The following is a 72,089-nucleotide window of genomic DNA, read 5'->3' on the forward strand; positions in this document are numbered from 1 at the left end:
CCTGGCTGTTGCTGTATCGCCCTAGGTGGGCTGCTCAGGGTCTTTCCGCAGGTGCTTGGAGAGAAAGCATGTCCAAAGAACACCTACATCTCCTTATTACTGTTTCTCTCCCCTTTTTGTCTGAATCCAAAGAGGAAAATATGCAAAGATTAAAATAGATATTAACATATAGGAATTACGTTTATAATAACAAGGCATGTTCATGCAACCATCTGGCCAACCCTGGGATCTGTTGCTGGTCAAAATTCAGTAATATGTATGTTTGCAAAGCAACACTAGATGTATGTAGAGAAGACATATGACCAATGTAGATAGACAATAAGAAAACAGTCAGGGTTAAAGAAAGGTAAGGGTTAAAATTACATAATAGTTTAGTGGCATTTACAACTTTGGAGTAAGATTTTTTATTTATCATTTTAGGCATCTTAAAGTTTATGTTGCAGAACTCCAGGAGAGAAAGCAATTACATGTAATACGTTAATCTAGATGAGGAATTTTTCAGTACCCATAATTAAGGAGAGTGATAGCATGCTAAATACTAGCTAACTAACCTCTGGCAGGGAAGCTGGCTCCTGGAACCTGGGGAACCCAGTGGTGATCCATCTCCTACACGCTTTTAAAACAGTAATAGAAAGGTTTTATCTTTTCCAGATTCTTGTAATGAAATATCTCACCTCAAAAATGCTTCCTGCAGCACACCCTGCACTAACAAAAATTGCACTTGTCAGTGCTTTGGAAGGGGAATTAGCACTACAGTGACCAGAATAAAAGCATCTGAGAATGCAAAAAAATCCCCACAATTATTTGAATAAACCACCAAGAAAAAAAGCGATCTTTAGAAGTACCAAAGGTTGACCTAAATATACTCTTCTAGAAGCAAAAAGAAGTGTTTTGGAAGACTTCATTAAAAACACCTCTTGGAAAGCTGCCTTTGACTTTGCGATTCAAATTCATGCAAAGGAGATTCAATTGTTGTTAAGGTAAACTGAGCTGAAGTTTGATTTGATTGATCTTTGGGTTCAGTGGGTTGTCTGCACAGTGACTCAGCAGGCTGACATCCCAACTCCTTCTGAAATTGGAATAAACCAGCATAGGTTTTGGTCCTGAAACTGGAAGAGGAATCCGAATTCACTCTGTGGATGATAAATGTACTCCCTGGGCTGAGGCAAGTAGTGGATACAATTCTAAGGCATGAAGACTGAGTTTGTTTGTTAGATGCTTCTGCTGTCTCTGAAGACTGTATGTGATGTGATGGATAATGATGTAAATTTGCCAGGGTCTGCTCTCCAGCACTGAAACCAGCAGGTGCTGGACTGTCCTTGCTTGCCTGTCAGCTCATTCACAGATGTATCCGGGGTCAGGGCAAATGAAGGTAGGATTTAAACCAGCACCACATTGGGACTCAGCATCATAACACAACCTGGATGCCTGCATGCTTTGTCTAAGCCAGCAAGTGTAATGTGAGTAAGAGGTGTGAAGTATCATTTCAAAACACGTGTGTCGGAAAACACAGGGCTAGCCAAGGAGCAGCAGAGGGGAGGTGCATCACCCCTGCTGCTTTCTCCTTAGTTCTATGCCCTGTCTCTGGTGGGACCCAATGCAGCAACACTCACTACAGCTATATGGGGAAATCAACCCAGGCCAGGAACCAGGCTCAAGCAGCATCATGTTGTTGCCCATACTGTTTAGTTACATTTATAGGTGCCAGCCAGGGATGTGAGTGCATCATGGAGATGGGAGTGCAACATGCCAGGCACTGTTAGTGAGAGAGGGAGCATTACAGCCCCTCAACCCTTCTAGCCCTTGAGCCTCTTGTGAGAGTGGCCCAAAGAAGAGAAAATGTTCATCTCAACATTTACAAGGAAGCAAATAAAATATCTTAAAAATTTTAAGGCACTTCAACTTGGCTTTGTTAGTTGTGTGGTGCTGGCACAAGGCAGGTTTTTACAAAGACACATTGTTTTAAAAAATAGAAATTATCCTAACCTAATTAGCCATCTAACATTTATTAAAGCCACTTTCTGAATAAACTGCCTTTTAAGCATGGTAGAATGCCAGACTTCAGGGGAGAAAAAGTTTAAATGGACCAGATACCTTGCAAAACTCAGTGATGACTTTTATGACTCTTTGGGAATGCAAATGACTAAACCCTTTTTTTCCCCCTGTTATAAGCCAAAGTTCAAAAATTGGAGCAAGGTCACTTTTAAACACACACATTCCACCCAATCATCGTTTAGGTGAAAAAAAATGTGAAAGTCACTGCAGATTTATGCAGTAGCCACCAATGAAATTCTATTCAATATAAATCAATGAAATTGGATCTATTCAGATTGATGGGGATAGAGGTCAGGGAAGCATGCCCGTTCCTCAGCAGTCAAAGTGACAGATTGTGTAGGTTTTCTACAAATCTGACGTGGTTTCTTAATTAGAAACATAAAGGAAGCGGATATACAAATCCCACTGGTATCCGGTGGAAATGAGAGGAGAATGCCAAATGATAAACCAATATTTATAGAGGATTGTTTCCAAGAATTTATTACATTGCTTTTCCATTTAATTACCTTGAACTGGTCCTATAGAAATACTATAAAGAATATAAATGTGCTCTTCTTTTAACAAAATGGCAAATTCGTGTTTGAAATGAGCTAATTAGTCTTACTAAATACATTTGAGATCTGCTGTGAAATCCCAAGGCTTAGTCTGCTTACAGCATAATCACCTTAGCTGACATCTCTCAATGGAAAAGTCTAACCTTTATGGGGCACTGGGAAAGATGATCTCATATATTATTCCAACGTTTACAAATCTCTAAGGCAGCTGGATCCATTTTTAGAATAAAATCATACATATTGTATGATTTGTGGTTCATTATTTGCATTGAAGAAATTAATTGTGTGTTTGTAAGAGAAGGAAGCAGGCAGCAAGAAAACTGTTTGCAACACAGATCACCTGGGGGGAGGATTTAAGTAAATTTTTCTAAAAGAAATTTTTAGGGAGAGACTGGTTTTTAGGTTTTGGTTGGTTTTTTGTTCTGTTTTGGTTTTTTTTCTAGTAGTGTTCAGAATTAAACAGGGGCAAATATGTGCCATTTCCTCTCAGTCATATCCTTGAACCAAATTCTGGTTTGATTTTAACTTTAAAAAAAAAAAAAAAGCCATCTTGGGAAATCGCTGGAATCAACAGCTACTTTGAGATCAGAAATGGTAGCCAGGAGCTACTGTTTCAGACCAAGTATAGCAGTACATATGAAAACAGACAAACACTGTGAGGCAGCAGAAGATAGGCTATGTTTCCTGCAGGAAGAAGTAGGAATAGGCATTTTTCCAAGTATTATTGTTCTTAAAAAATACTCTGTACTGCAGTAACACCTAAGAGTTTTATTGCTAGACCTGTCACATTAAAAAAATATATGATCCCTTCAGAACTTAAACCCAATTTTACAAAAAACATTGAGCTTCATATGTCCTATTAAAATTCATAGGTCTGACAAGCTTAAACATGTTTGCAAACCTCGGCTTTTCAATCAAGTTTAAAACAAAAGGCAATGGCTAGATAGAGATTAGCAAGACTGGTAAATGAATATGAGCTATCAACAGTCAGTGAGACTTCATATCTGTCTAGTTTTCCATAGGCAGCAGGTAAAATAAAGATCTGCGAGTAGCTGTAAGGAATGGGGGTGTGGACAGAGGTCCTGCATGGGCTGCAGGACAGCGAGGGAGAAAGCTTGGCAGTGTCTGTCTGAAAATCTGCCGTGTGGGCAATGGAAGCTGGAGCTCATCTTTTATACTGAGCAATGGTCAGGATGAAGACAAAGTTTTGAAAGGTTTTAAGAACAGAGACAAAGAGGCTTATTTTCGAAATGATGAAGAGGGAGCCAGGGAAGGATTGCAAAGAGAAGTGTCACAGTCACAGGAACAAGACAGAAAGATGACCCATGCAGGAATATGCTCAGTGGAAGGGAAGGGCAAAACTTCATTTATCAAAACTGGAAAAAGTGCGTAGAGAAACCAATGTGAGCTGATGAAAGCTACAGGGTGAGGTTAGCTGTGCAGTTAGATAGCAAAGGCCATGCCTTAGAGATGCTGGGCAGACTTCAACCTTTTTTTCTCACTACAACCTCACTCCTCTTTCCAGGTGTGAAAATGTTGAAAGATGTGGGAAACGGATTTGTCAGTTAAGTGGAGTGACAGACACTTGCTGCTGCTATCTGCAGGAACGATGATGGAGCTGGGAGGCTGGTATGGAATCATAGAATCATAGAATGGTTTGGGTTGGAAAGGACCTTGAGATATCTAGTTCCAACCCTCTGCCATGGGCAGGGATGCCTCACCCTAGACCATGTTGCTCAAGGCCCTGCCCAACCTAGCCTTGAATTCCGCCAGGGATGGAGTATTCACAGCTTCCTTGGGCAACCTGTTCCAGTGCCTCACCACCCTCACAGTTAAGAACTTCTTCCTTATATCTAACCTGAACTTCCCCCATTTAAGTTTAAACCCATTACCCCTTATCCTACCACTACAGTCCCTGATGAAGAGTCCCTCCCCAGCATCCTCATAGGCCCCCTTCAGATACTGGAAGGCTGCTACAAGGTCTCCACGCAGCCTTCTCTTCCCCAGGCTGAACAGCCCCGATTTTCTTAGCCTGTCTGCTTCTTCTTCCTGGCATAAAGCAACCTGTATGCTGCTTCCTAGTATAAAGGGGACAAGATATCTTAGTAGACACAACTGGGTTACAACCAGGTAACAATTTTTTTGTCCCCCTTCACCAGATGCACACTTACTTGTTGCTATTACATAAAATGTGCCAGACTATTCTCTGGCTCTGCAGAGCACAGCTGGTGTCTATGCAACAGTACCCTCCCCCTCTGTCCTCCAAGAGGATGCTCTCATCCATACTAGCTCTTGGAACAGTTCCTTGCCTGTCCTTTTTGCTAAACTGTTGGGGATGCCCTTTCCATAGGCATCTTTCCATGAAGAAACAAGGGTTGTCACAGACCAAACCATGCTAGAAATTGTGTTACCAATTATGCCATTGACTGACTGCGTAGCAGTGCTGTGTCTTGTTTAGTTTACTAGAAGTTGTAAAGACTAATTTAGTTTACCAGACTAGTGCTACTTACTAGTGCCAACCTGAAAGTGTCTCTGTTGCTGGGAGAAGTGGAGAGAATAGAAGGAAATGTATAGTGGGGCGAGTTTACAAAAGAAACCTCTTGAACAAATCCCAAGCTCAACTAACTCACATAATCTCAAGAAACAACATTACCAAAAGCCTCCCCCACTGCATATTTATTACTAAATGCACTAAGCTGTGAGCCTGCCTGTCCACCCACTGCAGGCTGTGGGGCTGATCAAATCTGTTGCACCTGTTATATAGCACTTCCTACATACTTACCAATCACCCTAGTACTGGGGAGATGTGAGCAAGCTCACCACCCCTGTCTTACCAGGAAAATTCGGGCCAGGTTGTTCCACAAAGCTATTAGCTCATTGCAAAAGTCACGCCTTTAAAGTCTCCTATTATTAGTATTTATTATCTGCACTGCAGTACAGCCTATGCACCCTGAACCTCAGTGTATGAGGTGCTACATACAAAACCAGAACAAAAAGATGTTCCCATGCTCCAGTGAGTTTATTCTGATCTGGCTGCTTAGCAATATTGAAATGTTTTGCTGAATATTAAGATTGAATAAACAGACAAGGTATGTGGCTTGTACTCAAATATTTTTTAATGAAAATTTCTGACCCAAGCGACCCTTGAAAGGTAGAAGCTGTCATTCTGAGAAATGTGTAGGGGCAGGCGTTATCTTTTATGATGCAGAATCCGACACGCTTTCAAAACACTGGCACCAAACGTAAGAGAGACTTGGGGACAATTTTTGGCATGAACATCAAGGAAAACTGCCTAAACACTGGAAGAAACTGAAAAGTTTACACCTTTTTGAGAATTTAAACTAATCTATGGTGCTTTGGGGTATTTTCCTTTAGAATAAGTATTCTGTCTTCTATGGCACTGTACAGTACATGCAGCAGAGGATACCACTTTTGAGAAAGAAAATAAGCCTCACGACACAAATCCTGCTCACCACACTTAAGAAAACATTCTTCATATTGAATGCAGTAGAACGACTTATGAAAAGTAGAGAAGAGAATTTGCTCCGTTATGTGGCTATATCAGATTTAAATTACACCAATAACTGAGATGCATGGGGTATCAGTGACAGGAATACTGGACCCAGAGTGTATGATTACTCAATTACTCCAATGTCTGTTGGATGCTTAAAGGCTAAAACAATTTTGGGTTCCTTCCAGTCAGTGCATATCACTGTCAGCTCTTCAGACAGTTTACCTTTCCCAAGAAGCTTTTGCTTACCTTATCACCTTCCCAGATCTGCTGCCTGCATTCTCCAATTACTGCACTTAACTGCAAGCCACGTTGCATATACTTTACACTTCATCTTTATCTGTTCCATTTCGGTGATGTGATATTAGGCAAACATCTTAAACTTACAGCGCTGGGCTTTAAGTCACTGACATCTTAGATTTATTTCCCCCAAAGCTTTCAGTTCTAGCAGGAGCTCAAATGGAGCCCTGAGAAAGCAGAGCAGGGAGCCGTAGCCACAAATGTGGAGGCAGTTTGGCAAATTAGAGTATTCTTAGAATGCAAGGCAAAAAGGGCCAAAAATCTGCAATACTCTGTAGTTCTGGCTCATGAAGAAATCACAAAATTGAAAGTTGAAAAGAAAGCTGAAGCAAGATGATCTGTATCAGAAAGGAGAAATGTGTGAAGCAAAGGATCTAATTAACCTAAGTTAAAAGAAATCTGTAAAAGAGAATACATTAGCTGGAAACATTTCCTATTATGATGTACTTCTAGTAAAAAGAACTTAAAGTAAAATAGCTGTTCACAGAGTGAGCAAGAAATAACCTATTTATTTCCTCCATTAAACAATTTTATCTGATTCAGATTTACCCTGCAGTACCAATATTTGAAATGTAACGCACCATCCATGGGAATAACAGCCAACCCATAGCTCACTCATAAAAGGAATGTGTTTAATATTTAATATCCAAAAATCAAACTCTCTTGTTTGTTCTAATTTGTCACATGGGTCTTAAACTGCCTTCTGTGTGCTGATAAAATGAATCCATAGCCAAGTGGCTTCTGCTTCTGTCCATTTTTTAAGGAAAATTTAAAATTACACATTCTGAACATCAGTCATCACTTCTTACAAATGCTCAGTAATGTCTTCCTCAGTTTGCTGTTTCTCTGAATGCTTTTTTCTGCTCTAAAACTAAAGCAACAGTTTTGTAAAGCAAATGAAAAAAATAATAATTTCAAAGACAAATGGGACAAATTGATTACAGCCAATATGTGCAGAAAACTCATATACCAATGAAGGGAAATAATAAAAAAATCAGTAATGACTACAAAGTAACCAAACTATTAAACTGCTTTTCTAATATTTTTAATATTACGATACAGTTTTAGTATGAGATAATAATGCACACATTTTTAATACCGTCTAAAGTGGGGCTCTCCACATTGGAGTATTTCTAATCCTTACGCCTTCAGGGTAAGGGCTCAGGCCCACAAAGCGTTTCTAGCCATTCAAGGAAACCTAAATACTTCTTCAGAGGCAGAACTGGGTCTCTGAAAAAGACTTTACAGGCACCAAATGCACTGATTTAAAACCATCTTTGGGTTACTGACATCTTCTTCAGGTAAGCACCTAAGCATTCACTTGACCACAAACAAATGCTTATTGTTGCTGACTGAAAATGAGTGCTTTCTTCAGAGGGTACCATCGTCACTAATGGTTGCTTAGCAGCTCTGTAAACCACATTATTTCCTGTAGGTGACCCTATTTAAAATGAAAGGCATGAAATTTTAAAATATCAAGTCCAAGTCACACACACATACCCCACCCATCTGTACATAAAATTGATCATACAAATCCATGGAGTGCCTTGTCCAGTAAGGCCACATAAACACACTCCATTATTCACAATTTAAGAAAAACCCCTCTCTAGATCGTTATATTAATCATTGATTGGAACTTTGCAGACTTCAGAGCCAGAAACCCAAAACCTGCCTCAAATTAGAAAAAAATGGATGTGGTAGTAGTTAACGTTAAGGTGGAATTCTTCTGATTGAACTATTTATCTGGTAGTGTTTCAGATAATTAAAACTGGGCTCTGAGTAGTATGAAAGGGTATAGTTATGGTCAGTTTTTTATCTTCTAGCACTGCAGGGCTGTTGGGACTTGAAAATTATATGCAGGCAGGTTTGGAAGGGGTCCAAGGTAGACCACACCGGACTAAGTAACATCTGGTATATAGGGCTTAGGATTTTAAAAGTGTGTCTGGACAGCTGTAAAATGGAAATGACATACGTCTCTGACTAAAAGCTATACGTAAAGTTGGCAGCAAGTTAATTGTATGTTATTTGGAAAGCACTGTTCTTGTCTCAAAGCTGGGTGCAACCAGGTACCACCTGGAGTATGTGCAAAGACATTCCAGTTACGCTTGTAAAGAATTTATTGTACATCAAGTGAATGAGAAATACTTGTAAAACCTTCATCTTTGACTAGCATTTCTTCTGCTTCCTTTGCATGTTTAACAAGTTCAAAAAAACCCAAACCCAAAACAGTTCTAAGACCTTAGTCCAGCCCCGGGGTGTTACCAACACAGACAATATATAGATGACTTCAGAAACTGTTAACATGGCATGAAGTGCTGATGTATGTCAATCTAGTCATTGCTGAATTTAAAGTTGTATTTTTTACTCAAAGTTTTCAGAAACGAAAGACTCTTCTGTAAATTATAATGTACAAGGATAATTGTCTCTGCATTTTTTTATACTGGTGTCATGACATGTCAGTGCTTTCTTCTGTGAACCCATAAAATCACCTTCCCATAGATTAGAGCAAAAGCCAAAGGAAAAGAGATGCTCTCCTGACCTCTACCTTGGGTATGTATTGCATGATGAGGAAGGATGTCAACGGTGGAAGGAAGGCGGCAGCAGAGGCTAAAGTTTATCACAATCTGTTTCTGGCCGCCTCCATCCCAAAATGTATATTTGCACATTTTCTAAAAACAATAGCTAAACAGTTCCCAAGTGATTATAATCACTATTGGAAACAATGGCCAAAGCCCACTTACGTGTTTATTGCAGTCAACCTGATCTCCATTCATCTCTCCAAATGTTCATTGCATTTCCCTGTTGCATGCTGTCTCAAATAGAAATGCTCCTGGGAAAGGTCACATATCACAGGTATGTCCACACAGCACCTTAGACAATAAGAATAATATATTGTTATATCATAGAATCCCAGACTGGTTTGGGTTGGAAGGGACCTTAAATCTCATCCAGTTCCAACCTGGTGCCATGGGCAGGGACACCTTCCACTAGACCAGGTTGCTCCAAGCCCCGTCCAGCCTGGCCTTGAACGCTGCCAGGGATGGGGCAGCCACAGCTTCTCTGGGCAACCTGTGCCAGCATCTTACCACTCTCACAGTGAAGAACTTCTTCCTTATATCTAACCTAAATTTCCCCCATGTCAATTTAAAGCCATTCCCCCTTGTCCTGTCACTACATGTTCTTGTAAAAAGTCTCTCTCCAGACTTCTTGTAGGCCTCCTTTAGGTACTGGAAGCTTTTCTTTAATTACAGGTCAGTGTGAAGCCACCCCTGGCTGTGGTGTTACTTAGAAGCTGGTCTGAATTTATATATGTAAATATAACAAATATGTATATATATAAACCAAAAAAATGTCTCAGACATTCTCTTACTCATCACCTGACAGGCCCATGGGCTCCAGCTGAGAGCAGACATCTCCCAGCTAACCACTGGTTTGGGTGCGTAGCTAAGTTCCAGTTGTGGTAACTAAGTCCGGTCAATACTTCAGTTTAGACTGGGCTGCATACGTACAATGTGCCAAGTCATTAGTAGTCCTTGAAACTGCCAGAACTGAATCCTATTTATTCTTCTTTGCAAGCAATACAACACATCTTTTTCCCAAGGAATCACCACATGCTGTCCCCTGCTGCAGCCACCCCTCAGCAAGGCAAAAGGTTGGGCTGGTGGCACCCATGAGAGCAGCAATCACGACTGCTCACTCCTGGCTGGCCGGAAGCTACTTTATGAAGGTTTGTGACCTGTTGCCTTCACAAAGAGTCACACTGTAAAACTCCGAGAGACACCCCAGGACAAAGCACCTGCAAAATACACTTACTCCAGAAATACTTTTTTCATCTAACAGCGTCTGAAACCGTTAAGTCAGCAAATAACAGTGTTCCTGAAAGTGGAAAAAAATAAGCCAAACCATTTTCCTTCCAAAGTCTGAAACATAATTCCTAGGCTGTGAACATCGCCAGTTTTTATCCCACAATTACATTTTTGCTCATTTTAAATCTAAATCTACTGCAAACCGCGACTGAAATTTTGCAGCGTATCAACTCCGTATTTAAAACTCAATCACTAATTTCAATATGACAGATTTCTTACAATAGGCAAATGGACCTTTTTAACAGCAATGGTTTATATTAAAAAAGGATTTAAAAAGGGTTGCAGGACTCTTTACCATAGGAATGCTCTTTGCAAAGGTAAAGCAGGGAGAAATTAAAATACCAGAACTAGAAATAGCATTGCCCAGCAAAACATTTCAAGTGACCAGGGTAAAGGATGAGGAAAAGTTTTACTATCAAGAAATGAGACTTGGTAACAGCCTCAACTGAGCAGTGCCTCCTTATAGCCACTGCCTAAGAGGTGAAGAAATGCAGAGAGCTGAAGGGTATAAAAGGTGAAGGACAGGGCACGAAAACTTTCTGTGCAACACTCACTGCAAGTTTTCTCTTCTGCACTCTGCTTCTCTTGGTTGAAGTAACGCTCCTGCTTAATGAAGTGGTTGCAGCCATTTCATTGTGGGAGATACTAACACCACAGCCACGTAGCAGTGTGTAGTGGCATGCTGAGCCGCAGATTTGCTAACATTATGCTCTTGCTTCACCATCTTACACTGTGCACTTATGCTGGACACTAAATTAAGTCTAATATCAAAATCTTCCTTAAGCAGAGACAGTCACTCCTGCTGGGCCTCAGAGCTGCCTACCTGCCTGCTCTTGCAGTGCCAGTGCTGTAAGTAAGCTGCTTCCTTCCAATCTTCCTCTGTGACGGCGTCTTACCTGGGGGGGAAATTCATCCCTCCTTTGAGCTCCCCATATACACTATCTAAAAGAGTCACATTTTAAAATACTAACAGCTTATTATTTCACTACTTTTTCACTTTTACATGGAAAATACTATTACTTGCAAAGCACTTGCAGCTTTTTGTCTCCATCTGAAAATATTCTTCCTGATTTGAAACACAGGGAACATGGAAGACGTCCAGTTACAACCTGAAATTCAGACCTGCTTCTAAGTAACACCACAGCCAGGGGTGGATTCACACTGACCTGTAATTCAAGAAAAGCTTGATCATTTTTCATAAGGCCCAAATACCTAGCAGGTGAGGAAAAAGGCAAACATACTTTCTACAATAAATTTTAGAAGGAATAAAAATGACATAAACCCACATCCCTGGGTGCCCTATAAGTGGATTCACGCAGGAGCTACAAGATGCAGCTGTGGGCTACTGGACGGAAAACCAGCATACCTCTGTAATGTACATCCAAGGCATGCCTGAACCTGCTCAGAGCCCTGAGCGTGCCTCACATCCACACTGGGTGGACACAAGCAAGCCATAGGGAGGGAATGGTTTTTGTTGTGACTGAACATCGGGAGCAAAACCCTGGGCTCTCTGTAGCATGAGTCAAAGCGTGCACCAGTGTGCCCCTGCTACATGCGGACACAGCATTACAAACCAGCAGTCATTCTGTGCTTCCAGGATCCTTTCATTTGCTGTCCATGGTTAGAGATGGTTTAGATCGTATCTCTAACCAGCTTGCATGGAGTAAATTTTTCACATCTTGGTGTTTTCCTAGCTACCTTCCTGACCACGCTGCTCATCCCAGCACTGTTCTTCCTCTGCCTGGCCACACCTTGGCTCCTCTCACCATCCTACAGAGGAGATGGCAAAACCTGTCCCTCCTGGCTGGTCCCCTGGCCAGAGCAGTACAGGGAAGGGTCCCTATCATTACACATTTGCTCCTTCCCAAAAGGCAGGAGAGGCTTTTTCCACTCCCTACAAGAAGGATTTGAACTTTCACCTGTAGAAAGTTACATGTAATAACTCAAGACATAGCCAAACCACAGCTACTGCTCCCGTCCATGCCTCTAGCCACACCGTGAGCCTAACCAAGACCTGTTTCAAGTCAACATAAACTGAACTGAAATCCATGCAGTAGTTTACCCGGTGTAATTACAGCAGATTAGGTTTAATTTCCCATTTAGCTTACCGTGGCGAGCGCTCAGCACCACCACTACAGCCTCTACCCATGAATGGGCACCTCGCTACTGGGTCTTTCCCCAGCGTAGTTCTCCGTGTGTGCAGCTGCGGTGGGTGATTTCCTTGGCTGACCTGGCTGCCATATGAACAACGTGACCAGATTGCCAGGGTAAGTAATGTCCTAGCTTCATCTCTCTCCACATCCATACCTGCAGTGGTTAATAACTACATTTCAATAGCAGCCTTGCATGTGAGTTTTCAAAAAGCTTTTATTCTCTGCAAACGTCAATACTGCATCTTCAAACCAGTCGCATGGAAAAAACATGCAGCAGGTGACACAATGAGAACCCAGCAACATCTCCAACTGGCCTTAGACCTGAAGCCTACTATTCGATTCCTGCAAAAGCAATATTCCCAGTAAAAAAATATAGGGTAGGAGGAGGAAGGTAATACAGCACCAGAAATAACTCCTTGTAGAAGCTTATGGTTGGCAGCTGTAACTGTACAATCTTCACAAATCAGTGATGAGGCTTAGCCCAGTTTTAGCCTAAAAAGCATTAGGCCTTTGCTGCACTCCTGTTGAACCCCTCCAGTTTCCACTGAATCCTCTGTGAAATCATGATTAGGCACAGAGAAACATCTTCAGCCCAGCATGCAGTGTGTGGGCCACCATGTGCTCCACATACTCTGCTGAGCACCTCTGTGGGACGTTCCTCATCAGGTTTGCCAGCAGAAGGGTGATTTTCAAAAGCATCCGGAGTCTCTGAGCTTCATGAACACATGTGGGATTTGTCCCCCAGAGAGAGATCTTCTGTACAGCTTGGCAATGGGGAGGGCTCTCTCACAATGAACAAGCCCAGCAAGTTTGGACGTACTATACCCCACCAGGTAGATGGTCTATCAGGACTTAAACCTGACTATACCTCATAAACATGTCCTTTCAAAGAGCCCCTCGTAAACTGGAAACAACACATCCTGCAAAGGGGAAAGTGTGGCCTACAGTTAACTTATTTATTCCTATCTAACATACTACAGACGTCCTGAGTTTTATAGCATTACATGTTTTGAACCTTTTCAGTAAAGTGGAGGTTTCTCATTTCAGCCTAACTGCTGTTAATCTGTTCCAAATGTTAACATTGCAAATAAGGTCTGGTTACCGTCTCTGCCCCAAGTCGATAATAGGAACAGAGCTGATCAGCATCTGGTTTAGTTCAGAGTACAACTTGCTGCCTAATACTGCAGAATTTGGGTTGGAAGATCGTTGCATTTCATGAACACCACAAGAAAAATTAAACTAACAACACTCACATACAGTCATGTGTCATTATTTATTGCTCTATAGGCTTGCTAAAGATGGAATATTGCATTACTAATTTTGGCAAATTCCAGCACACATAAACAGGCCAAAACCTCTTAACATAAATTATACCAGAGCTGCCTAATGATAATTAAAAAAATTCAGTCACTTACTTTCCAGACTTGTGATGGAAAAAGAGTTTAAAAATAAGACAAAATTTTAGATCAGTTTCTTATTTTATCATGCACTTCGAACACTTGAATTGTTATGTGTTGGGTTCAGTGCAAGATACTTGGCAATATAGCATTTTGAATACATAGAAAACTATGGCTATTAAGGAAAATGGTCTAAAATTTAATTTATAAAAAAAAAATTAGTATTTTAATGGAATATAATTATTGACCTAAAACTCAAACCACCAAGTTCACTTTTAGATCAAAATAAAACCTCCTGCTGAGTTAAATCAGAGCTGAATCCAACTCTCAATATACAGAATAATTCACCTCAGGATTAGCTGTGACCCCTTCTAACACTGAAAACCACCTCTCCTTTTTTCCTTCAAGCACTTTTTTTGTACTTTATTCCAAATTCCTTTACTGTCTGATCTATCATTTTGCAGTTGATCATATAAAAATTCCACATACAACATATTTCGATTACATTTCTTTTGTTAACCTAGACAGCAGATTATCCTTTATAAACTCAATGAAGGATCAAAAGCTCTTGACATGTATAAAATAAACCATGAATAACTAATGACAGTTCAAGGTTAGCAAGGCATCCTAACTTATCCATTAACTATTCGTATTAAAGTTCAGCTTGAGAAAAAAATTAATAACTACCTCAAATATTAAAAGACCATTTTTTAAATGAATGCATAGAATGCTTAAAACATCTGGAGCCTGTATAAAATGTACATGAATTCTGCCAAATTTACCCTACACTTTCCTGTCACCTGAAGCACTGACTGGGGTGACCCACATGACATAAATTTCTTTTTACCTGTGAGAAATGACACAGAAATTGCTTCTTTCCCCAGCCAGATGTAACTGGTTGATCAGCCAACTAGTAATATAATATTTATGAAGTTAAGCAGGGTAAAACTGATGAGCACTGTATTAGTTAACGGTGACACCTATGAGCAGTGACTTTCTGGGCACAACAGATTCCACTGATCCTATTTTACACTCAAGAAACCCGAAGCAGAAAAATCCTAAATTAACAAATTGCATCATGTTGTGGAGCCAAGTGAGTAACAGAACTCAGGAACTGGCAGGCTGCGTCATGCTAGTCACAAAGCTATACCATTACCCATGTTTTAGCAAGATTTCTCTCATTGTTGCAGATTGAGTAACTCCCCTTCTACTCCACAGGGAGGAAAATTATTAATCAAAGATGATTTCCAGTAAAATTACCTATTTGCTGCATACAGATTTCATCAGAGAGACTTCAAACTACTAAAGGGGAATAAGAAAAAGGAATAACCCTACAGACTGGATGACTCAGGAGATAAGACGTTATCAATAACACAAAGATCATCTTAGAGAAAGATCAGCATATCAAGGAAAGCTATCTACTCAACCCTGCTAAAATCATATACAAGACCAAAACCAACCTTGATCAGGTAAGAAAAATAAACTGATGTGAGACCTGTCTTTGCTGAAATGGCAGGGGGGTGGAACTAGATGATCTTTAAGGTCTCTTCCAACCCAAACCATTCTATGACTCTATGATTCCTTAACAGCACAAGTTACACTGTTTGTACCCTGAACCAAGCAGTGTGCTAAGTTAATTCACTGTAAAGAAGTGAAGATGCATCTGTATGCCTGAAAGATAATTCACTTTCTTCAAGCTCAGCTATCACTTCAGTGATATATGAAGTTCTCCATGTAAGAAAGGCAAAGTGTCTAAGCAAGGTTCCTTCTTCTTTCAAACTTCCAAGAGAAGCGAGGTTAACTAGGTTGGCCCATCCCTCCAGCTCCAGCTGGAGATACAGAAGCAATGACTTCTCATTCTCACCTTTATCTTCCCTTAGGCTTCTTAGAAGTAATTTTCCATATATTGTTTACAGAACACAGAACTAAGATTATCAGAAGCACCAAAATAATTCAGGTTTTTTTCTCTATGTTCCTCCTTAAACAGAAATCTCTGCCAGGCCAACCTACTTCCTGGCTTCTCCCTTTTTCCAAGGCCATTTCCTGAGCTGCAGTGTGCCCCTGCAAATGTCTGCATGTGTAATGACTTTCTTTGGCAACCATCAGTGGATAAAGCCGGGAACACAGCTCTGCAGAGACAGCAAGGATTCCAGACGTTTCTTCACCAGGTTTATCTGCACTTGAGAAGCCTGGGCTGAATTTGGTCCCTATGAGTAGCAGAGTCCATACTGACATCCCCCGGACTGTCACCCAGGGCTCCCTCCTTCACTTGCTCTTTAGGACAGAACCAGCTGTGCATGAGCTTCGTCTCACCAATCACTACTGCCTCCTGCCTCCACTCTTTACAGAGAAGTGATGCTTCTCCTCATGCCTCCTCCCAGCCACAGCCCAGGAGTCTCTTCCTCCAGAAAGGAAAATAAGATAGCCAGGATGGGCAGCCGGGTGCTCAGTGAGCTAGAAAAGAGGCTGGGAAAGGCTGTAGGGATCAAAGCTGCTCAAGGCCCACATGAACCCTGCCCTTTCCTCACTGGTGTCTGTTGGAACAGAGAGCTGTGCACAGAGAAGGCAGACAGGCTGCTTGGAGTGAACCAGCTCACCTTTGCCTTTTCGGACACAGGCAAAGCTCCATAGAACTGCCTATTCCGTGCACCTGCCTGCATTGCCTGCTGTCCTGAGCTGCCTTGAAGCTAAGCAAAACCATCCACATCCACACAACACAAAGTCCTTCAGCAAGCAAAGAAAGGCAGCAAGCGCCGAGAGCAGATTCGTGTTTTCTTTTCCCTGTAAAGTTCCAGATTTGTTAGCTGAAAACAATGCAAGTTACTGTATATTAAATAAAAGGTAAAGTCCATGTCCTGGTTGTGAAAGACTGCAATTAATAGTGTGGTCATTAGGACCCATAAACGCAAGAGGCTTTCCACAGAAAAGTATTTGTTTCACTGGAGCTTTCTCAGGGTTGGGTTTGTTTTAGTGAATTTTAATGAGAGAGAAACCCAACCTATGAAAGCTAATTGGCCAATCTCCTATTGAGTTCTCCCATTTTCCCAAGCATCCATGGGCCAGAGACTGACTCAGCAACATGATGGTTAGGTCACTTGCTGGGAATACGAGAAACTCAAGTTCAAAGTCTCTCTCTCAATCAGGTAGGCAATATAAACATCCATCTCCTACAACCCAGGGAAATGACTCAGCCATTAGGTTACTGGTAATCCAGTGTGGAGTCGGCCTTGTGGCTATGGCTTTTTCAGCAGAGAAAAGGTTTCTCTTTTTTTCTTATATGGAACAAAACCAGAAGTCAAACCTCAATTTTATTGTAAAACAGAATTCTTGAATTCTGGCCAGTCCTCAGTAGTATCACTTCCCATTTAAATAGTCATCTTCATCCGTGGTGTGTGCTCCCCTGCCTTCCCATGTCATGGTGGCATTTAAGTGTTGGTTCCACAGTTTTCCTCAGATCACTGCAGACCTGACAGCTGACAGACATCCTCCTGACACCTTCCATTCCTCTGTTTCACTTACCTGAACTGACCAGAAATAAGTGAGCACAGCCAATACCTAGCAGCCTTCTGGCATGTTTTGTTCACTGCCAAAGAACACACCTGCAGTTCTCACCCACCGCTGAAAAGGGAACAGGACAGAACCATGACCACCCTGGTGTGACCAGATGTCATCCCTCAGTTCTCATGCATGTTACGGTTGGCCACAGCATATGGACAGAAACCCTGCCCCAAAGAACCACCACAAAAGATGTAGCTGGTGGGAGGTGACAGACGAGGGACTGCAGGAATGGATGGAGCGTGAGGAAAAAAACCACATGGCTCCAGAGCCCAGCAGAGCCCAGGCTTTGTTACATCTTCATTCCAAGCAGACCTTTCACCTTACCAACTTCTGCCATTTCCAGCCTCTGCAGCCTTTCTTGCACTCTGTTTAAAACATTGTTCTTAGTGCATTAGTCTGCAGTCACTTTCTTCCTGTGATTTTATGCATAGATGGCCACAATATGAAAAGGCACTTTTCAATTGCTTACAAATACACAGCCAGGGTGATTTAGACAACTATCTATTCTGCTTCCAGTTAGGAGTCTGGAAAATAAAGGACACAAAAGAAAAGAAGTTGGTGCCTAAATTTAAGAACCGAATCCATGTCTAAGCACTTAAGCACTTAAATATGTGGTCTGATGCTCAAAAAAATTTGGCATCAAAAAAGTGCCAGCAAGGCCAAATGGGAGCTGATGACTTGGAGAATTCCATCCCTTATTTTGTTGCCTAAATAGCAATCCAGGAATAGGGCCCAGGAGCTCATTTTAAACAAAATATTTGTATGTATGCTGGCTAGAGCTGGAGGGAATAAATAGGATCATTGATCCCCTCTGAATGGCAAATCGCTGGAATTTTATAAAAGCATTATTCATATTACACAGGAATTCAGACGATTGCATATTAGAGTTGGACAGTGAAAGGACACAGAAAGGTTGCTCTTGTCCTGAGGACAGCTGGTAGGGCTGGGTAAGAGGCCCTACCACCATGGCACAGAAGGCCCATGTGCTCTCAACCTGGAACCCGTTTAAGACACGGCTCCACACACGAACCCCGGCCACCCACCCGCATAACAGGCTCATACCCCTAAAAGCCCACTTTCTGCTATGCAGTTAGGTAGCCAGCCTCAGTGAACCTTCTTCACAGAGGGCTTTTTCTTCAGCAGATTTCACATTAAAAAAAAGGGCCCAAGGAAAACCAGACATAAACCTCTTGCAAGGCTTCTTCATCCAATTCCCTCCCAAAGTGATGGTGTCACATATCCATCTGCTCTCAAAGCTGCTCCCAAATGACCAAGTCTACATCTCTGCTTTACTGAGAGGATGGTTTGTATGTGGAAAAGCCTTGATGTTCCTTGAAACTGCTCAGATAATAGGTGCAGCAGTTTCTTTCATGTGGCTAATCAGGTTCTGCATTACCTGAATATGGGAGCTTCCCAAGACGAGCAAATTATCTGTGTGAGCAAAGGCTCCTTTCTCAGTCTGGGTGGTGCCTCTGCTTAACTAAATCGAAGTTTACTTAAAAGCTTATTAGAGCTTTTGGCTCCATACAGACATCACATTTCTGGGAAGTTTTGCTGAAAAAGCTTGGCATGGCTACAATTACAATATTGTTACAAGTCACTAAATGTTTTTGATATGTTTAAAAGAGAAATTCTGTGTTCATTTTTCTATACAATTTATCTCAACTGCAGTCAGCGAGACCAAGGGATTTATAGGTTTTGCAGAATTTTCACCCTCATTTTGAATCTTCCATATTTCCAGCTCACAATAAAGCCTGCTAATAATGCCCAGACAGCCCCCACAATAATCCTTCAATTCAAAAAAGAGTAAAGGGATAACACCACTGATTACAGAATTAAAAGGATGCAGCAGCCACTGACTTTTAATAGACCCATTAATAATTTTTCATGGTTTTCATTGTTGATTCTAACCTACAACAGAATAAACTGCAGCAGCTGTCCAGGGAAAGAGATCCTGTTCTTCTGGGTGTTTTTCTTATGCTGCTGCCCACATTACGATCTATCCACATTTACACCATTTCCAAAGTCTAAACTGAAACAAATACCCTCAGACGGGCAGTGACAGCTTTGAGTGTCGTAGCTGTATTTAATAGAATAGAAAACACAAACCAACTTGTCAGACACACCACCGTGTCAAGCTCAATTACCTAAATAAACAGAGGTAATGGTTAATTTTACTTGCTGCTCTCCTTGAAACTGCCTCAGTGTGGGTTTTTGCAGTCTCTTCCCAGGAGGATTACATCTGCCTGGTTTAAAGTTTCACTTCCAAACATCATGACCAAAAGCTAAAAGCTTGCTACAGAAAAACTGTATAAATTTAGGAAAAGATCCTCCATTCTTTGAGGAAAATTAGCGTTGATCCTAACAGGAATCTTTAAGCAAGGCCCGTCTGTGGGACAAGTGGTGCTTCCGTTGCTGGTGCAGGTAGGTTGTAACTTGCCATGGTGGAAGCCCATCCAGCATGTTTCCCAAGTGAGCAGTCACTCTAAACATGTCTTCATCCCCTGGTAACCCTGAGGCAGATGCCTACATGATCGCCAAATGGCATGGGGAACCTTAACATCAACATGATGACATTGAAAGCGGGTAAAACACACAGGGATGAGGAGAAAAAAATTTTTTGCACAACAATTGCACGTATTATTTTGTTTTAAACATAGCCTTACACCTTAGTATTTATGAAATGCAAAAGCAGAGCATATTTTGTCATCTTCTACAGGGAAGAGAACTACTGGACCTATGCTGACTCACGTGAGCTGGATAGTGGCTCTTCCTCTCTCCAGCCATTCCTTTGACCTTGGACCAAGGGCCTCCTGTCTGGAAGTGTTTTTCCGAAGTTATTCACTCCATGCCCTTTCACACACACACAAAAAGGCCCGGTGACTGTGAGAACTAAGCTGCAGTCATCATGACATCACGAGTGATCTTTTTATACACTTGCACGTTGTTTTGGCGTGGGTAACGTTCACCCCTTTACATTCTTTGTCAAGCCCCCACAAAGGAGCTACGCAGGCTGCAGATGTTTCACAGGACAGATCTGCTGTCTGACGTCCTTTCAGTCCAAGGTAAAGGTCCATACACCGACCTTTAGGTGTGCACTCAGTACACTGAAGCAAAGAATGTGCAAAACCTTCATGGATCAGGGTGAACCCAACAAACTGATCCATCTGTATCCTCACCTCCACACCTAGCTCCAGCAAAACTGCTAGGGTACCACACTGGCACAGATCTCCTGTGAGATTCCTGCTGTGCAGAGGCCAAGGGGAGAAAAGTAAAATACAGAGCACAGTCCTTCGCAGGGGCAAAATCCTGCAGGCAGATCCATGCCAGCATGCAGCCCTACCAACAGCTGGTGGGAACTCACATCCGCATTGGGTCTCTAGGCACATGTACCCAACTCCCTGCTCTGCAGGCTGTGGACCATGCTGGTCTGGTCTTACGCAGCCCTTTTCAGCTGTGATGGTGCCTGCCCACCACGAAAGCTCACCTCTGGGATCTTAGCACAGATGAACTGCATTTTCTTTGCAGCTTGGCACACAGAGTCCTACTGTGGCATATGGGTTGAATAGGCCTCTGTGCTGCTCCGCAGCCTTTCTTCCATCTAGACAAGCATTAAGGATTGCACTGCTTTATACAGGGGATTTCCTGATCACAGAACAAAATAAACTCACCTATGAAGTGCACTGATAAATGTTTTCCATTTCACACTCAGCAGCTGAAAAACAACTTCCTTTACCAGGGGAGGGTTCTGGGGGGTTGGTTTTTTTGTTTGTTTGGTTTATAGGGTGGTGCTTGGGCTTTTTGGGGTTGTTGTTCAGGGGTTTTTTGTTTGGATGAGGTTAAGAGGAAGTAGATTAATGACCATTTATTTCTGAAAACCAGTCTCTGGGTTGAATCCAACTTCCAGCCAGTGCCTATCAAGAGGATACAGATCTGTAAGGCTGCACAGTCGTTCCAGAGAAGACTAATGACTAATTTCAAGCACTTTATTCTCCAAGTAGACTCGAGTAGCTATAGTTGAACCATAGTTGGTTCTAAAATTCTATTCGTGCACCAAGCAATGCAAGAAACAAGCAGTATCTCGAGACATATTAAGCAGCATCAATTTTCTAGACAAAATCATATTCCAGAACTGTTCTATCACTCCTCTACTCTGACACCAACTTGAGGGAGGGAGGGAAAACCATCCTCTCTCTGCATACTGGGGTACATGCACACTGCATAGCACTGCTACGCTGGAACCTGTATGGCTTAGATTTTAATGGAGTGTTGGTTTTAGAGCTGAATATATGGAAGCTCTTGAGTTACAAGAAGAATTATTATTGCAAACCTGACTACAGCTACAGTTGGTGTTCTTGGAAGATGAGGGTGCAAGTAACAAGAAGCTAACAAATTCGTGCCAGTATGTCAAATTTAATTTGCTTTCCTTTTCCCCTCCCTTCTAAAGCTGGCTGAAATACAAGTTCCACTGTAAATGCAGTAACTAGCAAACATGGATGCCATCACAAATACAGCGCTGCCAAGAGGAAGTCCTCCGTTGACTAATAACAGTTTCCAATAGCAACTGCAAGATATTCTGGGCGCAGGACTGAAGAGATTTAGGGATATATTCTAAACAAGATGTGCTTTTTGCAGCTACAGAATATGAACTGCATAACATTTGGACAAAAGGTTTTTAAGAAGTCACCAGTAACTTGAGAACAAAGCCAGAACCAGAAGGTTTGGTGGCTCTTCAATGACCTTTACTTCAACAGGTAACACTAAGGTCTCCCTATCAAGCCTGTTATCAACTTATGGTTGCAAAAAATAAAGACACAAGTCATTGCTACACAGTTTGGCATTGCAAAGGTCTCAAGTTTTTGCTGTTGACTGAAACAATATGAAAACAAAGCCTTTTATTTTGAAAAGAGGAGACTGCTTGCTTGATACTATTATTTTTGTGTAGTATTTGTCACTGTCAGAGCACAATACAGAGCATAATCAAGTTCATTTGTCAACTACGTAACCCATTCTTTGAAAACCTATTTTTGTTGCAAGACAGCGTCAGTGATACATTACAAAATCAATTACTAGAATCGAAAATTACTTTTATAAAGATCACATTATATCAAAGCTTATCTTCTGTACCTTTTGCTTGCTGAGAGTGCAGGGCATTTCATATAGTTACTTCTCCTGCAGACATAGGATTTTAGTTTTCATTTGAATATGAAAAATACCTTGAATTTCCATTGCTGCGATTCAGAAGTTCTATCAAAGACTGTTCATGTATTTTCGTACAAGTAATTTATTTTACCTTTGAAGTAAATACAGATTTGTCAGAAATATTTGCTAGGTCAATTTTTAAGCTCTACTATGTGGAAATTATGCCAAAATACAAGCAAAAATCAGAATGCTGAATAAGATTTTCAAAAAGATGCTAAGCAGTAGTGAAAAGAAGAAGGTTCTAAGCAGCCAAATGAGGTGAAATTTGTCATCAGATCACTGAAAACAGGAAACAGAACTTCCATACAGAGAAACTGATATGCTATGTGCCCAAGTCTGACATTGTTATGTTAAAAGTTACCTCTGAATAAAACATTATATCCAACAATTTCCAGCATACAGATGCCGGCTGCACAGGGGTACTGCACTGCTGGTTTTTAATACCTTGGAGGTAAAATGTTATGCCCCACTAAGTAATTTCAGTCTACAGTACAGGTTCCCACCGTTCTTAATTTCATAATGCAACCAAATTATATGAAATGTAGGTAAAATAAAAAAAAAGACTAATGAGCATTTACAACTCTAGGTGGCACACTCATACAGTTAAAAGACTGTGAACAGAAATACACAGGCTCACCCAGGATATTTTCTTGGTTTTCCCACCTGAAACATACATAATCTATCTGCAAATACTGTTCTGAGCCCATTTATGAATTAGTATTTAGAAGGATCTGCACTACTGCACCAAGTTAGAACTGGGTGATTTAATAAAATACTACGCAGAATTTGCAGTTTTATATTTCAGCAGTACCAAATTAAGTTAATTTATGATTCCACATACAGTTAATTCTCATGGCATAGCATCCATCCCGTCACGCTATCATACTCCAACCTACTTCATGGATAATGGGAATGAGACCTTAGATGTTTCTTAAAGGCAGTCTCAGGCACAATCAGTTCAGTTACACACGTTTTTAAGCTTTGAACTTACAAAGAAAGTTTTTGTTGCTGCTTTGTTTTTAAGCAGGAGCTCAGCTTTGGTTTATTACATCAACTCCCCATAAAAAGGCCATTTTAACACATAGCCTTTAACCTACCCATCTACATAGAGTAGGCAGTGTAAGAATCAGCTGAGATAGTGGTAACAGTCATGAGTGTGACATCGCAATACTTTATTATTAGAGTTTGTCAAGGGTATGTTGCTGCTGTTATGCAATCTTACTGAGGCCATAATGAACGAAATGATAGCTGTGCAACCGAACTGCCAGAGTGTACACCTGAACAACTTCCAGAGTGATCAGAACTGCAAAATGCATAAATTAATGTTTGACTTATTATCTGAGTAAATAACCAAGTGCCCAAATACAAATACAATACAGATTTACAGTGTGCTAGATGCTTCACGCTAATGGTGCAAAAACACTGTATCCTCAAGTAAGTACAAGGCAGTTGAATAAGCTCTCTCATCCTCCCAGTGTAGTAACAGTTGGTTACTGTGGAAAAGCTAATACACCATAGCTTACACCACAGTGAAAGGGCACCCATGCTGTAGGTACAAAAACTAATACAGATCAGCATGCAGTCCTGCTTTCAGATGGTTTTGAAATTCGTGATGTGGACCACATGTACAACAAAGGAGACATAGAAGGAATAAAAAAAGTGCATATGCAGATACTGATTGGAGAACTATGTGGACAGGGAAGCATTTGCCCACAAAGCCACAGAGAAGAATGTCTTTGGCCTGAAGCCAGTACAAGAGCACCTCAGAAGCTAAGTACACAAATAAGTCTTCTCCATTTCTTCAACACTGGATATCAACTCATTAATAAAACCATTAACATCAACCTTTTTTCTCTAATAAAATGTATTTATAATCACTCCTTGCTGTATGGTAAACATTTACCAGAAAATGTACATCTGAAGCATGCTTTCACTCTTAAATATGCAACTAAGATACACATTTCTAACATTCGCTATTCATCTACATATAGAAATTCGTCATTTCCATTTGCAAGTCCAATAAATCACTGTCATTTTTTTAAATCATTTAACAAGTTTATTTCTACAAATTGTTGCTTAAAAGCAGGTACTATAGATACAAAAATCTGATGTGCAGCACGTGTCATTTCTTTATGTTGTCTAAGTGGATAAGTTACTCATTTCAGTGGGCATTCATCACATTCCTCATAGCAGCAATAAATAGATATTTTACTTTCCATAAAACATTATTTTAGATAGCATGTTAATCAATACAAAATTAGCATTTAACAGCGTTAGAGTAACATAACTCCTAGGTCACTGCAGGCTGATCATGGAATTGGAAAATTTAATATTGAATCTCTGTGCCAACCTATGACTGAGTAATTTGCAGGGTCTCCAACATGTCTTCCACTGCCTTCAAAGAGTATTTAGTTTCTTTCTTACTGCGACCTGCAAACTAAACAACAACAACAAAATATTGTTACTTGTCATATATCAGAAATTCTGTGCACAGATCCTGTGCAAATAACAGTTCGAAACATTAAGTACCAAACATTAACTCTATTTACCACAAACTTAAAAGTACAGCCTATTTATTGTTTCACTCAACCTCAGTATTTTTACAAGTTATATCACCCTTCCTCTAATATGTACTGGAAAATACAACAGAACTCCTTAATTTCACTCATTTGCTCTGAATTTGAATATTCAGCACTAATAAGTATTCCACTTTGAAACTGAACATTTATCTGAAGTGAGATCTTCCTGCTGATTTGTTTGCCTGGTAAACTTGAACATAATTTTTACTTCAGCCTTGATTTTTTAATGTGATCCAAATTACACAATATATACTATATATTCATAATTTAAATAGTAGTAAGACTTGGACCCCTTATTGAAGCTAATTTATTTTCTATTTTTGTTATACGAGACAGTGCTACTTATCAAAATCTCCTATAAAATAATCCAGTCATCACATAATTATATTTTATGGTTCAAAGTAACTGTGAGTAATGATCTTGTATTTGACTGTAACCTACTATTACAGCATTACTATTTCAGAAAGCATTTGAAATAAAGTCTGTCTTGATAACAAAGAAAAACACAGCTTAATAAATACTATTAATGGCTTTAGATTCCCTAAGACACATGCAGCCATGTTTGGGAAAGAAAGAAGTAGAAGGGTAGGAGATGCTGATCACCCCACACTGACCTCAAAAGGGTTTTTCTAACAGTACTGATGATTCCCATCACTCATCAGCCATATCTAACACAGTGATTTATTGACTAGATTGGTCTTCGTGCAAATGAAACTCTCAACCATTTTTAATACACCTGCATTAAAAAGTTTTGCATTTTGGGTTGGGAGGGGTGGTAAAGAAATTACAGAAGCAGTAACTATAACTTGCTGCTAGTAAAACAGCCTATTCTCTACCTAAATGTTAACATCTAAACACTCAATAAATTTTCAATTTAATGTTTTTTAATTCAAATACCACTGGTGTCTCACATAGTTAGTCCTTGATTTATAATGTGTCCCTTCTCTCTTGTAATTAACTTAATTTAGCAAACTCTTCATGACCCGTTAAGAAAGATTAAGTCATCAAACCCAGGTAATATCACACCAGCAACAAGCTGCAAGACCTGTTAACCTGCTTTTGACCCCCAGGCTACAATCTAACATTGGGATTCTCAATCAGCACCGAGTTCTTACAAAAGTAGTTTTGGCACAGTAAATGAAAAGCTATTTCAAATTAAGTCATTAGGAGAATGAAATGTTGGTTTTCTGACAACACTTTATAGTTAAGAGACATACTAAATCCACTGTATTTTTGTATTTCGTATTTCTGGATGATGAACTGATGTGCTGTGTTTTGACTCTAACAGTATGTATAAACCCATTCTTCGGGTTGTGCAGTCTCCACAGTGACCTGCAGCCATCAACGTCAGAGGAAAATCAAATTCTTAAACACTCTCCCATGTAGGAGAAATTAACTTTTGCTTAGATCTGACTCAATACTCTTCTTGTTCGCTCTAAACAAGAATTTTCCCAAGCAGATACTTTCCTTTCAGAAAAACAAGCAAATGACAAAACAGAACTCAAAATCCTCAAATGAAAAATTGTTTCCAATTCAAAGCATTCAGAGATTTCAATACAAAGCACAGAAGCCAGAATATATTGTGGCCAAAAAGCAAGCCTGGCAAGACAGAGAAAGCATGCAGAGGAGAGCTTCACAATCAGAAGAATTTTATTTTACCTCTCTTCAGGGACACTGAAAGCAAAACTGACAGAAGACATTAGTTTAAAAAATGTTACTTGCTAATTTCAAGAGTGCCTGCCTTCATGATACTGACATGTACTTTAAGCTGAACAAACAAAACCAAACTCTGCGTCATAACAAACAGGAGTATACTTGGAAATGTAATCACTTCAAATTTGCCCTGACGAACAATTATTTTGTCTATTCTGCCATTACACAGCAATTTGACTGATTGAGCCGGAATCCATTTCTTAAAATCATGATTTAATTTTCTGTTTCCCAAATGGTTTGTAACAAAATCACTTCTCTCCGACCATAAATAACATGTGGATTGCTAACACAGAAGAATTTAGCAATGTACCCAAGAAGCATGTATCTGGAAAATTACTACGAGTAGGATCACATTAAAGATTTTTGTGAGCATTAATCAAACTCATTTGCCTCTGCTGAAATGCTTCTACCAGAGGACATGCTAAACCAATTACCTAATTGAAGAGCACTAGGTAGCCATATTTTGTTTCGATGCTAAAGTAACTGTGACTCATGTCCTCAGCCAGAACAGAAACACGTTCTTTCACAGGGTCTACACAGAGAAGAATCCGTTTTTCCCAGTGATAAGGCAAAACTGAGCTTATAATAATAATAAAATAATTCTTTGAATAACGAGTACTTCTCTAATGTCTGAAATAAAAGATTAATTTCTTTTCTGTTTTCTTCCCACCCAGTCAATTAAACTTAAGTGGCCCAGAGAATAACGACCTTTCTTTTAGCGCATGTGCCAGCAGCCAGGAATTCCAGCTCCATAAGCAGCCCTCGCTACAAAACCTTTGTGTCTTACTGCAAAAGTTTACATTTCTCCTAGATGAGGCACAGATGAGAAGTACTAATCAGCACTTATTTAACATCCAAATAAGTGTATTAACCAGATGGAGCATCAAATATCTGTACTTTTCAGAAAATTATTTCATTCAACTGTCCTTTAGCACCATGTTTCCTGGTAAACAAACTGCTGCACAGTCTAAGCAACACTAGCAACAGTAAGGCTTTCTCTCTCATACCCAAAGATTGTTTTCTTTAAATTACAATAAATGTAAAAAGTTCCTCTGATTTCATACAGAAATGAACAGCAAAAGCAAAAATCAAGTGCCAAAGCAAACTGCCTGAATGAGAAAATAAATTGAAAGAAGGGGACCAGTGAAAATATTTCAAGTAAATTGCATATAAAATTAAAATGCAACTATAGCCAGTGCTGAATTCGAAAAAATAAAGGCAGTTTTCCAAAATTACTGAGCAAACTGCTGGCAATTCAAGTTTAAATCCAGACTGAAAATGGGGAACGATATCACTGCAAGCCAACTGCTTGCTTGTAACTTTCTGAATTAATAACTTCATATTTTAAGGTCACAAATTCATATCGTTTGTCTAGGCACCCAAGTCAGGATTCTAAATGCATCTTATTCTCTAGAACATGAATACTGGAAAAACTGCATTTAACATTAAGAAGGTCTAACTAATAAAACAAATCAATGCCAAACTCAACAAGCTCTTAAGGCTCTTATTACACTTTAGAAAGTGCTTTGGATAACGCAAGGAAAGTGGGGAGGATTTATAGAGATAATATTAAGTATCTTGCTTAAAACCTGGTTAGACAACCGTCCACTAATGGAGGAATGCTGTAAGGGTTTTGACCGGCACAAGCAACCAAGGCTTCAATCCTTAGGTCTGAGAGATGACAATTATCAACTGCTCAACACACTAAGGGATCAACAAATCAATAATGACTCACAGGGGAAACTGCCTCCTGCTACATCACCAAACACCATTTGCTGTAGCAGCTGGATGCGGCAAGTCTCTGACATACACATTGGAGTGGCCAAACCCTTCTGCTGTCAGCAGGGCTGGGCTGGGGCAGCCCCGTCCAGCTGTAGTCACTAGAGCTTCTTGTGGTACTTCTGAGAAGAGAAAGGGGGTGTTCACACCATTTGTGCACCAAATCCCAGCTTGAGCACTTACATCTTCTGTATAGCTAAATTCCCCCTGTGATTACAGTCAGATACGGTGTTCATCGCTTTATGTCCCAAGCAGCTAAAAAGAGCAGCTGAAGTATGCAACATATCACAAAAGTATGAAGTCACAAAGAAGTTATGACATATGTTTTAAATATATGTTAGTTGTGTTAACATGAGCTGTTCTGGGAAGCATCAACCAAAAATGCTTAATGCAGGATCCAAAAGAGCTTCACAGAAACAGGGGAATTGCACTTTGCAGTAAAAAAAAACCCCAACAAGACCAATCTCCCCAAATCCCCCCACAGCCAGAAGCCTCTCCCCCCCAGTACAAGTCATGTTTTGTTAGAGATATTGTGATGTTAACAGGAAGCCATGTGGAAGGAAAAACAAAGAAAAATAAAAAAAGGCAAGCTTATCTGTCTGTGAGTCAAGTAACTACAAACTGTCATAATTAAACTTTCATTACACTTAGAACCAGGAAATGCCTGTTTCTAGGTCTTAATCTTGGCATGCCACATTCCACAGTCAACACTGGTTCTACGCTTCCATCCTGATCCATCCTTTGAGCTGTTTCCCAGAAGTGCTAGCAAATGTCTACTGCTGGTAGAACTGGAAACTTCAGTAATATTCACTTGCAATATGTGTTCAGAACCACCCTAACAGTTCGTTTTATTGAGATGTAAAGCATGGAATAATAGTTTTCACTCAAAATTCACACACATCTTTTAAAACCTGTTTTGTTCTATCAATGGTGAATCCATTGTCTATTCTGATCTTCAAGGTTTTGGTTTTTGTTTGTCTGTTTGTTTTGTTGTGTTTTTGACTTGAGTCAAAATGGAGTTTTCCATTACAGGAAATGTCAGACATACTGAAGTCAAAAGAAGTCCTGCTTATTTATGGGACATCAGACAAAGTTGGTAATTCATACACATCTTACTGTCATGAGCAGGTAAATTAATGAAAAGCAGGGGATTATTTTAAAGAGAAAACCAGAGAAATAAACTTCAGGCACACAAGTATAAAATGCTTAATTATGTCCCCAGGGATACAATATTCTTCACTATAAAGTACAGTCAGAAGCTACAGGGCCAATCAGGGGAAATGGAAAATACTTCAAAGTTGCAATACATCAAAAACACATCAGCCACAAGAAGCTACACTCTTGGCAATGAACTGAAATACAGCATTAAGAATTAACTGCATTGGCCATAAAAGAAAACCTAATTTAATTCCTTAATAGATGGAGCTGGTCAAAAGGCCATTTGGTAGTATTAACTGTGAAATGGTAGCAGCAAGAGAAAAATTAAATATTGGGTTCTGATACTGAAAGATTACAAAGAAGTGTTACATGTATATAAAGTCTTTGCATTTAATACCAACATTTTTGCTCAGAAAAAGTTATGGGGAGAACACGACAGTACGATGTTGATGTTCAGGATTACCTATACATGAATTTTGACTGGCAGGTCATTAAGAACAGCTGTAAGGGAGTCAAACAGACATACTATGTTGGGATGCATGGACATCAGAACCTATGAGCTAAAATCTGTTTTCATTCATAGTTACAGAAAAAATATAGAGATTTATAATGCAAAAGCAAATATAGTTATTTACCCATAACTGCAAAGAGCTGAAAAGCGTCCCACTGACTTTAGTAAGCTTTGATTGTGGCCTACAAAGTCTACATTTTCACAAATCAACGGGCATTTTTCTATAAAACTATGCAAAACCAACTTCAGTCACAACCATTAAGGTAATTACTAGGAACACCATTGACATGATTTTGAAAAGTCAGAATAAACTGAAGGAAAATAAAATTCTAGAATTTTAATTTGTTTGCTAGTAAATGACCAAGTCACTCTAAGAATTAAGACACACCAAGTTTTATTAAAATACTTAGCTGTAGGACTAAGTCTTGGAGGTCAGCATTGCATTAGTGTACATTCAGTTAATGTTAGTAGAAGAAAAATCTGGTTAAAGCTAATAAGTAAATAATAGTAATTAATAACCATAAAATACCAACCTTATATTCATTAAGGCTTCCAGGAAATCAAAACAGAAGTCAAATGTGAAATATCCAAGCAAATTATGCCGATTTATGCACGTTGTATCTAACCTCTTGAGCAGCAGCTGATAAAAGTGCAGAAAAGAACTACAGGGCACGATAAGAGTAAAAACAATGATGTACTAACCTGGTATGCTCTATTTATTTGGTTGGCTGCCCAGCTGGCATATTTCATATTATCTTTTTTCATTTTTGCACTTGCTTTTGGATTGGAGGCAATATGGCTGGCAGACTAGGAATACAAAAATAAAACCAGTGTAACTATGGAATAGATGTGCATGGAATAAACCGAGAGCATCCAGCACCTTTGCATTCAGAGCCCCACACAGAGCAACAGTGGAAAAAAAAAGGTTAAAAAAACCCCAGTTACTGGTAAAGAGCTTCCAAATGAGAATTATCTTAAACTTTTTAAACAATCATTTGTCCTAATTAAAGCTAAACTAGACTTTGGTTCAGTTCAGTTGTGTGCCAAGCTAGGAACCAAACCTGGACATGATCAGCTAGTCGTATTTGCTTTTCCTAAAGTGAGAGTTATGAATTAGTTTTCCCCATTCAATTTGTTACCAGAGATGTTATAAAATACATCACCTCTGTGTCCAAATTGCCATTAAAACCATGACATTTTTCCCTATGGCATCAGAAAAGCAGGTAAGACTATACATGAACTATGCCCATCTTCACCCTCAAAAAATAAGATTCCTTAACAACCAAATTAATCTCAGACACTTCAATTTATATAAATAAAACCACTCTGCAAGGAATCATTGCTAATCCTTCCCACACCACCTTTCTGAGTGCAAAAGTACCTGAATGCAAAGAATGACAGAACCCTCTTGTTATGCACAAATGAAGAACCTCCAGAGAAGGTTTTAAAAAGGAGCATGGAAGCAAATGGCTACATGAATAATACAGTTCAAACACAAAGAATGTTCCCTTACAGCTATTTCCCTGAAACTACCTGCAGAAATAGGAAAGGAGCAAGACTGTCGGAGAAGCAGCCTCCACAAACTTGGGAATGCATTCTCCAAAGCCATGCCCACATGAATTGAATTTGTGATGTAGTACAAGGTCAGGGACCTAAGATGGGGCATAATTCTCTCTGGTTTTCTGAATTTGATGAAGTACTGACCAGTTTCCTTGGCATATATAGCTGAAAGCCTTTGTGGAGCATTTACCAGGGTTATGGACACTCTTTGGGGGGCTACAAACATTGGGCATGTCTGTCAAGTACAAAAGCAGCAGCCACAGCAAAACCAGATCCTAAAGCCTGGAAACAGCATTACAAGGAAATGAGGAGCCAAAGGGTAGATTAAAAAGGCTGGTTAAAAATTAAAAATAAAAAAACCAGCCATCACACTGTACTGGTACTCTTCAGCAGCTCACCATCCTGTAGAGAGGAGTACGGCTTTAAGTCCTTATTCATGAAGTTACCTTCATGTGCCAATAATTATAATTCTTTGGAAAACACAGGCAAGACTTAAAGGTTAAGAGCACTTCAAGTAAGGAGTACTTACAGGCATAAGATTGTCCTGTCAGTGTTTAAAAACAGCGTTCATAATCTGTTAAACTAACAGAAAAAAAAAAAACCCAAACAAGCCAAAATGATAAAGGATAATATACATGCATAAAAACATGTAACATAAAAATGACAACTTGGAAAATATATAATTGTGGTTACCATGTAAAGTCCAAACAAAGCTCTCATATTTCTGTTGTTAAGCTTCAGTGCTTGCGCGAAATACTTTCTTGATAGCTCGAGGTTTTCAAGCCCCCCTTGAGTGTATTTAACCTGTAAAAATTATAAGCTCCTGAAACTTGCACGTCATCCATACCTCAGGCATTCACTCTTGAAGCAAAGATATTACGAAACTTCACTTCAGGTTTGTTTCACATGGTATTTCAAATCAGGTGAGCCCTACCAAAGGCCAAATACTGGTTTAGGAAAAATCAGAGCTCTTTTCAATATACAAGTTTTTAAATATTTAACTATAGGAGGAAAAAAGGCAGCATTAACTTAATTTATTGCTACAAGAATAAAAAGTTATTATTTTGCACCTATACATACTTACAACCTTATAGTCTCTTATGCAAAGTAACACAAACTTTAAATCTAAAGCTAAATTCTGACTACTATAAATCCATACTAACTAGCATGCATTACACCAGTACATGAAATAACGCAATGCCTTTCATTACCTACTCACTGCAAAACAGTGTACAAAGTTTAGAAGATTACTCCATTGTCTTTTTATTCATTTTTCCTGTTATTAGAGCAACAAAGTGAGGGATAAATGCTAGAAGACATGCATCACAGTCTTCTAAATACCAGAAAGGTATTTAGACTTTCAAGTTTTAATGTTAACCCAATTTTATCCACATTAACAAAATGAAGAGAATCCATTCTAAGCAGGTATCAGTATAATTTAGGGAAAAACAATATACATCTGAAAGACTGCAAATGGCTAAAAACCTTGAGCTAAGACTGCTAAGGGCCCCCTCTCCCCCCAGTGCTCTTTCAGGCAAAATTTCCTATGTGTATTCCAAGATCTGGCTCCACAGTAACAGGCAATATATCATAGCCTCCTAGGCAGCATTGCAGTGGTAAAGTTTAACTTCCCATGCACTTAATTTGAAAAGTGCATAAACACTTCAACAAGAATAGCTCATTTAAAATGAATTTTTATCTTCAATAATTCCTGCTCTTACTCTTATATTTAGCAAGTAAGAAACCACAGTTTTATTAACATGTTAAGTTCTATGAGATGTTAACATTGTCTGTGTACTCTCTTAAATCTCCTGGGGAAAAATTAAATAAACCACTTTTATTCCATTTTCACCACTTCAGTAACATAAAAACAGAATACGCATTCAAACATAATTGATTCTTCTGAAAATACCTACTTCAGCATATTGCTGACAGTATAAGTGGTTGTGTGGATTAGTCATCATAAGCTCCTCTAGGCAGAAAGCTGCCTTTGCATAGCTGAGGAATACAAAAACAAAAGTGACAAAATGAAACAGAGTATACAGTTTTTTGCCTCAGTGTCTTTACAACATAATAAACAAAGCCATACTTTTCCCCCCATTACTTCACATGATTCATAATTAAGGAAAATGTTTTCTTTTTAAATGACGTTTGAAACCTCAAGTTATTATTTCTAAATCATGATGAAAAATACACAAAATTACGGTTAATTTTTTTCTACAAGAAAATTCAGCTGCTTAAGGATTCACAAACTAAGCTACAGACCGCACAATTGAGATCAAGAAAACATATTAAGAACAGTCTGAAAAATCAAACGGTTCAAATCTATATGCTAGTCCGTAGCATGGACTAGTCATACTAGTCCAAACAGGCAGCAACTTACCATTAGAAAAGGCTAATACTTGTTCTTTAAATGAATGGTTTCAGAGAGAATTAAGAAGTCAAGCTCAAAATGTAGATTTATTTAATTACAGAAATCTTAGCTTCATAATCTTCCAAGAGAGTTTCCTGCAGAATTTGCATCTTCTACAGACATGTGATAGCACTGTTGCACAGAGTTTACATGACGGAATTCCACAATTCAGAGACGCAGTGTTTATAGAGAGTGTGGATAGATATTTAATATCGGACTAAAAGCAATTTAGCAATTATGAGACAATACTAAACCATCTGGATATCTAAATTCTAGATTATTCTTTAAGTCAGCATTTGAAAGAGTTTAATAACTATTTTCTTTGAGAATGGGGTGGAAGAAGAGGTGATGGGGGAAAACTTTTTTGTCACAGTGAGAATGACTATTTCTTCCTTGAGAATCTGATTCTTTTACTACTCTCTGGAAAGGAAGGAAGGAAACAATGTGATATAATTCAGGCTGGGCTGAAGAACTAAAGGAAGCGGGGAAAAAAGCTACGCCTTTGGGTGGAGATTAGAATTAATGCTGTGATATTAGAAAACTTGCACTAAGGCTTTGAGCTAATCCTCTCACACTGGGATTTCCTCCTGTCACTACATCAGTAAGAAAAAGCTAACAAAAACATTAAATATCCAATAAGCAAGTTACTACAACATGCAGCATTCTTGATTGCATTGGGTTTTGTACCCAGGCGACCTGATGCCTCTAACTCTGGATCCATGTTTTGTTTTGTTAGGGTTTTTTTAAGGTTACTAAAAGTTCTTACAGAGGTAAGCTAACAGAAAATCAGACTATTAGTTGTTATTGATCAACTGACTTTAGAAGGAAAGAATTTAAGACATATAACTAGTAAAAAAATCACTCGAATGAAAAACCATGGGGAAAAAAGGTGCTGTTCCCTGCTACCTTCAAACCACTTCTTTTAAAGCATCAAATTTAAAAAAATGACTGAAACATACAGGTAATTAAATAAACTGTTTCTGTTTTAAAATCAAATGCCTTCTTAAAGCATTTGGTAGTCAAATAAGATTAGTAGTTATTTCCTGTTGATGCTTGTTATATTGGAAATGAGACAGCATACTTTCTAACCCTAGTCCTTCAAAAAAAAAATCACTGAGGTCTTTGACTTACACAGAGAAGGTTTCAATTTAACGGTTTCTATGTGGACTTAGCAAACAACTTACTCATGCTCATTGATGTAAAGTTCTGCAAGTTCATGCCAAGCTTCTTGGTCTCCAACAAATCTGTAAAGAAAAGACATGAGAGGAAAAAAGAAAAAAAAGAAAGAATGTGCAAGGCACTCTGTAAGTGACCAGCAAGGAAGCAAAAGCGTAAATCAAATGCAAATTCCATTTTAATTAAAAAGATTTATTAGAATAGCAAAACACAATCCGTATTCTTGTAAGACACTCACTGTTCCAGATACTCATTTAGCTCTCGGATGGCCTCAAGATTTTTCCCCTGGGCTTTTCGAATGGCAATCTTACGCTTTCTTGCTGCCTATGGGTTGACATTAATAAAGGATTAGGGTCTCATAATTCCCTGGGTTTTTGTAAAGAAAGCAATTTGACTGTGCAAATTATTATCTCAATACCAGTGGAATTCCACTGCAGAGCAACTGCTAGGTTGAAGTTTATAAACATACCCTGTGACATCCCACTGAGAGAGTGAAAACCTCTTCTTACAATCACATTATGTATGCTTTTCTTTGGAAGCACAAACTGTATGCATTATTTCATTCAAATAAACGACTGTCCAGATTCTGATAATTACAAAACAGCAGGGGATGCTAATCTTCAGCCATTCCAAAGACCCCCACCTTGTCATTCACAAGATCCATGACTATAGAGGAGAGATGCGGACTGAGTCTTAGAGAATCCCACAGATGCATCTTGGTTGCCACTGTATGAATATGGCTTTCGGCCATTTTTAAAGATTCTTGTTGATGTGCTGAATGCCATCTTTAATTAATGTTAAATACACACCAATTTCATAAACAAGTCTCTCATCATTCCCAGAGCACAAAATAGGCTCTTCTGTGTGAAGAGAATAGAAAATCGCTATTTCAACGGCAAAACTGAGCAGTACTTTGATATGCAGATGGAAAATGTATTTCAACATAAACAATATAAAAACAAGTTATAAGAAGTAAAATGTATTTAAATTTTGAACTCCATGAAAGTTGTTGCAGACCACCAGGAGAAAAGATACACAGAATTTTAATAGTTGATGATTCTGTACTTCAATCCAAGATTCAAGTTTCTGTCGTATGTTGGTTACAGTTTTCTAAAAGCAGTTTTCAGACCTCTAGGAGTTGTGAATCAAGATACACTTCAGATGTAATTCAAAACAACAGACATCTTCCCAGCACTCTGACAGAGTTTGAAGCAAACAGCACTACACCTCAGCCAGCCTGAAAGTCATCAGATTGGGAATCTGGCAGAATGAAAGTGAAACCAAATTCCAGCATAACAAAGTTGGCCTCAAAGAGTCAACACCATCAGCCTATAACCCCTGTTATAGCCTCCTGGGTGATCACAACTGCTGTAGTCAGACACGAGAAGACAGATGGTCTGGTGTGTGTGATGTGTCTGAGTGTACACACACAGAGAGATGTCATTTCTGCATGAGATAATATTAATGAGGGGGGAAAAAAAATATACTTTTCCAGTAATGAAGTCCCACTGCTCATTCCCCTGCTTGCTCTCATTCATTTCATATCTTATAAAGAGGTTATACAGTTGGGTATCACCTTATGGAAGCCTTGACAGTGCAGGAACAGACAACTCCTCAACAAAACTTTAAACAATTTTAATCTTTGACTTTAACATAGCTCTGGAACTCGTTTCTTCATGATGTACCTTCCTAAGATCACAGTCACATACACCCCAAAAGAGTTCCTATATTTTTACAGTATTTTAAACATAACTGTTCTCTTCCTTAATTTCTTATCCTTTGATCATCACTTGAATAAATTAATTGCTTCCACAAGAAGAGAAGAGCGCAGCATTTAAATAAACTAGTTCAAGCTACCAAAACAACACAGCTAGAAACACTATTAACACCAACTGTAAGTTTATTCTTCCCTTTGAGATCGTCCCCATCACTTCCCTCAGAACCGTATATTTGATTAAAATTCAGTGAAAATTACTCAAGAGTGGAAAAAGCATTCCACTCTTCTGCTTAAATGTAAGACACAGGCAGAGAAAACTCATCCGCACAATCAGGAGACAAATTAGGACACAGGCAGCTGGGGGGTTCACCCACAGCCATTTCGTTTTCCACTGCTTCTTTGTCAAACTGCAACCTGTGAAGTTAGTTACATTCATCATTCTACTTTTACTGGGAGACATTTGGCTAAAAGCCATAACTGACTCTGGAAATTTTAGCTGCTGACCACATTTATCACTATAACAATAACACACACTGTTTATTTTATTTTTGAGTTTTTAAAATAAAGATAACAGCATAATTAAACTTTTTAAAAACTACAAGGAGAATAATTCCACATGCTCATCACACTGCTACTACTACTAAACAAAAATACAAACCAAAAAAACCCAACCAAAACCATTGCTCTCCATCACATTTTAAGAAGAAGTCCCAAAGCATTTCGTAAAGCAGGTCCAAACGCTTATGGTGGGAACACCAGGGCAGTGTTAAACTCACTACCCAAGGCTGGTATTATACACAGCCCAGTGACCTGCCCACTGAGCCCGAAACATGAAAGAAGGGAAATTGGGGATAACGGCATGAACAGCCAAAGGAGCATCTCATGTAACTATGGCTTACGACGACAGAAGGGCTCTTGCAGGTAACAGACTATCTACTATAAAATTTAACTTTAGGATTAAAAATTCAGTGGTCATTCTTAAAATATAAAGAAAAAAAACCAATCTAGAGACTGATCAAAACTGAATTGCTAGAGAACTGAAATAATCTGTTTCATATATAAAATCTATCAATGCACTTGACATCTTAATTTGCAACAGCAAACAGGAACAGTGTACATAAACCACCCTCCTTTTTTGTTTCCGATGCAACTCCTTCAATCATATGCAAGTCAGTCCTCCAAGAGAGTCTGGAAACACATTTTCTCTATGGCTGCTTTATGTCTTAACCACAACACTCCCAAGTAACATAAATCACTGGAACCTCAAGGCAAATTTATTTAGGAAAAGCTACAACTAGTCCTAGTCACAAACATAAACTGATGTTTACCTATAATAAGCATGTCACCTAATGCAATCAAATAATGAGGATAAAAGGATTAGACATAATTAACATGTTCATGCTAAATGAATTACATGTACATTTGACAGAATTTATCTGCTTCTAAACTACACCAAATCCCAAAACATTGCTGCAAAATTACATTTTTTGTTTCTTATTTGAGGAAAAATAGTATTTAAAACTTTTTTATCCACCTTGCTTATAACCAAAAAAAAAAGGCTTGAAATCTGCACTCTCACCACCCTCAAATAAACCTGCAAAAGTGATGGCATAAGTTTATTTACAGAGAACTCTCAGTTTACCAATGAGAGGCTCAGCCACTCAGAACAGTGCTGACACTCGATGTTGTACAGTAGCACAGAGTTTTTGAAAGTCTCTTTAAAACTACTGAGAAGAAGTCAGTGAGGATGTAGGGTTGTTTTTTTCTAAAGCAATCACTAACATTTTTCCATCACATAAATAAAACTGTAACACAAGCATTCTGAATACATTGCTGAGAGACATACACATAGGTGTTCAGTAGATCTGTGATATCTAGGAGTAGTAAGACAGGCTGAAAATAAAGACATGAAAAACAAACTACTATTGCTTTTACCTGTATTCAGACTACTCTCCCATCTGACTTTCTAGTTTATGTTTGAATCATACAAACTATCAGTATTTTTTTAAATAAAAACTGAAATTCAGTGACTCCAATAGTCAATAATTTAACAAAACCCTATGAAAAGGTCTAAAACCTAGTGCACTAAAACCAAAACACGGGCCATTTTGTGTGCTGTAAACTTCTAATTCTTGTTCTGATTTATATCTTTCCTGAGCCCCTCTCTAGCTCGCTGTGTGTATCAGCTTCCTCCTCAGTGAGCTGGGGCTTGCACTCAGTATGCTTACTGAGGACAGCAGCATAGCTAACGACCATTTACACACATAGCATCAGGTTTTCTTTGTTTCCATCAAATTAAACAAAATGCTTTACTGTGCAGAACCACTGCCAACACTAACAACCACTTTAGCAGACAAAAAATAGTTATTTGATAAGGAAAGCCAGACTCCCACCAATTCTACGGAAACTCTACCTAGCGTTTATTTCATATATCCAATTTATTACCAGCCTTAGTATCAGCTGATATAAGAAAACCAGACAATTTCACATCTTATTATGTTTCAGGCCCTTTTTAACCTAAATCTCACATTTCAAAATAAAAGCTCACTTTTAGGGGATCTATTTCAAGATACTACAAAACCTGCAAAATGCAGAATACCAATCTGTACAACCATTCATTTAAAGTCCACTAAGAATATTACTAAGAAACTTACTTTTAACTACAAGATTTGAGATTATGTGAAAATCTACGAAGCATTCTAAGATAGTTGTAACCATTCTATTAATAAAGATAAAAAAATAACGTTCAAGAGTTCCATTTTGGTTCTTTACATCACAGCAAGATTTTTAAGAATAAGGCTGATACAAAAATGAACTCAAGCTCCTTTCTCCTTCCACCTTAAATCAAAAGGAAAAGACAAAACTTTCAGTGCTGCAACAAGATCTGCAGTATTTGACCATGCAGAACCTATGACATGCAGAACCTATGACATGGAATTCCCCGTATCAGTTTTCCAGAGTTTAAAACAAAACACTAGATTCTGTAAATCCAGCATTCTTAACTGAAAGATATATGCCACCTTATGCCATTTACACCATAATCAGTATCGTATGGACTAAGGTACTTTAGTATGTCACATATTTTTTAAACAGGGAACCTTTCTAAGCTATTTCTTCTAAAGACTAATAATCCCCAATCTGGCACAAGAACTAATCCTCCATTTGTCATGATTCTTTCTAATTAGCATTAAGTAGACTCAGAGTGAAGTGAGAAGTTGAACATTTATCAACTTCTGCATTTGATTAGTTAAATACACAAACAGAGAGTCTAAGATTGTTCTAAATTTCATGCTTGCAAAGTATTAGCAGGAGAATTTTCAGGGACTGACACCTCTAAGAAAGGAACAATTTCACACCTGTGTAGCTGCTGCAGCATTAAACAAATTAGATTTTACATCTTAAAACTAAATTCTTCAATTTTCTAAATTTTTAAACATTAAGGATTTCACATTTTAGAAAACATGTTTTTGATCTAAGGGTTTGATACATCAAAATAATTTCCTTCAAATTGTAGTATGCAAATGAAAACAAAACTGTAAACAATTACAAGAAAGATAAAGGGAAGGAACTACAGACATCAAAAAATACCACATAATCTGACTACAACCACAGTAACAAATTAGACATAAGAGTTCTTTCAACATTAGTCATGGAAGACAGATCAGGCCAAATCCTGCAAATGGATCTATGCAGGCACAGAGCTGCTGAGTTGAAACTGCTCCTTTAGGGATAATATCAAAGCGTAAGTAGCAATGGTGAACAAAACTTTTTACAAAAAATAAGGAGATTTGGCTACTCCATGAGTAAATTATGAAACCTCATTTCTGAATGATGCAGACACACGCACTCCAAACTTGTACAAGTTCAAAAAGCAGTAAAAAACCCAAAAAGATAAAAGACAAATGACGTTCTAAATGTCAAAAGAAGAAAACATTTCTCTAGGATCCACGTAGCACATCCTCAGCTCAACCACTGGTCCTTCTTGGAGACTATCTGAAGCAGCAGCTGCAGCTCTTCACACTTCTCACCAACTCCATCCTGCATCAGACACAGCACCAAACTATCTTATTTGACTCCCTTTAAAACTACCATTATATGTATATAAGTTTCGGACTTGTGTCTTTCCTGGCAGTGCTAGCAATATATTTAATGAAACTTACGCACGACACCTCAGAAAATTTCCAATCAGTAGATACTTCATTTGGTAAGCAATTTTCTTTTTTGTAACTTAAAGTGTCCTGTAGATCAATGTACAAAGCTGCAAGAACTTCACAGAAGGTCTCTGTTCAAAATGGATACACATCTACTGCAGGATGTGTATCCATTATACATATGGAATAAAGAATTATCACTGTTTCAACATGTCTTCAACCACCTCCTGTGCCTCTTCTGAAAAATGTCCAGCTTGGCTAGAAAAAGAATCTCAAAATAGCATGGGAAAGTGTAACTTCATGTGACCATATGCATGTACTTGTTCCTGCCCACTCCCATAAATAACTGAGTTGTTAGTGTTTCACACAGCCTGAAAGACAACAACTTCACCCAGAGCACTATCTTGTTCTGAAAAGTCTAATCCTTAATTCTCCGTTCACACAATTGTATTACTAGAGCCATGAAGTTAATGAGATTATCCACGTGCCCTAAACTAAGCAAGCATATACAGTGTCTTCCTGTATTAAAAGCTTAGCTGAAAAAGCAGCAAGAAAATAGCAGAAGAATTATCCCAGTAAAGACTTCGGATTTTCCACGGATTATAATTAAGGCAGAACTTTGTGCCTTATCTCACTTTCCCCTGGTGCTGACCAAGTGCTCTGCAATCTTCTTGATGGTTAGCTGAAGAATCAGGAGAAATTGCAGACGCGTTAGGATGACAGTAGAGTGGATTAGACACCAACCTAAGTCTTGAACACATGAACTCAATTTCCTCTTTCATCATCAATCTTCTTTGCGCTCCTGGACAGGACACCTCGAGAAGGGCCTGACTGACAGAAGTATATAGCTATCTAATTAAAAAGCTTCCTTCAAAGCAAAGCAGGATGAGGATTCCTCAATTAAATACATTAACAGCAGAAAAAAACCCAAAACAAACCCAGAACCCAAAAGTCCTTTCTACCAATGCTGCTTAGAAACCAATGCCTCCTGTATTTTGTTCTGAGAAACAGACTAAGCATTTTATCTGAAGATCTACAAAAAACTCAGCCACTGTTCAGCACCAGTATAAAGATTTTCATTTTTAATTAAATTTTAATTAATTAAAAAAGGCTCTACAATGGAAGATGTTATGCAGCTTTAATAGCAGAGCTACAGCTATTAATAAGCCTTCGTTTCAATCAAAATGGATGAGAATGGAAAAGGTTCCCATTATTATCCTACTGAAATACACACCAGTCGTGCTTTTCACAGCAGTCACATTTCATTCATTAATGTTAAACTCTTTAGAGAAGGGACAGACTCTTACTCAACGTCTACATGCTTTGAAAAATGAAACACGATCTCTGAAGTGACAACATTAATGTTGCTCCACTGTCAAACGAGCCATCTCTTTCAGCAGGTAAGTTCAGAGTGAGATAAAACATGGAGACATGGTCATCTTTCAAAAACAAAGATTACTTTGAATTCTATTCTAAGAAATTAAATAAAATAATTAATGCTATCTTAATTTCAGCATTTTGCATGCAACAAAATCTCATCCAGAAGTGTAAATGTCCATTAGATAAATTGACTTCAAAGTTTACTTTTTGTAATGGAAAAGTCTGCAAGGAGTCTAAAATAAATAAGGTTTTGAAAAAGTTTTTTTCATTATTCTGTTTGAATCTGTCAGTCGATGCAAAGTATCATTTCTATATGATTCGTGTGAAGAAATGTCTGTGTTTCACTTATAGCACTTGCCAAAATGTTTAATGTACATAAGCAACTCCATGTGTCAGCAGACCAGAAGAAATTGCTATAAGGTAAGGTGAGTGCCAAGACAAACTCAGCAACAGTTTCTTTTTTAAAATCTTGAAATACTTATTTTCCTACAGCAGCCACATGTGTGCATGGAAACAATTAACAGGTAAAAGACACAAAGATATCTGCACATGACAATTTATCAAAACTTTCTATTTAACTTGTATTCTTCACATGCAAGGCTTAGCCAACCTATTCTATAGTTACATAGCATGAAACCTTTGCCTTGCGTTTTAGCACTCTCCACTTCTATTCTCAGATCTTAAGAAATTCAACAGATCATGCAGCCGTTCTAGTATTTACATCTTATGCTTCTAAATATTACCATTTTACGGATCTTTATGATTTTGTTAAGGAGGAAATCCAAATTAAGTAATAGGCATGCATATTACTTATTTAAATATATAGTTTTGTTTTATAAAACCATCCAACAAACCATTCAGATGACGACAGCCATGTTGAGACAGCTGAAGAGTAAAGCTGCCAAAAATGCACAGTTCAAAGATGTGTGGCCCACAGAAGTCATTGTAACATGGTGTTCCATTTTCCACTGGCTTCAGCAAAAAGTTCACATAAAATGTGAACCCAGGTGACCTATTCTTCTGGCTTCACTTTAAGTGGGTTCCACCTAGTTTAGACACGACTCTGAAGACCTAGTGCCTCTGAAACTCTTTGGGCCCTACACTGATAAAATCCACCAACATTTACTGCAGACAGCTATGCACCTTGTGCCCTAACATCCACTCAAAAACTACAGACTTTCAAAGGACAACTGCAGATCACCTACATTTGTCACACAGAACACAGTTTATGTAGTTCCACTCTAGGGAAAGTGAAATGCAAGAGTGAAGAATTGAAATTTTTCTTTTTACCCTTGCACAAAAAGTATGAGTTCTATCGCTGCTAAAAGACAGAGTTTTATCTACCACTGTCATTCAAATCTTTAACTTGGTATCAACATTTTCAGATGTGTTGCCTTGAAAATAATTTTCTGGTTTGTTGGGTTTGGGTGTTTTTTTGTTGTTGTTGGGGTTTGTTTTGGTTTGTTTTAAATTTGTTTTCTGGTGGTTCACTTTAGTTTAAGTGATAGTACTTCATCTACATCCAGCTCTGGCCCATCCTACTTAACCCCAGTTATGTGTGTTTCTATGGGTTTTCCCCTCCTGAATAGCCGACCACACTAATTAGCTGACTGAAGAAAGGTAGACGTTCAAAACACAGCAAGGAAGGTTTGCATGAGACTGCCAAAACATCTGCAATAGCCCAAGTACTACATTTACATAGAATTTTACCCAATAAAGAGAACCAGTTCCCTGAAACTAAGTAACACAGTCAAACATATACCTTCCAACAATGATTAATAATAACTGACTGCAACACGTGATATAAAAGTTTGAAACTTCATAGCTTCTTCATATTTCTAGTTTTATCCTTGTGGCAAAAAATGCATGAAAACATATTGCTACAAGTTTCCCTAGACTTTCATTTTTGGCGTCTAATAGCTCAAGGTGGTTTATACAACCAGTGTTCACAAACTGCTTAAAAGAAAAGAACAGCCTGTCTCAGATTTTGTTTTATATTTTGGTTCAAAAGCTAGTAAAGCATCCCAGACAATAAATCAAAATAACTGCTATTCAAGCACTATCTGAGTGTATTCATACTCAATCTTTAAGGTAGATTAAGCATTAGGACAGAAGACACATAGCAGACTGTGTTAGTCCTTTAAATACTTAATATTTAGTGAAAAAGTAAAAGCTGTAAAGCCCAATCTAAATCCTACAAAGGCTGCATGGAAGTTTGCTAGTTATAATGCCACCGTCTAAACTCAGTGTTTAAGCACTTTAAGTGCCTTCTCATCATGAAACACACCTCATTTGTTCTAATGAAGGTAATGCATGTTATTATACTAGGAAACAAATACAGTAATAGAGGCCCACGTTTTCCCACAGAGAAACCCACAAAATGTAATCACCATTTCAAACAACATACCACTGCAGTTCAGAAAAGTATTTTCAACTTACTGTGTTAGTTGAATCTTCTTGTAAAATTCTATCATATAACTGGATAGCATCATCGTACCTGTTCAAAGAAATCATCCGCATTTATTTCTGCTAAGGCAGAACTCCTGACTTTTTGACTGTCCTTGAAATACTTAATAACCCCCCCCCGCAACTTTTAATAATGAACATGTTTAAGCAAACTATACTCATACAAAATTCTCCTGAGTGCTAAATATTAACAGCAGTATTTTATGTCATTCAGCTAAAAAAAAAAGTACATGGTAATTGCTTCACGGAATACTGTTTCAGCAGCAACTTACATATCTTACACCTAGTACCTTACTCTCCTGTCTTTTCCCTCTTTTTCTTTTGGAAATAGGTCCAATTATCACTTCCCAATTCTCCTTTTCACTCTTCCCAAGAAAGAGAACCCTCAAAATTTGAAAGGGCATCCAAAATAATGACTTTTTACTTCACTGTTGTAATAAAACTTCATGTAAGTTTCTTCTATTATGATTTTATAAAGTATAAGCAGCCTCATACAGTAAACTGGGGGGATTCACACAAGAGCCCAACCCTCGACTATACCATAAATCTTGAAAGAAAATATTCTCCACCATCACCACATAGGTTTTATTAATTAATTCTGCTATTTGAAGTATGCACAAAACAGGTTACTCTACCTGCTATAAATGCTTTAAACCTTCTGGGAAACAGATCTGTGTGTTCAGCCAGCTGTGCACATGATCCAAATAATTCAATTTAAAACACATTTGACTACACAGCTGTTGTGCTATTACCACATAACTAGGGCATATTTTGTGCCTTCATGTATAGTTTGACAAGTCATTTTTCAGAGGTACTGCTGATTGATTTTGATGCTACACATCCTGTTCTCACCTTGGACACCATTTACGTACTCTCACTGCTCCCTAAGCATTGCTGACATTAGCATAGCTCAGCTGTCCAGTACAGTTACCACAAGGTATGAGAACAAATGAGAAAGGAAGCACAAAAGCAGAAATGAGTAGAAGGTGACTGCTACAGACCTAGAAGACGTGCTGTAAAATGCTGTATTCATGTTCTCTGTAAGTTCCTACTTTATCAAATATATTTTACAAGACTGAACAGAAAGGCCATAATCCCAGCTTTACAGGTGAATTTCCAGAAAGGTATTCTTTTGATTAGCAAGTATCTACAGAGATGTATCAGTCTACAGGAATGTCCTTCACTATTTCCTCTTTCTGCTGGGGAGGGCAAGATCCTCCTAGATCTAGAAGTCACTCAGAATTTAACGAGAAGCTCAGTTCTTCAATTGAAAATGTGATTCCCTCCAGCCTAAGTCTCCCTAGGCATCATTTGTACTCAAGCGGAGAGAGACAGGCTTCTCCAGGGCACGGCTGAGAGCACCTGCAGAAGGGTTCTTGTTCAAAACCACCTAGAGCTGAAGCCTCTATCGTCTCTGACTTCTGGAGAAAATCTATGAAGATGAAACGTCAGCTTTTGTTAATGCCTCTGCTCTCCTAATACTCCAATCTCTAGGATCTAATCTGACAGCGACATTTAGTCAAGAATTTTTATGAGCACTTTTGGAAAGCTGTGGCTCAATAGCACTTCATTGCTGAAATAACACATAACGTTCGTGCAGCAGTCATCTCCCACAAAGATCTGTTCCCAAGCGATAGTATCTTCAATGTAGTCACATAAGCCTGAACAGAATTCTGATGTTTTGCACTTCTGAATAGGTTTTGGGAATGGAGGAAATCTGCTGCCATTCTCTCACTGTCTTCCTACCCCATATCAAATGAAGACAGGAAAAGAGCTAAGTTAATGAAAATTCTTCATGAGTGTGTATTTGATAGGAAGTGAGTGAGAAATGTGGAACATCTAGTTGCCTTGAGACTGCTTTAGAACAGAATGTATCAGAGATGTATCCAAGGAGAACGGCAGACAATAAAGAAAAGGCAGACAACCTCAAACTCTGATGTCATTAATCTTGGAAAGCTGTAAAGTTTTAAGCTGTTCATTATTTTAATAATTCCTTTTAAAATTAGTATGTCATAACAGGATATTTCTCAATGGTCAGTTTAATTTTTAGGTTCTTCCATCCTCTTTGGTATGGGTTTTGAGTTGTTTCTATAATAAACTCTATAGATTTAACCCCTACTAAGTTCTACTGGATTTATCCACACTCAGAAAACAAGTGAAAAGAGCTACATCCTGCAATGATTAGGAGCACAGGAGAACAATAAAGGCAAAAAACCATTGGCACTGATCTTCATATGCTGCTCTAGCTCTGTGAGGTGAAACGTATACCTCTTGGACTCTGCCAAAAAAGTGCCTAGTGTTGTACTGTAAATGACTTATACTGTCAAGTAAGAGATCTTTTTAATCTATGAAGTCTGATGGGAAGATGGCAAAAAAGTAACACTGCATCGTACATGTAAAAATGCAATAAAAATGTCTAAACATTATAGTATGATCATGCACACCACTGTTTTCTATAAAGAAACTGCCCAGCCTGGATCTTCCATGTTTTCATAGTGCCTGAATGCCTTTTTAAGAAATAGCAAGCACCTTTCCAGACAGAAAGTACATTTTTTTCAATTCACGTTTTACCTTTCCATAGCTTCAAATCGCATTCCAGTTAATCGCTTAACTCTGTGGCTCCCAGGAAACTGCCGCCTTAGCTCCTGAAGACAAAACTGCACAAATAAAACCCAAGATACTATTGTGAATACAGTTATCTACACAGAAGCTGGAAGAAAAAAAAGAAAAAGTCCTTGGCTGATAATTTAACAACCTGAAAAGGCATTCCTGAGTAAAAGCAAATACCAATTTTTGAAATAATCACTAAAATGTATTGATAAAAAGAAGCTAAATCTAAGAAATATCGTCCATAAAGGTTGCTAGATTGTCAGGCTTTCTTGGATATAGTTATTTGTCGAGGAAATTAAACTCAGGTACTAAAGTAGTTCTGATACTATTAAAACCTGAAGTGTACTTAGTTCACTCATAATTACAGAAGACAGTAGAAAAACAAAACAAAGACAGTAAGAGCTTATGTGATACTTCTTTAATAAATGGGTATCTCACAATGGAACAAACTATGCTAATACTATGCTATGTGTTTATTTTTAAAATAAAACTTTGGAATCCAAAGAAAATGTTTGTCACTGGCTTGGGTTAAGCCTGCTGGCAGAAGAGGCATAGCTTCTAACTCCTGAAATCAGTGAGACACCTGGGCTGGATAAAAAGAATTCATCACAGGCAGATTTCTCTGGATTAGCGAAAAAGGGATTGAGTCACAACTTCCCCAGAGCAAACTAACTCCAACCATATCGTGAATGTGGCTAGACAGCATTGCAGAGCCTGTAGCTGACTCATTACGGTGGGAAGCAGGACAGTCCCCAGGCTCCCTGAAAGACCAGTGGTTAGAATCACATTAAAAGCTTCACACAGAAACCTCCTGTTCCCAGCATTTAGTTATACAACTCATCTTATAAAGTTGTTCTTCAGACCTAAGGTTCCAGCAGAGGCCTATCTACATAATCTGTTCCATTTTATCAAATCCACTGGTCAAATGAAAAATACAGAAATAAATCAATAACAATTAGTAGGTTCCCTCTCTGTTTCTGTAGATAAACAGATTGCTAGAGCACAGCAAAGAGAAACAGTCACATCTCACCCAGATCCAAAAAAACAGAGAAAGAAGAGAGAAGGGAAACAGCAATCAAGGAAATAAATGCCTAGCCTCAAAGTAAGCACAGACTATCTTCATCATGATCATCTTAACTTGCAATGAAACAAGATTTTTGCAATGCAGTTTCACATAGCAAGGCTCAGGTTTAATACAGGAACAGTTTACTGGCACTTTGAGTGATGTCTAGGTGAATTGCTGCTGCACTGGACAACAAACTGTCACAAAAAACTACATGTATGTAGCAGCATGTTACAGATAGCTGATCTGTGAACATTCTTAAGAGACAGGAAATCTTATCTCAAACTCCAGGAAAGTAGTTTCATTCTAGCTTTCACAATCCAAACAACCTCCTAGGTTTTAAAAAGAACTTTTGCAGACAATAAATCCACCCTGTAGCCCAGTGATCTGGGAATCCTGAATGACAGTGATTTTCAGTATAAAAGCATGGACTTTTACTGCTTTTCTGCAGTAAAACTTTGAAATGTCAAAAATTTTAACATTTGCAATACTACTAAGCTCCACAATCTGCAGATGGACTTTCACATCTAGAAAATCCCTGCTGACAATATAAAAAAGCTGATGAAGTAGCACTCAAGTGCAGGAATGCAAGACCAGAATTGTTCACGTTAGATCCAACTATTCATTATTCAACCAAACACAGCAGCCACAAGGCCAAAATAAACTCCTGTAGATTAAGACATCAGTCACAAAAAGTGACATGAAAAGTTGTGAGACAGTCAAAACCAACTCATTGTAACACCTTTGAAAACTAAAGAGCATGAATAAACCACACTAGCTATATCTTCAAAATGTTTTGGACTCAGCAGCACTGAATGTCCCCTTTTCAAATTTAACTTGTAATCCCTATAATCACGTATGTTATTGAGGACTTATTCTGCACTATATCAATAATCTACTTTTGAGATTCTCTCAGAAACTCAGCAGTTACCATGGCAAATCTCATTTGTATGTGAAACTTCAATGTGCAGTTAATTTGCTTTCTGATTATTTTTTTTTTAATCACATCAGGTTTTAATTTTAAAGGACTGACAAAGGCAAAGAAATATAAACCTAGACTTCATTAGAAACACTGGCAGTGCAAGTGCCTGCCAACAGTAGGTGACTGCACCAGAACATGCACGTGGAAGAATGGGCTCGCTGCAGTAGAGGCATGCATTACGCACAGATATTTCATACAGGACAGAGAGGACAACAGTAATAAAAAGAAAGGAAAGAAAAAGAAAAAAAGTTAGATAAATGACTCTGAAACCCACCTCAGCCTCCTCATTCAGAGCAGATGAGACCCATCCCCCTAAGCAAAATGCATCACAGCTGTCAAAAGCTCACTGCTAAAAAACAGAAGTTCCAAAGCTGTTTGTCTATTTTGAGGCTACAGCTGTAGCAAAAAGCCACATATGATGTTGACTTGTTTGAATTAACTACTTCTTTATTATAAATCAATCAAGTAAAATAAAATAAAATAAAATAAAAATAAAATAAAATAAAATAACTAAATTTCCCTCTAAGCTTTTAACCTCCTTTCTGAGCTGCATATAAGTTGCATTCTCTCATCTAAGCAATAATCCTTAGAGGGCACAGAAATTGAAATGTAAAATCCCTGCTAGGGTTAGTAAAAACAAAGTGTTTCACAACTGATCTTTCAACACCAGCTCCCTCAACAATTTTGTGAAAGTCTTCCTAAAAAGACCCTGAAAATAAAGACCAAAACTGGTTTAGATATAAATCAGAACACAGAAAAGTATTTATTTAAACAGTAAGTCTATTTGCTTTGTTTAAACAGGCAGCTATACTACAACAGTATTTTCTTCTGAGGAACAAAGGAAAGGGAAGTTCAGTGGGTTCATGACAAGTTCAAAGTGGTGTGCTGTAGTTCCAGTGTACACCATTCTACCACGTATATGTGAGATGTGAGATAAACTTGTCTAGTTCTGCCTACTTTCAAACTGCCCTTCTCCCAACTATATCCTCTAGGCTGACCTCTTGTATATCACAGACCATTAAGTTTCACCCAAATGACATCACATGAAGCTCAAAGACTTTATGAGGTATTTTGCCATCTGACAGAGAGCAAGGCACTGGAAGAGTAATCCCCACGAAAGACCTGGACTCCCGAAAATACCTTTCTTTTCACTCAGAATAAGCTCAAGCTTGCAGGGTTTCAAGGCACAAGACAAGCTCATGCGGGAGTTTTACCTAGAGTTCTGTGAAGGAGGAATGAAAAGATTATTAAATTTTTCCTGAAAACCACACTTTTGCCTTTTTCGGTTGCTGCCTTTAAAGGATTAGCTAAACTTAGCTGGGGTTTGGGGTTTTTTTGTTTGTTTTGGTGGGGGGTTTTATTTTTAATCTAGTGAACAGGTGTGAAGAGTTCTAAATAAACTCATTTAATCTAAATTGTTATTTGTATGATTCAAATAAATTTCCATACAAATTAACTATTATCCATTAACAGTATCTTTCATCAAGAATGACTGAATAATTTGGACTGTAACAGACCTTTGGACGTCATCTGCTCCAAATCCCCACTCGAAACAGAGCCAGGTTCCAAGTGAGCGCAGGGCCATATCCCAATCCATTTCTTGGCATCTCCAAAGGAGATTCCAGAGCATATGTCGCAAAGTGTTCTCTACCTAACCAACCACACTGTTAAAAACTTTTACCGAGTATTTAATTGGAATTTCCCTTGTTGCAGCTTATGTCTCTCACGCTTGTATTTTGCTGCTCATCTACCAAAATCTGTCTCCACCTTCTTTATGCTTTCTCACCAGTACATATCCAAAGATAGCAATAAAATCCCTTCTTAGCTTTCTCAAGACTTAACGAACACAGATCCCTCAAGCCTTTCCTTACACATTACGCAGTCCAGCCCCTCACTCATCTTGAAGACCTGCTCCAGTATGTCAATGACTTTCTTTGATGATAGCCAATACAACATATAATATAATATACATGACAGGACGTTTTACCTCAAAACACTCAAAAACCTCAATATTATTTGAGAGGTTTTCAATAAACAAACGTTCTCTGTATAATATGGAAACTTCAATATTATTCTTGACATTTAGCCCATGCCAGAGTAGCTGTAAATATTTTCATGGCTATTGGAAGAGACAGGATCTGTCTAAACAAAATTTACACATGAGAAGGGGTAGGTGGTGGTAGTTTCTTCCCAGCAATGTACTTCTCAATAGATATTCTAGAAGTCCAAGCTGTGGAGTTCAGAATATCCTGTAACCGTCCAAGGAACTATCTGCAAGAGACGCTCAGGAAGAAAACTTCAGGTTTGAAGAGAAAGTCAACTTGAAAACTTACCAATGCCAAATCATCTCGACTGCAGTCCAGGGCAGCAATCATCACCTGTTCATATATTATCCAAACTGGACACAAAAGAGACATTAAATGCAGATAAGTGATTTTTTTAAGATAATGGGAAACACCTACAATGTAAATAAGATTAATGAATTCTGTCTGTGTATTTTCCCCCTTCTACTCCCGTGGATCACTACTGAAACAGGGACATTTTAAGAAACTGCTGGAATTAATTAAAAAGGCATTGAAGCAATTTTATTGCTTTTAGTAACAAAGTACCTTTTGACATCTTGAAAGGCAAAAAGGCTCTAATTCTCTACTTTTCCTAACATTATAGCTGCAGTCTTCTAAACAGATCCCCATTAGGACTTGCTCTCCGATCAGACCTGGAGAACAGCCATTTGGGCTAGAAAGAAAACAAATTTCCCTTAACTGTTTCACTGCTGAAAGTCCTACAAATGTTGTCTTCTTCCTGGACTTGAACAACTTCTCTAACCCAATGACAGATTAGATTATTTCTGTTCTAGGACTCCCAAGTTCTTGAATGTAAAGAACTTCACAGTGCAGCTTTACAAGCTGCAGAAAAGAAAGGTTATGGTAGAGGGAAACATGCAATGCAAGTGTTAGAAATACTAAGTGCTTTGAACTCATGGAAATCTAATCAGGTGCACTCAATATTTTATAGAAATGAAACAGAAGCAAATGTCTTCCAAAACAAAAATATAAAATATAAAACACAATAAATACAGAAATAGCAGTAACAAAAGTCCTCTCATTTTAAAAAATAGTTTCTATGATGAGAATTTCCACTATTTTTTTAAGAAAATACTACTTCTTGCTAGGTATATAAAAGAAGAAAAATATGTATTAATTAGCCTGTAACCCCTCTTCATTGGAACTATTTGTAAGGCACATATTCTATCTTTATTATGTAATGTATCCATTTTTTCTATGAATGTAAAAATACATACACGGATACAGACAAAATACAGACAACATATATCCATGACACTTGAAAAGAAGGACAAACTCAACCGTGACAAGAAAGGGATGACTCAGCCCATATTACTGAGAACAGTGTTTCAGAAAGGCATCAGCAAGATCTGAGAGGAATATCAAACTCCTCAACAATTCCTTACTAAAATACAATTCTCGTAAATTACTAGCAACATGGTAAGAAGAAAGTAAAATCAAGGTTAGCTCTCAAAGTTCTTCTAAAGCAGAAGGAACGTACAACAACTCTTTTGTAGGTGGGTGTATTAAGCCTACCCAGTCTAAAACCAAGCATGTTCCTCACAGCTACAATGTAAGACACCCCCCCCCCCCAAGTGCAGTATCTCCTTCAAGCATTCGATCTCCAAGCGCACTTCATGACTCACTGCTACGCACAGAGGTGTCTTCAACACGATATTTTGGGTAGACTATCCATGTATTTATACCCAAAAAATAGTACAACATCTGCAGAGGCCAAGCCCTTTACAATGGAAAGAAGCCCAGACAGAAGTGCAGCTCAGAGTGTGCAAGACAGAACCAAAGCAAAGCATCGCTATAAAACAAATTCTATCTTCAGAGCCTCAAAACCAATACCGAAAGATTCCTCACCTGACAAGAAAGGGAGGCAGAGTCTTCCTGAAATAACTATGTGGATTTTAATTCCATGAACATGAAGTTAGGGATTTGAAATTAAAGTTAGTTTACTGAACTAACTGAACAAGTTAACTAACTGAAAAAAGTTAATCATACGGAATACTGTAACTGTTATTAGTAAATAGAATGCTCTGCTGTGGCTGCTGAAATCCCCTTGTGACTATATAAGAGCAGTTAATAAAATTAAAGAACAAGAGAAATGTATTACAGAATATCTATATTAAATTGCCTGAAATGTAAACAAGGGAAAAAGAAGAAGAATGAGCATTAAAACAAAAACCCATGTAAGATTAATATGCGAACCTATTCAATCTTGACAGCACTTTATTACACTTATTTTATGTCTATAGTAAAGAGCGCTGTTGTATTGTGACGCGTTTCTAAGCAACTCTCTTTTAGTCTGAAACATAACATCCAAGCTTCTGTCTACTGAAATTAGTATAAGGTAGTTAAAATCCCTGAAAATAGTAACTTAATGAATAGTGAAAACTTAGATTTACTTTCAGTTATAATAACACAAATGTAGTGTTATAATAAATCCAACCTGAATATTAATTCCTGCAGTACGTATGGCTTGATTAAGGAATAGCTTTCTCTATCATAAAAAGATACCTTTATACTTTTGCCATGGTGCTGAATAGCAGAAAATCAGTCAAATGACAGCTAGATAACAGTTTCATGCTAAGTTTTCACATAATGGTCTAACTTCTAATATAACAAACTAAAAGTTCTAGTAGGCAGTTTTTCCATCTATTTTCACTGCAGCCCATATGTGGAAAGAAATAAAATCTAGGAATTCTGTCAGCCTATTAGGCTCGGAAAGTAATATATATTCCATCAACATAAGCAGATACCGAAAGGCAACACAGAAGTACAAAATAGAGACTAAAAAGAGAAAATAAAATTAGACGATGGAAGTTTTGAAAACAGTGACTGTTTACTTACTGTCATCTCCAAGTTTAGATGCATATTCATTAATTAACTCTTCTCCAACGTCCACTATCTGTTCACTGTTTCGGTAGTTTTCTTCCCTCCATTTCCTCATTTTATCACGCATATCTGGGGGCAAGCAAAGGTGAGAAAAAAAAAAAATATTGAGACTTCCAGACACTAATGGAATTTGAATTTTATTTCCAGAAAATATGAATATGGAGAATGGGCTGAGAGAGCACTAGATCTAAGAAAGTGACTTCTACTGATATTAGAAAACTACTAGAGAACAGAGAGGTATACCAGACCTCTGAAACCGTGTCACACAAACTGTGCTCATGCTCTGATACAACTGATTCAACTTCCAAGTTTGTGGTCTCTCAGGTTATTAACATATGCAGTAAAAACCCCTTATACCTGGTTATCCAATAAACAATAAAATTTAATGGACATTACCCCTGCTTAGGAAAAACAGGCTACAAGAGATTTCTTCCGAGTAGTTTCACACATTTACAAACAATACTAAAATTGCTTTTCTGCTCCAGGTGGATAAATTTTACTGAATAAATTTTTAGTTGAAGTATTATTAAAACCATGATAACTCAATCACTGCTCATGTGTATCAGTGTAACCAAAATGCTGTGAGCTTCCACTCTAAAAAAGAATCCACACATTCCTATGGAAAGGAGCCTCAAGAAAGGCAGAAATGGAAGGCTTTCTACACCAGGGAAGTGCCCAAAGATATAAAAATTACAACTGTTTATCTAGGTAAGATAAAAAAGACAGTCTATTTTAGCATTAGGATTTGTGTTTCAAGTTTACATTTTACTACGGATCAGATATCCAAGAGAGCCAGCTCATACTCATGAAGTCAGCTAGACAGCACTACCTAGTCCAGGTTTTATTTATCCTCTGGATCAGGAAATTGCTAAGAATGTGATTTTACATACACATATGCATTTATATACATGTAGACATCCCATATACGAGAACAAATTTTGAAGAAACTTAAGGAAAATAGGTTTCATTACTAGATAATGGTTTTACTAATATGAAGGTACCAAGATAACTATTGCCAATATTTTTTTAAAAACTTTAAAAAAACAGCTGGAAAAACAAACACAACCATAGATCTAAACGCTGTCAGTTTCTCTTGCACTTCTGAACACATAGTTAACATAACTGACAGTTAAAAATTAAGAACCAAACTTACTTCCATCTACCTGAAGTGATCTCGGATCGCTCATAAGACTGTTATTGTGCTACATTTCGTATTTTGAAATTCAACCAAAACCACCACAGGGTTACATTTCATATGCATGGGTAAAGTTAAATGGTTCTAGACACATGATGGTCCCTGGAAATCCAAAGTTAGACACCAAGAATGTGAGAGAACACAAACATTCACGAAAGCTGACAAGCTAAACGCATAAAAATAAATAAGCTGTCTGATTTCTACCCACTCATTTACTTGGAAATTATCAGTGCCTCCATTCCAGTGTGATTCCAAATGGAAAAGTGTCTGAATTCTGTATTAACAGAATGCACATCTAGCATTCATCACCCAAGTACAGCATTTACAGTGATGGAAAAAAGCTGCAGGACAGAGAACAGTGTATCAGCCGATGACAGAAAAAGTAAAAATAAATGTTCTCATTAATATGACTCTATCAAGAAGCTCACTGGTTTTAGAAATACCTCATTCTAAGTATAAGGTAGAAGAAAAAAAAAAGCAATACTAATTTAATGATCCACAAACTTAAGGAACTTAAGCCTTCTTCTCTGAGAAGAGTCTTTGCATGGTCTGTTGCAGGACTTCATTCATTTTCACTTATTTTGCATGTCTTAAAATAGAGGAAAAAATACAGAATTTTTCAAATGCGTCCTTCTAAAGCAGACACAGACCCTTGTACCAACACAGATCTTCCCCTACACTCCAACTCTTACATTTGGATGTAAACTGGAAGACATCAACCAAGAAGCTGATATGACAAAACTCCACAGCTGGTCCCCAAAAATTTCTCTTTCAACATACCCATATGCAGAAACTATGCACATAGCACAATGCCACAGATGTCCACCAAAACTCTTGGAAATAGAATATCTAGGTTATTTCTAAGAGTAGGATGTTCACCTCAGTATGAATTAGCCAAGTCCAAAACCAGCAAACTTGAGCACTCTATACCCAGCCTTTACACTAGAGGTTAAAGACACCAACTCTGCAATAATCTCAGCCAAAACAATCTAGGGCTAAACGTACAGAAAAACACCCACAGCGTACACACCTATCCCATGAAAAATCTCATTTATCTTTCTAATCACTGACACCTGAGAACAACAGGAAGTTAAAACCAAACCAAAACAAAAAAACTAAACCTCTGGGCTTTATAGCAATGTATGTTCAAGCAAAATAAAAACTGGAAAAGTTCTTTATACAAGCTGGTTTAGGGCAACTTCTGAGAAAGCCTAAAGCACCACCACCAGGAACACTCATTGCAACTTCCCTGCCCAAGCAGTGGCCTGCCTGCTCTCTACCCAAGCTGAGCTTCACCACCACTGTACCTCTTCACAAGAGATACGCAAGAACAAGCAACCAAACTTCTCCCAAAGTGCTATGTTAATCTAATGACATCATGGTGATGCAAACAGATTTCAGAGCAAAGCAAACCTACCTGTAAACTGACCAGAAAACATGCTGGCAAGAAAGCCCTATTCTTCATCCTTAATCATTCAGCTACAACACTATTTTCTTGAACACCACCTAAATATTTTCTGAGATTAATGCAATTTGACCTGAAAACCGAATATTTGAAATTCCATTCTGTTTTGCTTCAGAATTCTACAGAAAAAGATGCAGGAAAGACAGTACAGGCACTATTTCTGATGGGCAAGTTACTGGCATGTGCTAAAATACATCCCATGTGATGTTCCTCCTCTTATCCCCATACTACAAACCTAAACTAACCAATAATCTATAATCAGGGAATTATTTTCTCACTTATTCCTTCTCAGATTGGCAGAAAATAAACATAAAAACAAAGATCACAGAGCTTCTCTCCGCATTATCTTCTCTACTGTATGTTTGTAACGTTTGGGACCGCCTAGCTAAAGTTTCCCCCTTTACAGCCAAAATTATGGAGAAGCATTAATTTACTCCTAATAGGAGATAGTAATGGGCTTGAGTGCTGTGTGAACTCATATTTGAACATGTACTGCTTCTGAGAGAACTACTGGAATGTCAGGTAAACCTCAAAATGTATTCCTATACGAAAAATAATTAATCATTAGGACCAAACATGTGTGTGACAGCTACAAAGAGCGGGGGAGCAGGATTTTCAACAGCTTTTATGTCAGTTCAGAGCTCCTGCGAGTTCCTCCACAAACGCTCACCACGGAATTTTCGGAACACATCAGGTAATTTTCGGGCGCTCCAGGAGGTGAACTGACACAAACTGCTGACCCATCAAGAGGCCCTATGTTCTTGTACGCGCTACAGCACTATTTGTGGGGTCGGAAGCCGGGGCGGGACAACCCGCCGCCGTCCTCTGGGGTAATGGGGCTCCGCCTGCGCGGAGCGGAGGCAGCGGCTGGGCTCCGCCGCACCGGTGTGTGGGGAGAGACACCCCCCCGTCCCGCAGGGAAAGGGACCCCCCGCCCCGGGGACAGGCTCCGCTCTCTGGGCTCTGTGCGCGTTACCACCGGCGGAGCTGCGGTCACTGCGGGGCTGAGCACGGGCCGCCGGCTCCGCTTGTGCCGCCCGGCCACCCGCAGCCCGCGGAGCCGCCGGCCCCGTCCGGGCCCCGCCACCGCCCGGCTCCGGCTGCCGGGGCACAGGCGGCGGCCTGCCTGGTACCGCCGCAGCGGGGCTGACGGGGCACCGCCGCCCGCACCCTGCGCCTGGAGGTCGGTCGGTCGGTCGGTCGGGCCAGACCCAGCTGCGCGCCGTTACCTTCCCAAGTCACGTCGTACATCTCCGACACCTTCGCCATCTTGGCGGCCGCCCGCGTGACGCGCCGCCGTGACGGGCCTGGCCCTCATTGGCGGGGGGGCGGGCGGGGAGCCGGGACCGCCCCGCGCGGTGCCGCCGGGGCCGGGGCTGCAGCGGCCGGGCGGGCTGCCCCTGCGCGCTCACGGGCGGCGGGAGCTTAAACCCGGGGGGCGGGAGTCCCCGGGAAGCGGAGCTGGCCGGGACGGAGACTCAGAACGTTGGCCCTTGTCCCGCTGTGGCTTTGGGGTTTGTCTAATCGGGAGCGAAGTGACCAGGAGACGTGTGATCGCCTGTTCCGTGGTGCCCTGCGCTGGTCCTGCCCGCGGCCAGAGGGACCCGGCTGGGCTGAATTGAAGTGCACGGAGCCTAAACCAGAGATGGCTCTGAGGCGTGCAGATTAATTTCTCCTATATTATATCCCACATACGCTTTCCATATCCAGTTGGCATGGCACAATGTGAATACGTGCCTGTGAGGAGGTGCCCACTTTGGTTCGTGTTCAGCTTGGGAGCTGCCAGTGTGTGTCAGGCCCTCAGGTTCCTGGAGATAGGGTGAGCCATCAGGGATGAACCATCCATTCCTCATCTTTTTGCTTTGGCCGCTATATGTGCGGTGACCACCACAGACACAAACTAGATGTGAGTCGGAGAAGCCCTGAGGGGCCTACAGCCTGGAGCAGGGCACCCCTGTCTCCTCTGTAACATTTACTCTTCAACACCATGGCTTCTGCTGGCCACCAGTCATGGAGATGAAGGGTTTCTTAGTAAAGAAAGCTCCTGATTTCAATACCATCTAGTTGTTAAGAAATAAAGGTATCTCCGCTGGAGATGTTAAGAAGATGATGGATTTTTAACTTCATGTATGCTAAAGGAACTGGGTTTTAGAAAATATCACCAGAAACTTGGTTGTCTTGACATTCAACTCTCACAAGATCTCTTCTGGAAAATGCCTTGGACTCCATACTCAAAATTAATTCCTTAGCTCAATCAACAAATGTGCCATAGTATCAAGAAAACTGTTTCTGTATTTTTTGTGTTGCTTCCTCTGACTAGAATAAACTACTAGTTCTTAATACAATCTACAGTGTAATTACATGTAGATTTAGTCAGCTAAAGGCCTCAACTGGAATTAAAGTGGTGGTCTAGAAAGACTATGTGTGCCTAATTTTTCTTCCCTTGAAAGTGGTTTTTGATCTTCTAAGTCACTGAATTGTTTAGACCTTGTATAGCGCAGCTGTGCTTCAAACGAATTTTACAATGCCAGTGTCTGTGTTATCTGAACACTTCCAAAAGCATTTAGGTATTTACTCTTGCAATATTACTATGAGTAGGGAACTATTACTCCTCTTTTAAAAGTAAAGGGATGAATGTAAAACAGTTATGTGCCAGAGCCATAAAGGATTTAGCACACACCTGCTCTGCACATTACAGGGTAACACTGAAATAGCTGAGGTAAAATGAGAAATTAGCTTGCAGGGTTCAGTGCTGCTGAACTGCTGAGCTAGCTGTAATGCCTAATGTGGGACGCAGACAGAACTTTTAAGCATATAAATCCCAAATTTTGATCCATTTAAAAGCCCTGTCAGCTGTCACCTAATGCTGAAGGAACCGAAATTTGAGAAATGTGTGTTTGAAGTGTTTGGGAGAGGTTTGGACTTTCACTTCCCTGGACATGTAGCTCTGTGCCTCTGCACCTGCCCACAGCTCTGTGTCTCGGCAGGAGGCAGGAGACGGTACCTCACAGGCGCCCGCTCCAGTTACTGTTCTCAGCGACAACTCTGATCTCTCCTAGCTAGGTTTAGACAGCTCCCTGGTTATGCTGGATCGCTTCCTAAGACATGCAGCCCTCCACCTGCGCTGTAAGAGGAGACTGGATCCTGAAGTTGTGCAATGTGTTGCCTGCTGCCTTTTTTGGACGTTGTCTCGAACGACTTGCCTAAAATCACATACACCGTGTTCTGCCGAGCTCAAAATTGACCCTTCCACTGCATTCCTCTGCTGTTACTGTGGAGGAGAAAACCATCCATACTGACCAAGAGACGGGAATTACTGTTACAATATCCCATTATGCCAGATACTGTTATAGTTGGAAACAGAAATGTTTTTGGTATTAAGCTTTTTCTTCTTGGAAACTAAAACAGTGGTTTTCAAAGCTGTTTTCTAATGCCAAGGAGCTCCAATCACTTAATTCAAAGTTTAAAGTGTTTTGCTGGTAAAGTTTAAAATGCTCTAAAAAGGCAGTAGTCATGTGAAATCTCTTTTTTTGGATCTGTCATGTTGTGCTCTTGTGCCACTTCTGCAGGAACCACTCAGAAAGGAAGTGGTCCAAATCTCACATAATAATGGCAAATGCAAGGTGTTCTGAGGGGGCTATTTGAAAGTGCAGAAAATTCACCATGAGCTTTTCGTAGGTAGCACAACTAGTTCTACATATTAGCAAATGAAAAAAAAAATAAATTACCCTTTTTTGCTCAGTTTCTTATTAAAAAACTGTTCTGTTTTATTATGAAACCCATCAGTCAGTTCAATAATAATTCAGTCAGAATTACTGTTCAGAGAAGTGATACCTACCAAGGAAGAAGAACACAGTAATTTGATTTACAGCTTACCAATATAGCAAAGCATGGAAGTTCTCTGCATGAGCTATGGGGAGAATAGAGACATTTGTGCTCATCACCTCATAGCTTCTAGAACCTAATGTAGTTCAGTAATGTTGAGGGGCTAGTTTAATATGTAACAGTGGTGGCATCCATCAAATAAGTAGGAGTTAGGAGGAAACAAGTCTAGGTCAGTCATGGCGCAAGAAAGAATGTACACCTGTAGGATCCGTGTATGCTATGAATGAATAAAGAGATAATTGTCTTCTGTGTGAACTAAATGATTCATTCATGTGTAAAGATATGCTTTCTCACTTTGCAAGAGTATGGACAAACTTCATTTTATATATGGAGCATTTACAGATATCGTTAACTTGTGTAGTGATGATAAAGATGAGTCCCAGAAGATAAATTAGTGGCTGAAAAACACAGGAATTTCAAGAAATTTGAATTCTCCAACTTAAGGAATCTGTGTTTTAATGTCGCTGCCTTTGAGCCTGGTGCTACTCAGCATTCACTTACTAACATTGGCATTTCAGATATTTTCTTACATCAAGTTTAAAATTTCCCAACATGAAAGATAATTTGGTATGAGAATAATAATTTTGCTTTAAGGGAATTACTCTGACAAATAATATATAGAGGAGAACATTTTAACATGCTTTTATCACAGCATCACTACAAATAAGAAACTCCAAGTAAAAATCTTTTATCATCCTGAAAAATTTGGAGGGTTTTTCCTTATCATTTTATATAGCAACATACATAGCAAAGCTGTAACACTTTGAATTTCTAATTCAGCATTAGTAATAAGTCAATTTAAAATTAATTCCCTCTTTCTGACTCCTAAAGGACAAGAGGGGACCATAGCAGGAGGATTTTTTTATCCTTAAGCTATAAATTTTCCTGGCTATTGACACTTGCAAATGGAGAACATGCCAGAATGACATCATTCAGTCTGCCATGGAAAAAGGCAAAGAGGAGACACTTTTGGAAAGCTGGAGGAAACAAGAAATATAAATCAACTTGATGAATTGACAGTGCTAACAATCCTTAACCAAGTCAAATGGCACTTTATCTATGTCTTGATACTCTAAACTGTATCCTGAGAAACCGAGCCTCCTGAGACTGATTTTAAAATGGCAGTGAAGTGAACAAACACCACAGATCCAAGCTTCTGAGTTCATATGATTAGGATCTACTAGCTAAATATATGCAGGCTTGATATTGCTGCCCCAAAGACAGCTTTCTGTGTGCTTAAGTAAGAATTTTCATAGAGTCTTAAGTAGATCCTGTGGGCATTAATTAAATGTAAGAATGCATTAATAGTGATCTGTCACAGAGGCTTAAATTTGGTGCCAGAAGCTGTTATTTGCTCTAGCTAAAGTGAACAAATGTGCAGTGAGGGGTAGTCTTTGCCAGGGCAGGTGGGGAGCTGAGGAGGGGCATCCGGCTGGGCCAAGCCACATGCCCACTGGCCTCTTTTCCTACGAGTGGATGCCGAGAATGGGGCCAGCCCTGCAGGGAGATGGGCACAGTCAGGCCCTTCCACCGCAGTCCTCCTTGGCAGCGCTGCCGGGCGCAGGAGGGAGCGATGTGTGTGAATTACCGGCTGACCTAATGCCACAGTTTTCATCTGTTTCCGCTCCCCAGGCAGCTTGAATGCACCACTCTGCTTAAGCAGGGCTTGGCAGTCTTGTGCTTGCTCGAAGCAAGCAGCAATACCTCTCTAAGGACAGAGCAGGAGAAATAAATGTCTTGCCCACATGCCTGCCAGGGTGAGTCCTTCTCTCTTGCACGAGAAACGAGGACGAGACGCGGCAAGACCGGAGAGAGCCCCTCTACCAGGACAGCAGGCATGCCAGCGCTCCTGAGCCATCGCCTGTAGGGGAGGCAGATGGGGAAGAGCCAGAGGGAGCGCTCAGGGCGGGGGTTCTGCAGCTGAGCAGGTCCCAGGGACTTCCTTCAAGGGTGGTGGGGGACACCGCAGGCAGCTGTATGCCTGTAGGCCTGCACTCACCTCTCCAGCTCCCAGCCCAGTTACTCATCTCCTCATAGCTGCAGTAGTGTGTCATATACATTTGGGGTCTTTCTGACTGACTTGAAATAAATTGTACTGAAGTTAAGGGAATTGCAGTGCTCTCCCTGGGCTGAAGTCTGCTCTCAGAATGTTTTCTTAACGCCCTCCTGACATCCTGACCATTTAAAGATCTTCTCATTGCTGAACGATGTGTCTGTCTCACAAAGAATTCTCCTGTGCTTTCTCCCAGTGCTTATTTATTAACTTCGTTCTTTTTCCAAGTTCCCTCTATGCGTTCAGCTACGTCTCATTATTTTTGCGATGTTTCTGAGACGAATTTGTTACGACAATCACTGGACTTGGAGGGGAAATTATCTCTTTGTAGGGCAGCATGTTTTATTCATGAATACAGTGGTTTGTGTTCCTGTGCTTAAAAAGAAAGGTAAACACTAGTGGAAACGGGCTGGTTATCATACCTGCCAAGGCAAAATAATGGTGGCAGCTGGTCGGTGGTAGCTAATCCATTCTCACTTCAGCAGAGGCAGAAATGACTTCCATGATGTTCTTTGAGCAAGGCATCTCCTCATACTGAGGAGAATAAGAAATCTCTGTATACCTGTTTCTCAGCTCAGTGTTAGAGATTAGAAAATCAAAAGACAGAGAGCTGATGTAACTTAGCTAAGCTGCTAAAGCAAAACAAAGCACTTACCTATATTCATGCACAATCCGAATGTCCAATTTGAAAGTCCTTCTTCCTGGATTTAACCATGTTGCTACTCCATATTCACACAGATTTGTTTTATGTGCTGCTCACAACTTATGCTGCCAGGTCCTGCTGCAATTAGGATAGGTTTGTGAGGTGTCAAACGTCCACAGTAATTTTCCTAGGTATTCCAGTCCTTCTCCTGCTTCTTAGAAGCTTAGTGGCAATGTGTATCTTGTTATTTGTCATTTAATCACTCATTTTCCTTTCAAACTGTTCCAGACTGCTTGGCCAACATTTAGGAGTTTCCACACTGCCAGCTAGCTGATGTTTTACCAGTCAAACCAATTGCTCTCATGCTCCAAGTCACTGGTTAGAAAAGTAGAGTCCGTATCCAAAGGAAAAGGCATGTCTGGAGGAGCTAATCGAACACCACCATTGCAGTAGTAACTCACACTGGTATTGGCCGCAGCCTCTTCAGCTGTGTTTTTATTCTACCGAAGCCATGAGCACAACAAAGATATAAACAGCTCAACTGGGAATCAGAAGAAATTAATTACAGGGCCAAGAATGCCTTGACGAAATACCCTGCTACAAAAACTTGAATGAGATGCTTGCTGGTTCTCTGAACGCTAATCTGCTGATTGCTTCATCCAGTTCTTCAGCCTGGCTCTTCTTTTTGGAGGCAGGAGCAGACTAGAAGGGCAGTGGTAGAACCTGGACACTGCAGTAGCAGGTATCCCTCAGCAAGCAGAGCTGCATGCTCTCAACCTGCTCCATGAGGTGGCCTGGGGAGCTTCTCTGCAGATGCTTTTGTTAGTGCAGCCTCAGCCGCACCCTGAGCTACCAGGCGGTCTCTATTTCTGCCCTCTTTGCTTGATCTTGGAAGAAGTTTTCTCATGGATTGATAATGAAAACAGAGTTGAGGAGGATTCTGACTTTCCTGGGGTGTCACTGGCATAGAAACTTTAGTGGATGGTTTACACATCTCCCCCGCCTTGCTGTATCCTTGGCAGTGTGGCTGCCAAGTGAAAGAAATAACATTTTAAAAGCACAAGCCAAGCAGAAAATGCCTCATAATAATCTAAACTGTGATTCTAATTACCATGACATTGTTACACACTGGAGCTCTTACATAAGATTTAAAAAGAATATACAATACACCGTTACAATCTGTATGAGTGAGTGTTAATGGACTGCAGCTTCAGGGGAAAGAAAAAAATACTTAATCAAAACAAGGCTGTGATTTTGCCTGCAAATAATATGACTCCTGCCATGGAAACTGTTCATGTTAAAAGTCAGCAGCAGAAGGGTTCATCTCACTTCACTTTAAATGCATACAGTCCAAATGTCTATATACAATGTCTATACATCTCGGGTTCAGTGGAGCAAATTACACCGTTCTGGGGTGCATCCCATCCAAAAGTAGGTGTCCAAGGCATCATCTAAGTCACAACCTAAAACCAACTCTTTCTTTCTATTAACTGTAAAGGGAATCAAGAGGATTGGCTCAGCTGCAGATGTCTTCATTGGCAATGTCTGTGGTTAGTTAGATAACCTCTCCCCAGAGGAGTATCTCCTGTCCTTACTTGAGCCATGCTACAGCCACTGAAAATGGGAAAGAGGAAACAATGCTTTTAGCAAGTCTCTCTCCCTTAGGGAATGAGTCATTAAGGTTCTGAACACAAAGCTCCTGAGAGTCTTTTTTTCCTTGCCTGGTGATTTTTTTCCTTTCTCTCACCACTGTAATGAAGTGACATTTGCCAGTTTTTATACATCTCCTAGTTGGTGAGTTAAGGAAATAATCATGCCCACTTTGTTCATGTATATGTTTTGCAGTCACCAGACTTGTTAAAGAGTGTATTTGAAGAAAGTTCTTCACTGGTGTGAAGTGCACCATGCTTTTCCAGCCAGGAACCTGTGAAAAATTTATGTTCCTAACAAGATGATCTGCTTGAAAGAGAGCAATGGAGCTGTGACAGTGAAAGAGATCTTTATATCAGCCATAACCATGTTCTGCTTACAGGAAAATTGCTATCCACCGTGATAGGACACCAAGGAAAATGTGAAGAGAATTAAGTGCTGTAAAAGACTGCTTGGGCAGATTGCGGAATCTTTGTCACTGAAGGGTATTAAAACCAGGCAAAATAGGAGTAATTGCACTAGGGGGTGGATTTCATGTTTCTATGCCTTCCTATATTATTTGTATGAAAAAGAAGAAAACAACTTACCTTCTGATATGACTGCAGTTGCTTTGTCTTCCCATGCTCACCTCTGAATTACCTAGCTTGGGTATGTGTAGGCATGATAAAAACATAAAATGCAAACTGTAGCTTTGTAATACTCAAGAGAGGATACAAGCGGAAAGGAGGAGAAACTATATGTACTTAATTTAAACCGGAACACTGAATGAACTATTTTTATGTCACACCGAAAATACACAGAGTTTTGTGGGGTGAGCTGCCTGCCAGCCAACACGAATATGGCACTGCTGCTGCAGATGGCCAAAGGATGAACCCTGATGGCCATTCCATGGGTGCTGAAGAAGCTCAGCAAATGTGGAGCCAAGGCTGTCCCCTTTTCTTTCACATTTGTTCACTCTTCTAGGTAGACCATACTTACGCCATTTGTAAGATTAGGCAGTGAGGCTGGTGTACAGAGTTGGCTGTCTATTCCAGACCTGTTGTCTCATCCCTGAGAACACAGCGTGCCCTCAATTGTGCTGGTACAACTGTTTTCTGGTTCTCAACTAATAAATATAGGCAGGTAAAAATTAACCCCAGAAGAGCTTTAAAAAAGGAGGATCATTTTCTCCAGCTCGGGGCCAGGGATCTAGTCTCTCACTTAAGTTAACTGTATTGAAGGAGCCATATGCTGTGGCCAAAGATAGGAAAAAATGGCTGAGGATTTCCTTACCCATGGAATGATGAATCCCTTCTGTAGTGGAACTGCAGCTGGATAGTGTGACTATTCTTCTCTTGAACTTTAATTTTATACACACTTCAGTTTTGGAATTATTCTGCATTTTAGTTTTGCCAAGCCTCATTTGCACATTATTTTAGCATTTAAAAGAAAACACTTGTTTGCTTTTGGCACAGCCAACTGTGGGCTTGTTTAGCTTTCTTTATCACATATTTTGCCAGTTTAATAAAATTCAGTGTTTGTTGAACAATTTATTGCTGTAAATTCAATTGCAATGAAACAGAAAGCTTCAAGACACTACTGAAATATTACGAACCACCAAGCAATGTGTACAGTCCTCAGAAATAGTGTTCCATGATCTCAAAATTGCAGGCAGAAAAAGCTCCAATTAAATCAATACTTAATTCAGCAGAAAAATCAATATTTTATACACTACCAGACTTAGAATTTACCAGGAATAACATCTGCCCTACAGATCAGCATCTTCTTCAGTGCAGTATTGCAACAGTAGAAGTACTCCCAGTCTGCAGAACAGCACGTGAGTTAGCAGGTGACTTCTTGAAAGGATAACTATGTGTGGCATGAATGTGAACACGTACATACTCAGAATACCATATGGGCTGTATTTATTTGGTGTATACATGCAGAGGAGAAAGAAGTATATGTGTTACATTTTGTGTAATAAAACAGGTGTTGTTGCTTTTTGTCCGTCTCCTGCTTTTCTGTGAAGGCAGAAAAAGTAAGCAGGAAAAAAATTTGAAGAATTTCAATAACAAAAGGTGCTATAAAAATGCTATTGACCATAAAGTCATCCTGAAAAAATCGCAATTATTATACACTAAAGTTCCAGTGTGACTTTCCTAATTTCCCTGGTCTCTTGAACTACGACCTGCATTGCCTTTGGGAGCCCTTTCCAGATTTTCAGATCAGCTAATGAGTTCATCAGTATCCAGATATTATTCTAACATTTAAAAAAATTACCTCCAGTTTCCCATATGTTGCAAAAAGGTGAAGCAGGTCACCATCATATGTATAGTATTTATAATACTGGCATTCAAGTGACTCTGGAAACGGTGCCTTCTTGCCTCCAACCTTCCCACTGAATAATCCACCACCATTCTGCAACCATTACAGGCTGTAATAGTATGCACTGGGTGGATACACTTTGTGTATATTTGGCTTCTTAAGTCCTGGCAGGAGAAGCTAGATGGAATTCTTCAGAACAACAGGAGGCACCTGCACCCTATTGAGAATGTTATTAGTGGGAGAGAATAAAGATCTCAGCTTGTCCAAGGGTCTGTGTGTCTTCTTGTCTCCAAACGCAGATGTTGTATATCTTGCCAATGCCTCCCAGGCTAGTGCTCATAAGCTTGCTCTATGGTCCTTAGGGATCTTAAAGAACCTCTTATGGTTCAGTTGTCACTAGCTTCTTTGGTGAAAAGGCAAATACTGAGTATATTTGTACCATCTATGACCTTACCACAGTTTGTAAACCCTGTTCTCTGAAAGCCAGACTCCAGTATTTATTACTCAGAGGTTGACATCTTTTAAAACAGCATCAAAAACTGTATTACTACATGCAAAGGTTTTTCAAGAACAGATGCTAGTCCTGATCAGCTTTCAGATCATGATCTTCTGCCTGGCATAAGCCCTCTAATTTGTGTGTTTCAATAGTAGAGTTATGGGTAGGAGATCATTTGGAGCAACAGATTTTCCAGATCTCTTACATTTTGTCACTGTGCTCCAGATCATCTGGACTTGAACATCCTGGAAAATTCACTGAAGTCATGCAGCTTCTCTCTGACTATCTGCCTGCCTCACAGATATTTGGTCCACATTCTAAAAAATTCTTCTGATGGATCTGTTGTCATTATTTTTATCACATGACTAGTTTTTGCCCTGTAATTTACAGCACTTCTGTGAATATTTTCTTTAAAATGATACAATCAATTCACATCTATTGTAACAGGAACCTCGCCAGCATTCCCAAAGTGACGAATGGGTTGTGAACTTCTCCTGGTCCCACAAGGATCCTTTTGTCTGCTGGTCTACTCTTCCAAGGCTCGAAACTAACGGTGGATTCACCTTTCAGTTCTACCCTTCTGCTCTCTGCCATTGTACATCCATTAATCTTTAACAAGGGCACCTCTGTAAGGCAGACCTGCCTTTTCTTACCTGGGATCTTAAGTTTCACTTTTTCTATTCTCCCAGCTTTCTGAGTATCACACAATCTTTTGTTCTTCCTGATGATCTCTTAAATATAATCATGATTTCTACTTAAGCTGTGACCATTGACTATCTCCATCATATTTCTTTTCTACTTCTTGATACAGAATCTCCTTTCTCTTCCATCTTTTGATTCTCCTTTCATTGTACCATGAAGGAAATGTGCTAATAATTCTCATTTTTCTTCTGTTTTCCTCCTGGTCATCTGATGGGTCACTGTTACCACTCACAGATCAGTTTTTCAGGTCTTCTCATCAACATGTATCTGCAAATCTTGTCCTTCCTTTCCTTTTTTCCATGATGTGCCTCTCTCGACTTCACTATGGACTCCAGACACATTTCTGGATCTTCTCTTCCTTAGGGCCTATCAGATGACCAGATATGGTGCAAACTCCTGTTGAATGTCCAGTGGTATCTTTCAACCCACAACTATTGTGTGCAGATAATCTTCATTATCTCTGCAATTCTCAAGATCTCTTCTGCTTCTCTAGCAGCTACTGTCTACTCTGTCTTACCAGTAAAAAACCCACCACAACAACCACAAAAAACAAAACCCCTTAACCTTTCCTTACGTTGTCTGCCTGATGTTGTCCTTGGTTAAAGGACTTAGGTATTGGCAAATGAAGTTTTAAGTTTCCTTGATTCAAAATAAATGTTTCACTTTTTGAAAATAAAACATTTGACAATGGCAAATCTACAAGTTGCAGATCTGAGAGCTGCAAATCTGAAAGTTGCAGTTTTCCATTCACAAAATTAATGATTAATCCCCTGTGCACCACGGAGCAGATCCTGTATGCTTCCTAACTGTGGCTTGGTTAGCTTCTGCATTGCTTAATGTGTGCATAGCCAGAAATCAGAGGTGTATATCTGCCCTCTTTACGCTTCACACCACTTAAGTAGTCCCAGCTTTGGGTCTTTTTAACTAAATATTTCCTCTACATTTCTTTTTTATTACTCATTTGCTGTTCAATGGAACTGCAATTTTTGGAAAAGGCAGCAGTGAATGTGAAAATGAATGATGTGTCCTTCAAGATGGGTAAGTCAAATGCTGGTGTAGAATCTGTAAAAATTAACATTGTTAAAGGACACCAAAATGAATTGCATGTGGTCATTTTTTAAATTTCCACCTCACTCATCTCCAGGTCTTAAATCTTAATAGCTCCAGATGATTGTGAGTGGCTATGCATCAGACTTACCAGGGAATACAAACACTTCTATAACCACATCAAAAAATCAACTGCCTTTTGTCTAACTACAACTTTTCTCAAAAGGATCAAAGTATAAGGGAAGTTATAATCTCAAGCTGCACTCCAGACCTGCCTCAAACACAGCTTTGACGTCAGCAGCCCTTCCTTGCAAAACAACTGCTTGTCTTCCAGCTTCTGAAACTGAGCCACAGATGGAAAGTTGGACCAGGAAGGAACACGGCTTACGTGCTGAAATTGCTTACTGTGGAAACCTAAAGAAACTGTGTATATGTCTTCAGCATAGTTCCACAGGCAAAAGGAAAAATATGGTGAATATATACATTTTAGCAGCCCCTTCTCAAGCATAAGAAACCACAATGTGTTGTCATTTACACTCATAACATGTCTCAAAGAACTAGCATCAGAGAAGCAGAAGTGAGAGCTGAAGGTTAGATCACCCCTGACTATAACAACCACCATCTGGATGTTGGAGAGAAAAATCTCCATGGTATTCCTGCAATGGAGTTGCCTCTAGTGAATGAATCACAGGACCTTAACTCAAACCCAGATGCCAGGGGTGTGAGAGCTTTCTGGTGAAAGACCCCTTGTAGTGAAAATTAAGAGGGTTATAGAAACTTCTTGTATTGCTCTGGTAATACAAAGAACCTCATGCTTGTGGGTGATGCTGTTTGGACTGTGATATTCTGTATCCTGAAATTCTTGGTGAAAGAACTGCAGTTACCATGGGTGAGGTCACAGAGGCTGTGCTCTGACGTGGTCCTCACTGGCTATGCCCATACAAGTAAATCCCTGTGTGCAGGACCATGCTTTGGTACTGAAGCAAAGTGGCATTGAACAGTCTGCATCTCTACTGTTAAACTCTCTTGTCCTCCAAAATATGGTGGCTGCATCCAAACTGCAATGGTCTCCAGACTATGCCTTTTCCTGGATTGCACCCTGGAATTGGGAGATTGCTAGTTGGCCTTGGACACAGCCATCCCAGGGACTATTCTGGCAATTTAAATAGTGGAGGCAGTTGATTTCTCGCTTCTGGGAACACTGCTTGATTTAACCTAGATGTAGTCCTTGGGTTCCATTTAGAAGAGTGAATGAGACCACTGGCACATGTAAATTGACAGATATGGTGATATCGAAGGAATGGCAATCAGTTACAGAGCTCAGATATTGACCAGTGAGTGGCAGTGGATTTGTGACATCCTTGCATTTAGATCATAATATGGATTGTCACTGCTTTTTGTGGGGGTTTTGAGTATTCATAGTTTTAATATTCTTTTCTGCCTTAACAATCATTTTATAAATATAAGGGAAAAATTTTCACTTTCAGTAAATTTTTTTACTCTGTGACTGGTCTTACAAATATTATTTCCAGGTTATGTTCATACTCAATGGGTAGAAAAGTAGAAAAATATGTCCTTCAGTGTTTAGGGAAATGAATTGGCTATGCTTGCACTCTCAGTTCTCCTAGGCACATCAAGGAGAGCTTTGATTGCAAAAGACAAGCAGAATCTGGACCAGTACATGTGTAACATATTATTTAGTCATCAGCACTTTGCTTGGCAAATAGATGTCTGCTAAAAATAATAGTTGTTACTGTCTTCCCTTCAATTGCACAGTAGTTCTACAATGAGTACCAGAGATGCATTAGTACGGCAATTGCAAGTTTCA

The 72,089-nt window shown here is 39.3% G+C and overlaps 1 protein-coding gene across 1 annotated transcript; it reads right to left on the reverse strand.

Moving 5' to 3' along the window:
• Positions 1–24,442: 24,442 nt before the first annotated feature.
• Positions 24,443–58,794, reverse strand: EMC2 (ER membrane protein complex subunit 2). Its single transcript, XM_030508115.1, has 11 exons — positions 58,711–58,794; positions 54,777–54,890; positions 52,188–52,252; positions 47,771–47,856; positions 45,173–45,230; positions 35,724–35,809; positions 35,494–35,553; positions 33,813–33,894; positions 32,590–32,700; positions 31,039–31,143; positions 24,443–25,033 (listed from the first exon to the last, which is right to left on the reverse strand). The coding sequence occupies exons 1-11, from the start codon at positions 58,748–58,750 to the stop codon at positions 24,947–24,949; spliced, it is 894 nt and encodes a 297-aa protein (XP_030363975.1). The 5' UTR covers positions 58,751–58,794; the 3' UTR covers positions 24,443–24,946.
• Positions 58,795–72,089: the final 13,295 nt, after the last annotated feature.

The sequence above is a fragment of the Strigops habroptila genome, chromosome 1 (genome assembly GCF_004027225.2).
Source record: "Strigops habroptila isolate Jane chromosome 1, bStrHab1.2.pri, whole genome shotgun sequence".
NCBI lineage: Eukaryota > Metazoa > Chordata > Aves > Psittaciformes > Psittacidae > Strigops > Strigops habroptila.

What these genes read in the sequence shown, in the direction of transcription:
- EMC2 (XM_030508115.1), bottom strand. Translation starts at nt 58,750, where the DNA reads ATGGCGAAGGTGTCGGAGATGTACGACGTGACTTGGGAAG. An exon ending in CTTTACATCAATGAGCATGA is followed by an intron (nt 33,895 to 35,493) that starts GTAAGTTGTTTG and finishes TGTATTCCTCAG; the next exon opens with CTATGCAAAGGCAGCTTTCT. An exon ending in ACTGTCAGCAATATGCTGAA is followed by an intron (nt 32,701 to 33,812) that starts GTAGGTATTTTC and finishes TAATTTTTACAG; the next exon opens with GTTAAATACACTCAAGGGGG.